Genomic DNA, 72089 nt, shown 5'->3' on the forward strand with positions numbered 1-72089 from the left:
GGCAAGCAGGTTTAATACCATAAATTGGTGTTCAATACCAGAACACCATGATGATGATGGACTCTGCTCATGTGTTCCCCTGTCTCCCCCTCCCTGATGGGGGGGTGCTGGTGGTGATGGGGGGATGACTGCTTGGTGGTGAACTGCTTGTATCGTTTTAAAGTATGTCTTGGTGATGTGGGTGAGTGGAGGTAGGGGGTGTGTGTTGGGGGCTGGTTGTCTGTGTGTGTGTGTGTGTGTGTGTGTGTCCGTGCATGTGTGTGTGTGTGTCCGTGTGTCTGTGTGTGTGTGCGTGTGTGTGTGTGTGTCCGTGAGTGTGTGTGTGTGCGTGTGTGTGTGTGTGTGTGTGTTTGTGTGTGTTTCCGTGTGTGCGTGTGTGTGTGTGTGTGTGTGTGTGTGTGTGTGTGTGTGTGTGTGTTCCGTGTGTGCGTGTGTGTGTGTGTCCGTGTCTCCACTAGAGTGGGAACGGGGCTCATATCTAGATCCCTAGTGCAACATGGTGACCAAACAAGAATAGAAAGCCAGGCAAGAGCAAAATAAAAAGGGATAAAAACAATCAGATGAATCAAAGCAGAAGAGAACAGTGGATCTGGTGATAAAAACAGGTTAAACCAGGGGGGTTAGAAGTGGGCTGCCCCCCAGCAATCGGGGGTGGTGAGTGGAGGGTCCTCAGTATGGATTGCAGTGTCTGCTGTCCAATGTATGGACAGCAGACACTCCTCCGCCTCAAACCCCAGGAAACTGTTTTCCTTGTTCTCTTCCCTCCTCAACCCTCCCTCCCCTCCTCCTCCTTCCTGCCTCACTGCTGATGACTTTGTTACCTACTTTACCCAGAAAGTAAAGGACATTAGCTCCTCTTTTATCACTGCCACCATCCTCCCTCCCCCCACCCCCACCTCTGTCTTTACCCAATTCATCCCTCTCACCTCAGACGAGGTCAACAGAATTATAACATCTAACCATGCCACCACCTGCCCCCTTGACACTATCCCTTCCTCCCTCCTCCAGGCTGTGTCAAACGACATCCTGCCATTTCTAACCGCACTTATTAACTCCTCCCTCACTTCTGGCATTGTTCCAACGTCTTTCAAGACTGCCAGAATAAAGCCTCTCCTCAAAAAACCAACGCTTGATACCACTGACATCCAGAATTACAGACCGGTATCTCTTCTTTCATTCCTCTCTAAAACATTGGAACGTGCCGTCGCTAACCAACTGTGCTCCTATCTCTCATCTAGCAACCTGCTTGACCCTCACCAGTCAGGCTTCAAAAAAGCACACTCCACTGAGACGGCTCTCCTCGCGGTGACTGAGTCCCTCCGGGCGGCCAGAGCTTCGTCCCTCTCATCGGTTCTCATTCTCCTTGACCTGTCTGCAGCATTTGACACTGTGAACCACCAGATCCTCCTCGCCACTCTCGCCGAGCTTGGCATAGCTGAATCTGCCCTTTCCTGGTTCACGTCCTACCTGATGAATCACACTTATCAGGTAACATGGAATGGCTCCTTGTCCAAACCTTGCACGCTTGATACAGGTGTCCCTCAAGGCTCGGTGCTGGGGCCTCTTCTGTTCTCCCTCTACACCAGATCTCTGGGCTGTGTAATTACATCCCACGGCTTTTCCTATCACTGCTATGCTGACGACACTCTATTTCTCTCCTTTCCCTCATCTGACAAAGCCCTGATTGCAACACGCATATCAGAATGTCTGGCAGAAGTCAACACCTGGACAACTGCCCATCACCTGAGGCTTAACCTCAACAAGACTGAGCTCCTCCTAATACCAGGGAAAGATTGCCCACACATGGACTTACTGGTCACTGTTGAGAACATCACTGTATCTCCTTCTCCAACTGCCAAAAACCTTGGTGTAGTGTTGGACAATCAGTTGTGCTGCACCGCAAACATCACTGCGGTGGCCCGGTCCTGCAGATTTGCACTTTACAACATCCGCAGGATCCGGCTCTTCCTCACAAGGGAAGCAGCTCAGCTTCTAGTCCAATCACTGGTCATCTCCCGCCTCGACTACTGCAACTCGCTCCTGGCTGGACTCCCTGCCTCTGCGATTAAACCCTTGCAGCGCATCCAGAATGCGGCAGCGCGCCTCGTGTTCAACCTACCAAAGATCTCACATGTAATAACCCCCCTCTTCCGAGACCTCCACTGGCTCCCTGTAATAGCTCGCATCAGATTCAAGATGATGGTACTGGCATACAAGGCAGTCGATGGAACTGCCCCTGCCTACCTCCAAGCATTAGTAAAGCCACACACCCCAGCTCGATCCCTCCGCTCAACTACCTCAGCTGGACGTCTGGTACCGCCATCGCTAAGAGCAAGCAAAGGTCGATCAGCAAAGTTACAACTTTTCTCTGTTTTGGGACCTCAGTGGTGGAACGAGCTCCCTACCAATGTCAGGACCGCAAAGTCGCTCACCAGCTTCCGCAAAAGACTCAAAACTCACCTGTTCAGAGTTCATCTCGACTCTGCATAGAAACCAATGCACAGCCACCATTGAATGTTGTACGTCCTGGCACTTGTACATTGCACTTATTCAAGGTGCTTAATTGTGTAGCATCTACAGTAGCTGCTATCGCTGCTTTACACGGGGAATGGGTTAGCCTAGCGATTGTAATACTTGCACTTGGTTCTATGAATGTCTTTACCGTACCGACAGCGATATATTGTTTCACTTCTTATGACAAATGTACTTATTGTAACAAATGCACTTATTGTAAGTCGCTTTGGATAAAAGCGTCTGCTAAATGCCCTAAATGTAAATGTAAATATATTTATAAATATTTATAAGTAGCCTAGTCTAGATAGTCCTTCTGGCAAGAAAATAAACAGTTTAAAAACATACCCTGTTTACCACCTCAAGTGAATTAACCTATCCTATCCGCAGTCAGATCTGTGTGTGTGTGTGTGTGTGTGTGTGTGTGTGTGTGTGTGTGTGTGTCTCTGAAATAACTGTAATGGAACTAGATGTTTGGGGATAAGCAGCACAGCAGTCAGGTAGCTATTTAAAGCTATCATATACCGCATATTTTGTTTATTTAGGTAAAGCAATACGAAACAAATTGCACAATGAAGCATACAAATAAATTTGGAGCGAGCTATGTGCACGCATTTTATTTTTCCTTCTGGGCTAAGCCCCAGATGTTTATGAAACCTAGAAATCCCCACCCAAATCTACCCCCTTGAATAGAGGCAATAAAAATACAGAACGATATGCGAGACAGAGAGACGGAGAGAAAAGGATTAGAGGGGAGAAGGAGAAGAGAGGAGGAGTAGTATTTAGTGACCAGAACTGTATGGAGTGTGTCTGTCTGTCTGTCTGTCTGTCTGTCTGTCTGTGCGTGCGTGCGTGCGTGCGTTTGTGTGTATCTATATAGTTTTTATCTATATTAAGTTCATCTTTTGTGTGTGGCTATTTAGTGTGTTTATCTTTATGGTGTGTATCTATATGGTGTGTATTCATGGTGTGTGTGTATCTGTATGGTGTCTACCTATTGTCTGTGTGTGTATATATATGGTTTGTATCTATCGTGTGTGTGTGCATATGGTTTGTATCTATATGTTGTGCGTATCGATATTGTGTGTGAATCTATATGTGTGTGTCTGTATGTTCTGTGTGTGTGTGTGTGTGTGTGTGTGTGTGTGTGTAGTGTACCACATGAAGTCGGACGGCTGGTTGAAGGTGTGTAAGGAGGACGTCTCAGAGCTGATCCACAGATACAGGAAGGACATGTTCTGACCTCTGACATCCCACCTGGAGCCCCATGTGACATGTGTGGTGGTTGGCAATGACTCCAGTTTAACCAGTGAATGAGTCTCTCTGGTCTCTTTGATGAAGGCTTCCTTCTCGCTCCTCAAAGGGCTGTTCAGGATGCTGCCAAGTTACGGTTGCTATGGAGACGGTATCTCGCAGAGCTTGCAGAGAGCAGATGTTCTCGTGTGGAAACATCGCCCTCTGCTGTCCACATCCGCTCACTACACACACAGGGACGCAAGATCACACATGACTTCCTTTTCACCAACTTGACATCAAACAGTAGTAACACACACACACACACAGACACACACACACACACACACACACACACACACTCACGCACACTCATGCACACAGTAAGGTGAATTGAATGAAGACTTTCTTTGTTTTGAAGTATGAATCTAAATCAGTCAAATCAGACTCATCCCTTTAATTAAAATGAGAGAGGTCGTTTAAGATCAAACACCGAGCTGAAATAGACTCTCACTGTTACCAAGGTGACCAGAGGGCGCCGAACCTGCGTTGAGTTTTACTAATTAGCTCACCTGCCGCAGCTCGCGCGGCAAGTGGTTTTCTTAATTCGTTAATTGGTTGCATCTGGTGCGTTTCACTTAAAAGGGAACCGGACAGTACGTTGGTGTCCTCCACTGTTTGGCAGTGTAGCGTCTCCCAAACGCGGTATGTTGTTGTTTTCCCAGAAACCAGAACGTGTGTGTAATGTTCTGTTGAGCTTTGTTGTGACTTATTTGTCATCTCTTCCTGTTTCACAGGTTAAACACTTTTTGAAGTAAAGAGGAGCATCTCATCTGGACCTGATGTGAGTAGAAATGTGTAGAAAAGCACAACTGTGTTGACTTGTATGTTGAATATAAATCACTGATGTGTGAAGGAAATCGGGGATTGTGGTGGTATAACTCTCATTTCAAATTTAAATAATGATTCTACCTGAAAGTAACATTTTAGAGACTATACATTCAAACTTGTTAAAGAGGAAAATCACTCTTGACTAATGACAGTCAAATAATTTGTATAACTTATATTAAAAAGCTGGATTAGTTAATTATCTTAATCATTATTTAAATGTTGGATTATCCCAAAAGCCCTGACTTTATACCGTCATTAATTTATCTGATTTAATGGAGATGGCAGATGTTGAACTGTGGGACAGTGGCCAAGTTTGGGGACAATAATGAGTAAACTGTTCGTTCCTTCAAAGGTCTATCATGGATATTTACCTGCAGTTCTGTGAGTATCCCAACTTAAACATGAAGATGGACTGCGAACTGTAAGTCATTAGTATCTTATTACTCTTGGGCACATTGATGTATTTTGGCTTCCTGGTGAGTTAACCCTTTAGCTGAAGGTTGATCTGAGGAGTAAGGATGTTTATTTGGATCATGGGTTACTTAGGCGTTTGGTTTATGTTGGTTGTAATGGTTTGTTAAAATGGTTACAGGTACTAAGTTATTGTTGTAAGCCGAGGTAATGGTTTTGGTTCTGATGTCTTCAGTCTTCTTTCCAGCTACTCTCCTGAGCTCTGCTTCTTCATCATGAGTGTTGGTTTACTGATGAGGGTGTGGTCTGAGTGAGCAGAGGTGCATAGTGGGATACAGAGCTGTCTGAAGTCTACAGGTCTGTAGACACGCCCCCTCAGGGGAAACCGAGTGTTTGAGAAACTGTCGTGGCGTCAGTTCCATGAACTAGAATGTTCTTTAAGATGGTGACAGGGATTCAGAAGGAGAAACACCAGGTGGAGATGAGGGGGCTCCTCATCTCAACGAATAAAACACAACTTCAGTCTGACACAGAGAACCATGGAACACATTCAACAGTCCCCTCCAGGCATCGTGACTCCTCAGGAACAGTTTAATTTCCAAGAAGGTCTTATTCGGGGCCATTCCAAGAAGGATCCTGCTCCTCAAGAGCCACCCCCCTCCACTGGGTGGTATTCTGAACAGATGACCTCCTTCCTGTCCTCAGGCTTACTGAAGCTGCACCGTTTGCATCTGTGAAGGCCCCTCATTCAGGAAACCACTGGACTACAAAGACATGACTTCAGAGACGTTGAATCAACCTGGGACACATTTTGGAGACACCAAGCATAATCCATCACCAATGTGGGACGCCACTGAAGAATGTTGTACATAATTTACGTCTCTGGAGACAATGATTGTTCTGTTCTGGGTGTACTGGCAGGAGAGCTGGGGTGGATGATGGAATGTTATTCGGCATGAGGTTTTTACCCTGCATGAGTGTTTGGCCTTTTATGGCTCAGTGTGTGGGTTTGACATGAGATGGATGATATTTGAGCATCACTAGGGTTTGTGTGTGTGTGTGTGTGTGTGTGTGTCCCACTCACACCTGGCATGCGGTTCTATGTGTGTGTCCTGGGTTCTACTCGTGTGTCTCCATGCGGTTCTATGTGTGTGTCCTGGGTTCTACTCGTGTGTCTCCATGCGGTTCTATGTGTGTGTCCTGGGTTCTACTCGTGTGTCTCCATGCGGTTCTATGTGTGTGTCCTGGGTTCTACTCGTGTGTCTCCATGCGGTTCTATGTGTGTCCTGGGTTCTACGTGTGTGCGTCCTGCTTGCTTTGACAGTGATAATGTTCATACGGGGGTCTATGTGGTTGGCTTGGGATATTGGAATGGTCAACTAAATCATACCTGATGGACGGCCACACGTTTGCTTGAGGCCTCCAGTAGACATGAAGAGCCCGGAGCGACGCTCCGGAGCGATATCCAACACACTGGGCAGGAAGGAGAGGATCCAAATCAAGTGTAAAAGGATGTGGGCGGCGTGTTCAGATCAGTGACTTCAAACTAGGACTACACCAATCAGGATCAATGGAGGATGGACACCTAAAGGCATTCCACAAGGAGTCTGAAGTTGGAAAGGGACCTCAATGGATATTCAAGATGACCTTCAGACCTGTAGTGAGGCGGCTCTTCCTACCTGGCTGGATTGATGGAGAGCCCTGTGGATCTTGTCTGGCTCTCAGTTGCACGTCTTCTCAGGCTGAACTGTTTGTTTCGTACAGGACTAGCTGAACGATTGGTTCCCTTAAATCAGAACCAATGTGGGAACTCCAAGTAGTGCACTCTTCAAGCTGAAGTTTTATTCTTCAGATGAGGAGGTAAAGAAACCTTCACCGGGGCTTCACGGTGTATGGAGGAGAACATTTCAAAGTGTTCCATGGTACTCTGATGACCGTTGTGTTCCACTGGCTGAGAGGAAGAACCCTCACATCTTTCTCTTGGCCTTTTTCCTCTGAGAATCCTGGTGCCATCTTGAAGGATATTCCAGCTCATGTAACTGATGTCACGACAGATTCTCAAACACTTGGTTTCTCCTGAGGGGCGTGTCTATAGAACTGAAGACTTCAGACAGCACTGTATCCCAGCATGCATCTCTGCTCACTCAGACCACACCCTCATGAGTAGGATGCAACACTGACAATGGAGATGTAGAGTTTTATAAGTAACGAGGGAGCAGACAAAGGTGATTAGAACACAATGGCATGTCAATCTGTAAATCTTTAATCCATGAAGATGGTTGGATAGTTCAGGAATTGGTCTTCATGTTATGGGCAGTCCTTTCGCTCAAATGCCCACTTCTCACTGGACCTGTACATGTGTTGGCTGGCTGGCATGATTTGCTGTTGGTGATGAGGCGGTCAGGGTGACGTTGCAGGGCTATGGTCGGCTCTCTGTGAGCTCAACATTTAGATTTGCTCTCTATAGCTTCTACCCCGAATAATCTAGATGATTGTTTATTCTAAAATGTAGACACGGTTTTGTATTGAATGATTCCATTGTTTTTAGGCAAGGATTTGAGGTTAAAAGTTGTTGTGGGAAGTACATGGTAGTTCTTCATACGGTTTTGAGTGATATAACTTGTACACACTGGGTGCATAATAATGTAAAGGTACACTGAATAGTAGTAATGACCAACAGCAACAAACAGATCACATCAAGGTAAGTCTGTTGGCTGTGTTTTAATGAAGACCATCGCTGGACTTCAGGATCTTCCTCTGTTCAGCTCAAGGTGAGGCGCTGGTTCTGTTTTTTTTCTTGGTTGGTTCTGGCCGGAATGTTCGGATTCCAGTCGGATGGCTTGTGCTTCCCGCCGTGGAAGGTTCTGAGTGCGGTCACTTGATTTAGCCTCAATGATTAGCATAGAACGTTGTAGTCTTGACAACCATAAGAACCCACGTGGCAGTTAGTTGGACGTGAATCTGGGTATCTGGCCGAACGTTCTGGATTTTATTTGCGTAACCTCGAGCCGTTGCCAATGGAAACTATATTTCAGTCGGTTTCCATTGGGAATTGTTGCCCCTTATCTTAAACAACTTAAATTTGATATTAAATACATACTGACACGTACATCGTACAATATGTTGATAATTTCCGATGGTTGCGCCGTACTTTTAACCACGTTGACGGGACTCGCTGCGTACAAAACAGCGTTCTGCTTGCATTTCTGACCATCAGTGAAGGCTGAAAATCATTTCAAGGTGGAAGACGATTTGGCATTTCTTCAACGGAACCCTGCACCTGAATATGGCTGAGTATATTTGACTTAATATCGATTCTACTTAGTGTTCTTTTACTTCAGCTTTTGTACGTTCTAAATATCTGTCATTAATTGCCACAGAAGTTAAACCCTACCCAATAGAATGACTTCAAACAATGACTTTGGTGCTGAGTTACCAACCAGATAATATCAAAGCTAAAATAATGGCCGTCTTTCCCACATGTTACAGTAGAAGACACTCTAGAACTGTACAAGGTCAAAAAGGTAACATGTACTTTGTCCCGACGTGTCTGCCTCCTCACCCAGAGCCAGACCTCCACCTCTTTACCCAGAGCCAGACCTCCACCTCCTCACCCAGAGCCAGACCTCCACCTCCTCACCCAGAGCCAGACCTCCACCTCCTCACCCAGAGCCAGACCTCCACCTCCTCACCCAGAGCCAGACCTCCACCTCCTCACCCAGAGCCAGACCTCCACCTCCTGTCAGAAGTCCTCCAGAACAGGTCAGTGCTCTGGGGTGTGAGTAGAGTCTTCTCAGGTCAGTTTCAATGCATGGGCTGAACCACTTCTTTAAACTTTTGGACTGCTCTGTCTTCATTCCCAAAATGGGATGCTCATGTCTGGTCTCTCCAGTCTTTTCTAGCCTTGAGTTATTAAATAGTTAAATTAATTGTATAACTCGGTTTCGGAAGAGTCAAATAAGTTTATTGTTGGGCAAATGCTGATATAAACCTGCTGCTGTAGCTGAGAGGCTGGGGACCGGAGGCTTGTGGTGCCAGGATGGACCGGAGACTGAGGCTGGAGACCAGGGGCCTGCAGCACCGGACCAGAGGGTAACCATCACCAAGCTCATCTTAAACACTAAAATCCTTGGTAGTTTAGGTCTGGTTTTGATCATCTTATGACTTTAAATCTGTGCCAAGCTGTGATTTGAGTTAATTCATACCGGGGTTATGTAGGAGTCATATGAGCCATTATTGTTAATAGTGCTGCTACGACCGTAGTGGATGAATTGCTGAACGCGTCAATCTGTAGACATTTTCTTATTTAAGAGATTAAGATGGAGGAGGTGGGGTGTGTTGCGTCCCCAGGTGATTTACTGCTGGGACCAACGGTGTTTGTAACCAGACCAGGAATCCATGGCTGAAGGAGCTGATGGAGGAGCCCTGCTGAAGGCCCTCCCTGGTGGAGGAGCTGGTGGAGTCCATGACGGAGGCTGGTGGAGGAGCTGATGGAGGCCCTGCCTGGTGGAGGAGCTGATGGAGGCTGGTGGAGGAGCTGATGGAGGCTGGTGGAGGAGCTGATGGAGGCCCTGCCTGGTGGAGGAGCTGATGGAGGCTGGTGGAGGAGCTGATGGAGGCCCTGCTAGGTGGAGGAGCTGATGGAGGAGCCGTGCTGAAGGCCCTCCCTGGTGGAGGAGCTGATGGAGGCCATGATGGAGGCTGGTGGAGGAGCTGATGTCTGTCGTGGGGTAGATGGAGCCTGACTCTGAAGTGATCATCACACTCACTGCCACTTCTCGTAGAATACTGCTACCACAAACTACCGGCGTTGGTTAATATGCCAGACAACTACATCTGTTTTACCACACATTGAAGCAAGACTTCTGCTGTTTGTTCCAGACCAGGACTCTGTCTGAGGAGAGCTGGTGGAGGAGCTGAGACGCTGGAGGACGACTAGGAATCGACCAACAAGGATCCTCATAAGTTTGCATAAAGTAAACAGAGGACTTGATGTAACGCAGGATTACTTTGTCCAGTACAAGTTAAGGCATACTACTGAGCTTGGTTACCACACAAACTACAGCTGCTAATTTATTACGCGGCTTTAGAGCCCAACTACTACTGTGTTTGTGACCTTACATTAGAGACCAATTATGTTTGTAACCAGACCAGGAATCTGGAGGACTGACGGAGAAGCCATACATCTGGAAGGCAAATCCTGAGGACGACCAGGGCTCTACCATCAAGGATTCCTCGTAAGTTTGCATTATCTGGACATGGTAGACTAGGTAGGGGGTTGGGGGTTCAATTCTCAAGGCGCCCTAAAGCCTGCCTCCTCCTTAATGATGTCTCTTTGGTTCAGATAATGTTGCATCTTTTGAATATTGAACCTAATCCATGTCCTTGTTTGGTCCGGGCAGACACACCTGAGCTGAACCTCACCTGATGCTGTTTGGTCGGGGGCAGACTCACCTGAGCTGAACCCCACATGATCCGGTTTGGTCGGGGGCAGACTCACCTGAGCTGAACCCCACCTGATCCTGACATCCTGCTGGTCCCGTCTCCTCAGTTCACCTGAGCCTCATCCTCCAGAAGACCTGCTGAGCTCAGCGGTCTGAGGCTGATGGATCAATGACCTCCAGTGGGAGTGATCTTCTTGACCCCACATGTACCCACATGTATGTGTGCTTCCACACGCCTTTCCCTCACGTCTGTCACTAACCTCACTACTTCACTACTCTCTACTCCTTCCCCTTCTTCTTCCTTCTCCGTGGTTCGAACCTTTACTCTGAAGGAGTGTCTTCTTGAACCTTTACACTGAAGGAGCGTCTTCCTGCCCTCAGAGGGTTCAGCGTTAGGGTTGAGAGTCAGGGTTTAGAGTCAGGGACAGAGCTGGTCAGGAAGGACTGCTTTTACACAAACCTCTTCAGTTGCTTTCTGAATGGTGGGGACATTTTGAAATGATTAATTTGGGAAAATGTTTTCCTCTGCTTTCCTTTACAAAAGTGTGTATTAAACTTCTGTCAAGTGTTTTTGATTATACTGTATATAAAAATCCTACATTGACTTCTGCATGTTTGGTGCGGTTCATTAATTGTCTTTTAACTTGGTTAATGTTAAGCTAAACTCCTGCAATACATTTAATATACATGATGAATGTTATTCAGCAATGTTCACAATCCATTTTGTAAAAATATAAAACATCCATATTTCTACTAAATTCAAGCCTATTAATGTATTTAACAATGTACATACTGCCCCCGCAGGCTATTCTCTGCTACAACATGTTCAAACCACCAACCCGGTCTCACATCAATGTACAGTGTTGGGGAGTAACGGAATACATGTACCGGAGTTACGTATTCAGAATACAAATTATAGCTAACTGTATTCCGTTAGTTACAATTTTAATAGTTGCTATTTAGAATACAGTTACATTGAAATCAATGGCTAACATGACGATACTTCCGTTTCAGCAGTTTTTTCGTGCTTTCACACCAACAGCATTTAGTGCGCACTAAACGAGTTTGGTCCCTTGGTTCGGTGCGTTGGTCTGAATGCAACCACCTCACTTTGATGTGAACCAAATCAGCCGACCGAGACCTCCCTGAACAGCTGGTCTCGGTTCGCCTCCAAACGAACCCTGGTACGGTTCGCTTGAGATGTGAAAGCGAACGCACCTCGGTCCGATCCAGTTCTACAAAGTACATGCATCTTTGGACGTAACAGGTAACTCCAAGACTAGCAGCAAATTGTCGGACCGTCTGGGAATTTGGACAGACACCCACATAAAACGTATGCTGGAAAAAACACATAAAAATGCGGATGCATTTAACACATTCAGCACCAGGATGAGGCAGAAGGAGTTCGACCGGTCCACTACCGCCCTAGACCTTTTTGTCCAATGATTGAACGATTCTCTCTCTCTCTCTCTCTCCTCTCTCTCCTCTCTCTCTCTCTCTATATTAAGGCGATTTTATAGGCAACACCTATGCACTTAGTTCAGTGAAAAAAATGTTAGATGTAATAGCAAATATCTTTCGCATGAACATACCCTTATAGTCTTTGTTCCACTACAGCAAATTATATAAAATAGTGCACTTTCAGGGACACATTCGGCCAGTTTGAACAGAAGAACACACCAGAATAGACCTGTTTATTCAGCAGGATTTGATGCCGCATTCCTACCATTATACAATGCAATTCAATGTGGAAGTAATCCAAGTATTCAAAATGCAAGACTCAGATTGAGTGATGATAAGGAACACGTTGCATATTACATTTTTCGGCATGTATTCTGTATTCTGTAACTGGATACATTTTAAAAGTATCCTTCTCAACACTGTCAATGTACTATAGCTACGTTGGTTCAAACGGAAAATGTAGTTTGGTGTGAGACTGTTGTCCAAACTGTCCAGCAGAGGGAGCTGTCATACACCTCAATTAATTGTACAGGAATGTGTGCGTGTATTTACATTTTAAAATGTTCATGTGCTCGTCTAGTTTCTGCAAATAACTCTGCCTCCAGCAACCGGATTGGTCAAACCGTATGAAGTGAAAGAAATAAAAGCCCAATTCACCAGATCTGAGGTCAGCTGCCGTCACATTTTGGATCATGAATGTATTGAGGGAACGCGTGAGTTAAATAATAACCACCTGGAACTTGGTGCGTTTCCTGGAGGTCAGAGGATGGCATGACGCGTGTTAACCTGGTCGATAAGGCCCTGAACCCAGAACCTAAACCCAGACATCCTAAACACAGACCCTGAACCCAGGGGCGTCACCATGCTGTTTTATTCGGGGCTAAAGCCCCGGATTTTATTTAATTATCCCTGAATATAATTTTTGGGTAAAATAAATTAAATAAAAGTAAAAATATTCACAAATATTTATAAGTAGCCTAGTCTAGATAGTCCTTCTGTCAAGAGAATAAGCAGTTTAAAAACATAACCTGTTTTTAAACAGGTTATGCCACCTCAAGTGAATTAACCTCTCCTATCCCCAGTCAGATCTGTGTGTGTGTATAGGTGTGTGTGTGTGTGTATGTGTGTGTGAGCTTGGCTGACAATCCCTTTCTCCTCCATGTCGCGGTTCATGGACTTCAGAGAGTCAAGGCCAAAGTTCCTTTCCCCGAATTCTTCTCAACCATGGCCGAGATATCCCCCACTACGAGTCTTAACTTGTTGTGGAAGTACCAGAGACGTCAGACGCAGTCTTTATGATTCATAATATCATCCGAGGTGCACATAGCTTTTGGCCTTGATATTAGATATAATATTATATAAATACCCATGTATAATATTATTATTATATTATATTATATAGATATAGAGCTCCAGGAGTCCGCAAACGTCAACAATCCCTTCTCCTCCATGCGGTGGTTCAGTCTGACAGCTCATTGGTCAATGGGCAGCAGCTCATTTGCATTAAAGCTACAGACACCAGAAACAGTGCATTCTGAAGGGACTGAAACAGAGAGGAATACTAATAGGAGAATTGTTTTTTCCTAAAAGCTATTTCAGGCAAAGAGCTTCAAAAACATGTTTTCTGGAAGTCAAATACTTTGTTTACTTGTGGGAAAACACCATAATATGTATTGTTTAACATCAAGAAAACAGAGATATAATCTTTCTGCATATCAAATAATAGAATGTATGAATCCTTATTCAGTTCCCCACCCAGCTAGCGTGTAGAACCAAGATGGCTGCTGGCCCAGGACTGATCTGACTGGTTTGGAGACAGTCAGCCTGGGTGACCTGATTGGCTGCCTGGGTCACATGGTGTGCTGAGTGTTGGCTGTGGAAAGCCCCAGTAGCTGCAGCCTGGGTTCCCGCCAGAGACCAGGAGCACCACAACACCAACTGTACAAACTGCCACAACACCGGCCTCCATCTTGTCTCCTGACGTCAAAAGAGTGTACTAAAGTGAGATCATCATCGTGTTGTGTACTAAAGTGAGATCATCATTGTGTTATGTAATAAAGTGAGATCATCATTGTGTTGTGTACTAAAGTGAGATCATCATTGTGTTGTGTACTAAAGTGAGATCACCGTTGTGTTGTATTGTGTACTAAAGTGAGGTCATCGTTGTATTGTGTACTAAAGTGAGATCATCTTTGTGTTGTATTGTGTACTAAAGTGAGATCATTGTTGTGTTGTATTGTGTACTAAAGTGAGGTTATCATTGTGTTGTGTTCCCTAGGTGGAGTAGGGTGAAGAGACAACACCGTCACCAGAGTCATGACACCTAAACTGCCAATACATAAAATGGCGTCCAGTGAAGTAAGACCTGTAATGGTGTCGGGAGATTCCAGAGGTACGAGAGCCTCAACGCCCACGGTGGCGTCCGTGTGTGTGTCTGTGTGTGTGTTCACTCTGAGTACTCTGTGTACTCTGAGTACTGTGTACGCTGAGTAATCTGTCCACTCTGAGTATTCTGTACTCAGAGTGGACAGAGCTCAGAGCTGTCCATGTTTCATTAAGCTGATTATTATTTATCACTGAGTGAGGTCATGGATCAGCCGACTATTCAAGGTTAGTCTGGGAGGAGTTTGAACTGGGAGGGGAACTGGTCTATCAGGAAGAAGACTAAGATACTGTAGTCCACTATTATCCATGATGGATCATAAATATGAATAACTTTGAATCAGTAGGTTGATCATTTTTAAGATTCCTGCTCTATAAGATGCAGCTATGGAGTCAGCTGTCAGGTTGAAGTTAAGAATTAATTTTTCTTCTTGTGCCTTCTTGCGGCCTTGGGTGACTTTAAAGGTACTTGGGACAGAATGAACGGTTGTTATATTTGCAGTCCGGTATTATGATTACATTATTCAGACAGGAATCTTGGTTAGTGAAGACATTTAAACGTCATCTTGTACTGGTTCTTGTTCTCTGTTTGCCCGCATCACAGATCTGGTTGTGATGTCATACCACACGAGGAAGTCCATATATGGTCCTGCCCTCCTTGAGAATGAGAGGATCTATGAATCTGCGTCGAGGAAAGACCACCCTGCCTCTTGTCCAAAGTTAACAGAGACAACAGCCCCCTGTGAGCGGAAAAACGCAGCTCATATAAAATCAGAGTCTGGGAGGAGTATGAACTTGGAGGGGAACTGGTCTAACTGGTTGGACATCATTTCCTTGATATGAGTCAGACGGTTTGTTGTGGCTCACTTCATCACAGCAGGAAGACGACTAAGGTACTGTAGTCCACTCTGATCCATGATAGATCATAAATATGAATAACTTTTAGTCTTATCAATAGGTTGATAGTTAGTTTCCTGTAAAACCACATGGTTAAAAATGTTAGTCAATGTATGGATGCATTGCTATTTGTCAAAATTGCTATTGAATAATTTTGAAGATTCCTGCTCTGTAGATTGCTGCGTGTTAGACTGTGGGCTTTGGCCATCGAACCTTTCAGCCTTGAGTCAAGCGTCAGGTTGAGGTTAATAATGACTGTTTCGTCAGATTCAGAATTGGTTCTAAGTCACAAGTCCTGTGGTTACTTTAAAGGTACTGAGGATAGAATGGACAGTTGTTATATTTGTAGTGCGGTATTATTATTACATTATTTCAACAGGAAGACGGCCATCTTGGTTAGTGAAAGTGTTTAAAGGTCATCTTGTACTGGGTGTTGTTCTCTGTGGGCCTGCATCATTCTGCAGTAGTGTATGCCTACTCTATATCTGAGAGCATCACTCGTATGAGAGGGACATGACCTTCAAGGTGAATTAACACTGCCGCGACCACCTCAACACAGAAGTCCCTGGTGACGACTGGTTCGTGTTCTTCAGCTCAGCCAATCACACTGACATCCTCTCACCAGCAGGTGGTGCTGCAGTGCACCTTTTCGAGGGTTTCAAAATGGACCTAGCAAATTGTTCCACTTTACTACCACTGTTGTTGAATGAATCACAGACTGCAGAAGAGTAGACCGTTTGTGACTGTTTTTCTTTTGTGTGTGTGTGTGTGTGAACTCTGAGTACTGTGTGCACTCTGAGTACTCTGTGCACTCTGAGTATTCTGTACTCAGAGTGGACAGAGCTCAGAGCTCTCTGTCCATTCTTCATATTTAAAACAGTGATTACTTTTCATCAATGAATGAGGTCATGGATCAGCCACCTATAAGAGGTTAGTCTGGGATGAGTATGAACTGGGAGGGGAACTGGTTCAACTGGTTGGTTCACCATTTCCTTGTTATGAGTCGGATGGTGTGGTGTGGCTCACTTTATTACTGTAGGAAGAAGACAAAGATAGTGTAGTCCACTCTTATCTGTGATAGATCATACATACGAATAACTTTGAATCTTATCAGTAGGTTTTAAGATTGCATTTTTAAGATTCCTGCTCTGTAGAATATCACGTGTTAGACTGTGGGCTTTGGGGATCGAACCCAGAACCTTCCAGTCTGGAGCCAAGCGTTTGGTTGAAGTTAATAATTACTTTTTCTTCTTGTGTGTCCTTGGGTGACTTTAAAGGTACTTAGGACAGAAAGTACAGCTGTTATATTTGTAGTGCGGTATTATGATAACATTATTTAGACAGTAAGAAGGCCATCTTGCTTTGTGAAGGTGTTTAAACGTCTTCTCTTACCGGGTCTTGTTCTCTGTGGGCCTGCCTCACAGATCTGGTTGTGATGTCACCACATGAGGAAGTCCATGTATGGTCCTGCCTTCAGAGCGGTTTAACCAGCACAGGGAGCAGTTGGTATGATATCCGCATGGTGAACTTGATCTTATCAGACACATTTTGTAGCCTTTTGAGACCTTCTGTGTTGAATGATGATACGTTATTAAAGAGTATATGAGAAACGTCTGGGATTGAGAAGGTCTATGAATCTGCGTCTATGAATCTGCGTCTGCGTCTTGTCCAAAGTTAACAGAGACAATGGCCCCCTGTGAGCGGAATACACAGCTCATATAAAAGCAGAGAGTAAACCAACGCTGAGTGCCAGTGGAAACAGTATGGAGTTGTGTTTGTGTCCAGGTCTCCAGTCTACTATGGATGAGGAGAGAGAGGAGGGGGGTCCTACCTCTAAGACCACTCTGTCTGGGGAACATGGCCGCCAGAGCAAAGCTAAGAGGTAAGAAGAAGATCTCTCTGTCTGTGACTGTTGTCCATCTCAGAGCTCAGCAGTGATACATCATGACTCCATCATTAGTCTGAGTAAAAGCTGTGTGTGTGTGTGTGTGTGTGTGTGTGTGTGTGTGTGTGTGTGTGCGTGATCCCCCACAGGCACCAGGAGAGGTCAAAGGTTACCAGTGCTCAGTCTCTACAGCAGCATCAAACAGAGCTGATCAAGGTGTGTAAATGTCCACCAAGACGTTTGACTTCAGCTCTCCATGGACATTAGAAAGCATCTCTTGTCCAGCGGGACGTGGATCCAGGACAGATGCTTCTGATGTCTCAGTTAGTTCAGAGTAAAGTTCTCCTTGATGTTTGTTCTTTTCCAGAGGGCTGAGGAGAACGCACACGCTTTTCTAGACAAGGAGCTGAAGAAGCTCTGGAGGGATCTCTTCTCAGATTACCCACAATGCTCAGAGGGTCAGAGAGTGGAGGAGGAGGAGGAGGACGGTAAGAAGGAGGAGCAGAGGAGGCGCGCCATAGAGGGAGTGGTGGACATCACAAAGCTCTGCCTGATGGAGATGAACCAGGAGGAACTGGCCGACACACTGGGGGGCGGTAAGAGACTCTTATCTTGAAAACAGATAAGAAATACACAGTTTGATGAGCAGTGAAAGTGTTTAAAGGTCATCTTGTACTGGGTGTTGTTCTCTGTGGGCCTGCATCATTCTGCAGTAGTGTAGGCCTACTCTATATCTGAGAGCATCACTCGTATGAGAGGGACATGACCTTCAAGGTGAATTAACACTGCCGCGACCACCTCAACACAGAAGTCCCTGGTGACGACTGGTTCGTGTTCTTCAGCTCAGCCAATCACACTGACATCCTCTCACCAGCAGGTGGTGCTGCAGTGCACCTTTTCGAGGGTTTCAAAACGGACCTAGCAAAATGTTCCACTTTACTACCACTGTTGTTGAATGAATCACAGACTGCAGAAGAGTAGACCGTTTGTGACTGTTTTTCTTTTGTGTGTGTGTGTGTGTGAACTCTGAGTACTGTGTGCACTCTGAGTACTCTGTGCACTCTGAGTATTCTGTACTCAGAGTGGACAGAGCTCAGAGCTCTCTGTCCATTCTTCATATTTAAAACAGTGATTACTTTTCATCAATGAATGAGGTCATGGATCAGCCACCTATAAGAGGTTAGTCTGGGATGAGTATGAACTGGGAGGGGAACTGGTTCAACTGGTTGGTTCACCATTTCCTTGTTATGAGTCGGATGGTGTGGTGTGGCTCACTTCATTACTGTAGGAAGAAGACAAAGATAGTGTAGTCCACTCTTATCTGTGATAGATCATACATACGAATAACTTTGAATCTTATCAGTAGGTTTTAAGATTGCATTTTTAAGATTCCTGCTCTGTAGAATATCACGTGTTAGACTGTGGGCTTTGGGGATCGAACCCAGAACCTTCCAGTCTGGAGCCAAGCGTTTGGTTGAAGTTAATAATTACTTTTTCTTCTTGTGTGTCCTTGGGTGACTTTAAAGGTACTTAGGACAGAAAGTACAGCTGTTATATTTGTAGTGCGGTATTATGATAACATTATTTAGACAGTAAGAAGGCCATCTTGCTTTGTGAAGGTGTTTAAACGTCTTCTCTTACCGGGTCTTGTTCTCTGTGGGCCTGCCTCACAGATCTGGTTGTGATGTCACCACATGAGGAAGTCCATGTATGGTCCTGCCTTCAGAGCGGTTTAACCAGCACAGGGAGCAGTTGGTATGATATCCGCATGGTGAACTTGATCTTATCAGACACATTTTGTAGCCTTTTGAGACCTTCTGTGTTGAATGATGATACGTTATTAAAGAGTATATGAGAAACGTCTGGGATTGAGAAGGTCTATGAATCTGCGTCTATGAATCTGCGTCTGCGTCTTGTCCAAAGTTAACAGAGACAACGGCCCCCTGTGAGCGGAATACACAGCTCATATAAAAGCAGAGAGTAAACCAACGCTGAGTGCCAGTGGAAACAGTATGGAGTTGTGTTTGTGTCCAGGTCTCCAGTCTACTATGGATGAGGAGAGAGAGGAGGGGGGTCCTACCTCTAAGACCACTCTGTCTGGGGAACATGGCCGCCAGAGCAAAGCTAAGAGGTAAGAAGAAGATCTCTCTGTCTGTGACTGTTGTCCATCTCAGAGCTCAGCAGTGATACATCATGACTCCATCATTAGTCTGAGTAAAAGCTGTGTGTGTGTGTGTGTGTGTGTGTGTGTGTGTGTGCGTGATCCCCCACAGGCACCAGGAGAGGTCAAAGGTTACCAGTGCTCAGTCTCTACAGCAGCATCAAACAGAGCTGATCAAGGTGTGTAAATGTCCACCAAGACGTTTGACTTCAGCTCTCCATGGACATTAGAAAGCATCTCTTGTCCAGCGGGACGTGGATCCAGGACAGATGCTTCTGATGTCTCAGTTAGTTCAGAGTAAAGTTCTCCTTGATGTTTGTTCTTTTCCAGAGGGCTGAGGAGAACGCACACGCTTTTCTAGACAAGGAGCTGAAGAAGCTCTGGAGGGATCTCTTCTCAGATTACCCACAATGCTCAGAGGGTCAGAGAGTGGAGGAGGAGGAGGAGGATGGTAAGAAGGAGGAGCAGAGGAGGCGCGCCATAGAGGGAGTGGTGGACATCACAAAGCTCTGCCTGATGGAGATGAACCAGGAGGAACTGGCCGACACACTGGGGGGCGGTAAGAGACTCTTATCTTGAAAACAGATAAGAAATACACAGTTTGATGAGCAGTAGGAGATTATTATTTGTTCTCTTCAGACTAAATTAGTGTGAGACTTATACATTTCATACTTCTATGTGGAGACAATCTTTCCTCTTTGAGTTTTTCCTCTTTCAATTTTTCCTTCTTTGTTAAATGGTTTGATCCAGTATGTGGGGTTGTTGTGGGGTATCAGGTTAAATGGTTTGATCCGGATATGTAGGGTAATGGTGGGGGTCTCAGGTTAAAGAATGTTAAACATCATCATTACCAGCACCAAATCCCCCGACCACATCACCCCCATTCTCGTCCAACTACACTGGCTCAGTGTCCAACACCGGATTGACCTTAAAACCCTTCTGCTCACCGACAAAGCCCTCCACAACGTGGCCCCCACTTATCTCCCGACCTCCTCCAGGAGGACAGGCCCTGCCGCTCCCTTCGTCATCCTCAGCTGGTCTTCACCGTCCGGACCTCCCGCCTCACCACCGTGGGTGATAGGGCTCTCAGCACCGTGGGTGCTAGGGCTCTCAGCACCGTGGGTACTAGGGCTCTCAGCACCGCGGGTGCTAGGGCTCTCAGCTGAACTGAAAGAGACGCCCTGACAACATTGAAATCCCTCCTCAAAACACATGTGTTCCCACTGGCCTGCTCGCTGTAATGACCCCCTACCGTGGGTTCCCCTCGTATCCCCGTTGTGCTGCTGTTCTTACCCCCTCCTACCTGGGTCTCCTCACTGTTCTTACCCCCTCCTACCTGGGTCTCCTCACTGTTCTTACCCCCTCCTACCTGGGTCTCCTCACTGTTCTTACCCCCTCCTACCTGGGTCTCCTCACTGTTCTTACCCCCTCCTACCTGGGTCTCCTCACTGTTCTTACCCCCTCCTACCTGGGTCTCCTCACTGTTCTTACCCCCTCCTACCTGGGTCTCCTCACTGCTGTTCTTACCCCCTCCTACCTGGGTCTCCTCACTGTTCTTACCCCCTCCGGTAACACTTTATAATAAGGTGCCATAATAAATAGCAAACTAGTCATTACCTAACCCTTTGTTAATATTTGTTAATTGTTACTAAAATATCTATTTGGCACAAGTTAATCGTTTTTCATCATTAATTAAATATTAGTTGTTTGCATAACCCTAACCCAACCCTAACACACGGCCCTAACCCTAACCACCGACACTCTGTGGTCAGTGAAAAAAAACTATTAACTTGTGCCAAATAGATATTTAAGTAACAATTAACAAATATTAACAAAGGGTTAGTTAATGACTAGTTTGCTATTATGTCACCTTATTATAAAGTGTTACCCCCCCTCCTACCTGGGTATCCTCACTGCTGTTCTTACCCCCTCCTACATGGGTCTCCTCACTGTTCTTACCCCCTCCTACATGGGTCTCCTCACTGTTCTTACCCCCTCCTACCTGGGTCTTATGTCTTGTTTTGATCATGCTGTTGGCGATGCAGCTCTTGCTGTTATTGACCCTAGATTGTCTAATGAATTGTAAGGCGACCATGGGAGTCATGAAAGGTGCCTTGAAATAAAATGTTATTCAATGTAATTATTATTATTATTAATAATATTAAACATAAACTGCAGATCAACAGCAGAATAACTGGAAGAGCTGCAACACTATCTTGTTATATCAGCATGTCATTTTACACCAACTCACTATCATTATTATTATCCTTAGACCAATCATATTGCTGTGGAAAAAAACAAAAAGTCCTGAACATTTTGAATCTGTAACACGCAGTCTTTGTCACGACCAGCTTCTAAGACCACAAGTTATGAAGCCACATTAACATTAATCATTATACTGCTGACCAACAGCAGAACAACTCAGTGGAAGTGATGAAACCCTGTCTTGTTGTATCAGCATAGCAAATCACTTTACACTGATTCACTATCATTATTACTATCATTAGACCAAATGTTATTGCTGTGGAAATAATAGTCCTTACCATTTTGAATCTGTTACATGCAGTCCTTCACAACCAGCTTTTCCGACCACAAGTAATGAAGCCGCTAAATATCATGAAGTTGGTAATTTAACAGGAAATATTGACCTGGTTCCACTGATCACCATCCACCAACTGATGTCATCTGTTGTTTTCTCATTTAGGATCTGCTGCTGTCGATTGCCAAAATAAAATCAAGTCTCATTTGAAGAAGAAGTTCAGGTGTGTGTTTGAGGGAATTGCTAAAGCAGGACAGCGAACAGATCTGGACGACTTCTACACAGAGATCGTCATCACAGAGAGAGGCAGTGGAGAGGTCAACAAGGAACATGAGGTCAGACTTATTGAAACAGCTTCCAGGAAACCAGCCAAGGAAGAAACACCAATCAGATGTGAAGACATCTTTAAACCCTTACCTGGAAACGATCAACCAATCAGGACAATAATGACAACTGGAGTGGCCGGCATTGGTAAAACCGTCTTAACACACAAGTTCATTCTGGACTGGGCTGAAGGGAAAACCAACCAGGACATACACTTCACATGTCTCCTCACTTTCAGAGAGCTGAATTTACTGAAAAGGAAAGAGTTTAGCTTGGTGGAACTTCCTCATCAGCTCTTTAGTGAGACCAAAGAAGCAGGAATCTGCAGATTCGACCGTTTCCAAGTTGTCTTCATCTTGGATGGTCTGGATGAGTGTCGACTTCCTCTGGACTTCCAGAACAACCCGATATGGAATGATGTCACAAAGTCCACCTCGGTCGACGTGCTGCTGACAAACCTCATCAGGGGCGACCTGCTTCCCTCTGCTCGCATTTGGATAACCACACGCCCTGCGGCAGCCAATCAGATCCCTGCTGAGTGTGTTGACATGGTGACAGAGGTGAGGGGGTTCTCCGACCAACAGAAGGAGGAGTACTTCAGGAAGAGATTCCGAGAGGAGACGCTGGCCACCACAATCATCTCCCACGTCAAGAAATCAAGAAGCCTCCACATCATGTGTCACATCCCAGTCTTCTGTTGGATCACTGCTACAGTTCTGGAGGACATCTTCAAAAAATCCCAGATCAAAGAGATGCCCAAGACCGTGACTCAGATGTACAGCCACTTCCTGAGGGTTCAGTCCATACAGGGGGACAGGAAGTACCATGGGAGGGCTGAAACAGATCCAGACTGGAGTTCAGAGAGCAAGGAGATCATTCTTTCTCTTGGAAAACTTGCTTTTAACCAGCTGGAGAAAGGCAACCTGATCTTCTACGAGGCAGATATGGCAGAGTGTGACATCGATATCAGAGCAGCCTCAGTGTACTCAGGAGTGTTCACCCAGATCTTTAAAGAGGAGTGTGGGCTGTACCAGGACAAGGTGTTCTGCTTTGTCCATCTGAGCATCCAGGAGTTTCTGGCTGCCCTTTATGTCTTTTTGTCCTTCATCGATACTGGTGTCAATCTGCTCTCAAACTCCAGGAAAGATCAACTCCTTCTCTACCAGAGTGCTGTGGACAAGGCCTTACAGAGTGAGAACGGACACCTGGACTTGTTCCTCCGCTTCCTCCTGGGCCTCTCTCTGGAGACCAATCAGATTATCCTACGAGGTCTGCTGGGACAAAAAATAATTAGCTCAAAGACCAACAAGGGAACAGTGTCTTACATTAAGAAAAAGTTAGGTGGTAATCTCTCTTCAGAGAGAAGCATCAATCTGTTCCACTGTCTGAATGAGCTGAACGACTGTTCTCTAGTGAAGGATATCCAACAGTACCTGACATCAGGAAGTCTCTCCACACAATCTCTCTCTCCTGCTCAGTGGTCAGCTCTGGTCTTCATCTTACTGACATCAGGAGAGGAGCTGGACGTGTTTGACCTGAAGAAACACAAAGCTTCAGAGGAGGGTCTTCTGAGGCTGCTGCCAGTGATCAAAGCCTCCAAAAGATCTCTGTAGGTTTACTCATAATAATGTATGACAATACACAACACAATATACCTGATAGTAGAATATATAAGTTATAACTAACAAAACATATTTGTAGGTTCACTAATAACATGTATTTCAATAAACCCACTAACCCACTTTTCTAATAAAGATGAAGACAATAACTTAATTATGTTAAAAGTAAAAGTTACACAAATTATTAAATTAACATTTAGGGATCTAATGTAGTTCAATTAATAAAATATTTTATTGTAGTAACCAATAACGGCCAATAACGTAATAACTGCCACTAACGTAATAATTAAATTTATGTAATAAAGTCAATAACGTAATTACTTGCCAATAGTGTGATAAAGTTGTTGAGCCAATAACATAATAACTTTTTGCCAATAATGTAATAACTTGTTATGTTATTGGCTGGTTATTACGTTATTGGCCTTGTATTAAATAAATCCTTTGAAAGCTTAATAACTGAGCCAATAATGTAATAAATGAGGTATCACTTTATTTTATTTTCAATTTCTAGAGAGAAACAGTCACACTTAGCCTTGTTATTGCATCTTGCATCACACGCTTAAATATCTGACCTTACAGTTACCCCTCCAACCGCATACCCCCCTCCAGAGGATGCCTTAAAGGAGCAAAGAGTGAATTTGGATTTATATGTAACTCTAATATTCCGCTATAGTAGAGCTTCGAAAAGCTCACGACTCCGTCGAATTGTCTACGTGCTCACAGAGTTGGATGCACAGAGTTCTATAACGGAACCCTAATAGTTGCATATAAATCCAAATTCAAACTGTCAAGTATGACAGTTTCTCTCCAGAAATTGGAAATAAAATAAAGTGAAACATCGTTTATTACGTTATTGGCTCAGTTATTACATTTTCAAAGTATCTTTTTAATAAGCAAGTTATTACATTATTGGCATTATTACATTTAAATTATTACGTTATTGGCTTTTTTACATTTAAACTATTAAGTTATTGGCTGCTACGACGTTATTGGTTGATACACACGTCCTTCATTAAGTTTAAAGTAAAAGATATAGGCCATTTTAATCACACTTCCTAACATATGGTGTTTATTGTGTGTGCAGGCTAAATATCTGCCATCTGTCGGAGAGATGCTGTGAAGCTCTGGCCTCAGTTCTCAGCTCCAACTGCTCTAATCTGAGAGAGCTGGACCTGAGTGCCAATGATCTGCAGGATTCAGGAGTGAAGCTGCTCTCTGCTGGACTGGGGAGTCCACACTGTACACTGGAAACTCTCTGGTCCGTTTTACCCAATGGTCAAACAGTTACAGCACAAGGTTCAATATCAGAAGACATTTAACAGATTGAACTGAATGCGTAACGTGTGTTAAGAGGCGTAGAAAATCCACATTTTTTGCATAGGGAACCATTGGTTTAGGGGTGTCGATGCGTTACATGCACTAAATAACGCGCCCAACGCACCTACGTGCGTAGGTGCGTTGGGCACCTACGCACGTAGGTGCGTAGGTGCTCTCCTACACGTGACGCTTAGCCACGATAACCAATCAGCGTTGAGCTTGACCCGACGTCACTGGCAGAGAGACGGAGGACAGGCGCTCTGCAGCTGATATGAAGCACCTATAGTTGGTTTCCTGACGGGAGATCCTGGCACCAACCCGGGCTAGCAGGTCATCGAACATGGCCCCGGTCAACCCAAAATACCGCTGGAACCGGCCGTCATCCAGGCGGAGTTCCTGGAGGAGGTGGTGAAACTCACCAAGCTGTGAGCGCCTACGGAGGATGTCATGCACCCAAACACGACGGCGTTTGGGTTTCCTACTCTCCTCGAACTCCCACAACAAATACAGGGCAGCGATGGTGGTGATCTCAGCCATGTTTGTTGAGCAAATGAAAAGTAGCGGGGGAAAATAAGTTTTGGGCGGGCTCATCTAGCATCGTAGGTGCGTAAGGCGCGTTAGGCGCGTTGAACCATTTTTGTTGACACACAATGGTGAAGCGGCAGGTTAGTCCTAATCCTACGCGCGTACCACGTTCAGTGTGGCCGTACCTTTAGTTCTCGTGCTCGCAAAGTGTCTTCCTGATCGCTATCTCCTCACAACACAATATACATAATATTGGAATAAAACTTCTAATTATATACAAAACATAGCTTTAGATTAACTGATAACATGTATTACAATACAATACATAATATACATAATACTGCAACAAAAAGTAATATTAATATACAAAACGACTTTTCAAACGCTGCAAAACAACTATCTTATTGTTATACATTTTACATCCAATTTGAATAACCACAATTTCTTCATTATGTAATAAGTTGAAGATGTATGTTATTTTAATCACAGTACCTAACCTGTTCTCTTTATTTTGGGTAAAGGCTGAAGGGCTGTGATCTGTCAGAGAGATGCTGTGAAGCTCTGGCCTCAGTTCTCAGCTCCAACTCCTCTAGTCTGAGAGAGCTGGACCTGAGTACCAATGATCTGAAGGATTCAGGAGTGAAGCTGCTCTCTGCTGGACTGGGGAGTCCACACTGTACACTGGAAACTCTCAGGTCAGTTTTACCCAATGGTCAAACAGTTACACCACAAGGTTCAATATCAGAAGACATTTAACAGATTTACATCCATTAAAGTGCGCACATAAGGTGAAGCAGCACGCAACTGACACCCCCAAGCGCACAAATGCTGGCTAAAGGTACGGCAACTCTGAACGCGTTACATGCGTTAGAGGCGTAGAAAATCTGCATTTTTGCATAGGGAACCATTGGTTAAGGCGCGTAGATGCGTTACACACGCTTAAGCAGTGCGTAAGGCACGTTAGACGCATTTTACACACCTAAATAACGCGCCCAACGCACCTACGCGCCCAACGCACCTCATGCGGAGTTCAAGAAATTAAACTTTTTACACTCCTACGCGTGACGCTTAGCCGCGATATCCAATCAGCGTTGAGCTTGACCCGACGTCACTGGCAGAGAGACGGAGGACAGGCGCTCCGCAGCTGATATGGAGCGCCTGTAGTTGGTGTCCTGACGGGAGATCCTGGCACCAACCCGGGCTAGCAGGTTATCGAACATGGCCCCAGTCATCCGAAAATTCCGCTGGAACCGGCCGTCATCCAGGCGGAGTTCCTGGAGGAGGTGGTGAAACTCAACCAGCTGTGAGCGCCTACGGAGGATGTCATGCACCCAAACACGACGGCCTTTGGGTTTCCTACTCTCCTCGAACTCCCACAACAAATACAGCGCAGCGATGGTGGTGAACTCAGCCATGTTTGTGGAGCAAAAGAAAAGGAGCAGGGGAAAATAAGTTTTGGGCGGGCTCATCTAGCATCGTAGGCGCGTTGAACAACTTTTGTGACACACAATGATGAAGCGGCAGGTTAGGCCTAATCCTACGCACGTAACGCGTTCAGTGTGGCCGTACCTTTAGTTCTCGTGCTCGCAAAGTGTTTTCCTGATGGCTATGATATTTATTCTCCTCGAAACACGATATACATAATAATGGAATAAAACTTCTAATTATACATAAAACATCGCTCTAGATTAATTGATAAGATGTATTACAATACAATACATAATATACATAATGCTGCAACAAAAAGTAATATTAACATGCAAAACAACTTTTCAAACGCTACAAAACAACTATCTTATTGTTATACATTTTACACCCAATTTGAATAACCACAATTTCTTCATCATGTAATAAGTTGAAGATGTATGTTATTTTAATCACAGTTTCCTAACCTGTTCTTTATTTTGTGTGAAGGCTGAAGGGCTGTCATCTGTCAGAGAGATGCTGTGAAGCTCTGGCCTCAGTTCTCAGCTCCAACTCCTCTATTCTGAGAGAGCTGGACCTGAGTACCAATGATCTGCAGGATTCAGGAGTGAAGCTGCTCTCTGCTGGACTGGGGAGTCCACACTGTACACTGGAAACTCTCAGGTCCGTTTTCAGCCTCTTCAAACTGGGTCTTGGTGTTGTTTAATATGCAAGTCTGGCCCGCTGATGTGAGGGTTAGGGGTTGACCTGTTAACTACTAGCATGTTATGTTTGCTATATGTTATGTAACTCTGGTCAGCTGATGTGAGCTGAGGAGTTGTCATTAGCGTAGACATGGGGATGAGGCTTTAGCCATGCTGTGATCTGAATATAATGTACACCTCACCATAGAACATCACTGGCCGTGGTAAAGTGAATCATATTGAACATTAAAGATGGACTTTATTAACTTCACATTAGTTTGGTGTAGTGCTGCTCATGTCCGATGCATTTCTGTTGCTCTTTTGCCTGCTGACAAAACTCTCCCTGGTTCTACACAATGTTAGAACCTGTGAAGAAACGGTCTCAGCGTACCAAACACAGCGGACTTCCCCTGACTCTAACCAAACAATATCTCATTGAGTTGTAGCTGTTGAGAAAGGAGCATTTGTTTAAGATCCTGCTTCACATCCAAGTGAAGGAAGTTCTGATGTCTGTGATGATGTCATCTCCCCACTTCCTCTTCCTGTTCTCCTTGTCCTCCAAATGGAATGAATACACTTCATAAATGTGGTCACTTTAGTATGAACTGCTCTCAACCAGAATAAATATAATAAAGTGTGTGTGTGTGTGTGTGTGTGTCTAGCTTGTCTGGCTGCCTGGTCACACAGGAAGGCTGTTCTTCTCTGGCCTCAGCTCTGAGCTCCAACCCCTCCCATCTGAGAGAGCTGGACCTGAGCTACAATCACCCAGGAGACTCTGGAGCTGCGCTGCTCTCTGCTGGACTGGAGGATCCACGCTGGAGACTGGACACTCTCAGGTATGGAGAGGACAGCTCACCACTCAGGGACAAAGTCTACGAGGATTCAAGCCGCTGCAAGATGAAGTGGTTTGAAGAGGCAGCTGTCACTCATGTTGTGTAGAACGTGATGAGACGGCAGATGATGAAGGTGAATGTTTCAACATGCTGCTCTCACTTTGTTTCCCCCCCAGTGTGGAGCACGGTGGAGTGTGGAGGCTGAAACCAGTTCCACAGAGATGTAAGTGTTGCTTTAGTTTATGTATATACATTTATATATACGTACATACATACATACATACATACATACATACATACATACATACATACATACATACATATATACATACTGCTGTGTTCTTTTTGGAAATAGTTTGCCGAGCAAGGATCACTTTAACTCACTGTATTTGGTAAAGGTTTGGACTAGTCTCTATGAAGCAAAAGGAGGGGAATTGTATAGGCACGCGTGGAGATGCACTTAGTTGGGCATCTGAAGGATGCGTTACCTGGAGCGTTCTGCCCCCTGGGCTATGTGTTGGGACTTTAATACTGGGCAGGCATGGACTCAGTTATGTGCTGATTGGCTAAGCATGGTGCTGAACTCCCGCCTCCTGGATACCCGTATGTGTTCTCTATGCTGACCTCTTGTGGCTATGTGCGGGAGTTACTCTTGTTTTTGTGGCCTTGAGCGTCTGGGTCTCTCCAACATCTTGACCGCTCATATCTCTAGAATTGACACATGATGAATGGCTTCCTGTATGAGCTGGACGCCTCCCTAGGCTCAGGATCCCTCCCTAAGATGAGAGAGAAGCCTCTTTAATTGGCAAGGGCATATGTGGCCTGTTAGAATGTGTGAATTATGTCACAATACATACATATTATACATACGTGCATAGTATGCATACAAGTTTTGACAGTTAATTTCCAGCCTGTCTGTGTGTGTATGATGATATAGATACGAATCCTAGCCAAGTGCCCCCAGTGATGTGTATATGTATGTGTAGGTGAGCAGGTGTATGTCTGAGTACATGTCTATAATAAATGAACCAGTTCTATGGTTCATCAGTCCATCTCCAGCCTGTATGTGAGCTCAGCTCCTTCAGTCTGTTCTTTACACACGTGTCTCTTTGGAGGTTGAGGGCCATGTATGTGTATTGGGAAACCCAAAAGTGGAATATCTTGGAAGATATTACAAATATTGTTTAGATATTTCATGGGTGTAATGTGCTCATCAACTGTGAAGCCGTTGATTCCATCAACTGTGAAGCAGTTGATGAGCATGATAGCCGAACATTTTGATGTATGATATGTTAATGTAAAGTAAATATTGAGGGAGTAAATGCACTTTATACATTTGTCATCGTTTCAATGTTTCGGTTCAGCAGCTCATCATGTCTGGTTCTCCCTCAGATGCCTGTGAACTCACACTAGACCCCAACACGGCCCACAGACACCTCTCTCTATCTGAGGACAACAGGAAGGTGACGCTGGTTGGAGAGGGCCAGTCGTATCCGGATCACCCAGAGAGATTTGACTCCCACTACCAGGTGTTGGGTAGAGAGGCTCTGACTGGCCGCTGTTACTGGGAGGTAGAGTGGGAAAGAGCTGTTAGTATAGGAGTGACATACAGAGGAATCACAAGGAGAGGAGGGGTTGGTGACAGCAGGCTTGGAGTGAACAACAAGTCCTGGTGTCTTTATTGTTATGATAATCGTTACTCTGCCCGGTACAACGGTACAGTAACAGCCCTCCCTCTCCCCCACGCTGGCTCCACCAGAGTAGGAGTGTATCTGGACCGGCCTGCTGGCTCTCTGTCCTTCTACAGAGTGTCCCCAGGTGGAGGAGGGTCCTCAGACACACTGACACACCTCCACACCTTCTGGTCCTCCTTCACCCAGGAGGACCTCCTCCCTGGGGTTAGGGTATTGGGGGGGGGGACCCCAGGGGGAGAGGGGAGGGGGAGCTCAGTGACTCTGTGTCGGTTGTAGAAAAAATTAAAAGCGGGCGCAGGGGAGGAGGACCGTCGGCTGCAGTGCTGCAGTACACACACACACACACACAAACACACACACACACACACACACACACACACACACACACTGAGAGGACTGATGACTCAGTGTCTCTGTGGCAGTTATAGTCTCTCTGTCTCTCTCTCTCTCTCTATTTCTCTCTCTCTCTCCTCTCTCTCTCTCTCTCTCTCTCTCTCTCTCTCTCTCTCTCTCTCTCTCTCTCTCTCTCCCTCTCTCTCTCTCTCTCCATTTTTCTTTCCCTCTCTCTCTCTCTCTCTCTCTCCTTCTTTCCCTCTGTCTCCCTCTTCTGGAAAGTATTGCATAATAAACCATGAAAAGACTTAAGATCTCCCTCAGTTAGATTTTTAGATAGTTAGACATTCATTATTCGAAATGTATATAAAATACAGATTGATGGTAAATCTTTGTATATTTTCAGATGTTGTCAGTTTTTGTCTTAAGGGCTGTTATATCATCATTTTTGTCATAATCCTGTTTACAACCTGATTTAAAGCAGATTTTATATTTTATTTGTAATAACCAAGAGGTCTTGATTTTTTGTGTTCTGATGGGAACCAAACGGCCACAGAACATGTTCAGTTATTAAAGATACGTGCACACTTGTTGATGATTTGTAAAGTCTGCTGCTTCTATTGTTTTTTGTGTAAATGTAAGGGACTATTTTTCTGTAAAGGGGCATTAGCACCCCCTATCGCCTATTGACAGTACTTCAGGTAGGACGTTCCCCCCTCAGCCTCCATTGACTCCCATTCATTTTTTCCGAAAGTCACATAATCCTGATGTACGACCTGATTTAAAGCAGATTTTATATTTTATTCATAATAACCAAGTACCCAATAAACAACTCGGTGGATCCAACTGAATGTTCTCATGTGTTGAGCCGATGATTTCTCGTTTTTTTAGTGAATAATGCTTCAATAAGTGCCTTAAGAAAAATAATATATTAATTAGGGCTGTCAAATTAACGCATTAATTCCGATTAATTAATCACAGAAAAAATAACGCGTTAAAAAAATTAACGCAGATTAATCGCGCTTCTATAGTGCCCTTTGACCCGGTGCGTCATATGGGTTGAAACAAAATGGAGGCAGACGAGAAGACGCTGCTCGGCCCCGTGCACGGAAAGTTCAAGTTTAAACTCCCAGACAGAACTGTAGATAGGAACACCGTTATCTGCAATCTCTGTAGTAAGGAATTTTCCTATCACCGGAGTTCATCAACCCTTAAATATCACCTCAACGCAAAACGTTTGGTAGCAAGCTGGCAGGTACGAGCTGCCACCGCCCCTGAAGCTGGCGCTAGCAGCCAGCCTCGTCAAGCCACACTCGACTGAGATGCATTGAATCCTGAGTGAGATGGAAATGTTATTCATTTGATCTTAACATGCACCGTATGTTAATGAAAGAAATGTTAATTGAATTAAATTATTTTTGAAATACCTTCTCGGAAAAATGTAAGTATGAGATTCATTTAGATTAATGAATCACAGAGCCTGTAATTAATTCAATTATGTTTTTTAATCGCTTGACAGACCTAATATTAATCAGAAATTATAAATAAAACCACAATTGTTTTTCCTCCCTGGGTTTTGGTTGGGGGGGTTCTCAGAGTCTCTGTGTCGGTTGTGGAAAGAAACCACAGACAGACGGACGGACACACTCTGTCTCTCTTTCTCTCTCCCCGTCTCCCTCTCCCCCCGTCTCCCTCTGGTTGTGGGTGTGTGTGTGTGTCTATGTAAGTTCATGTGTGTGTGTGTGTCTATGTGAGTTCATGTGTGTGTGTGTGTGTCTATGTAAGTTCATGTGTGTGGGTGTGTGTGTGTGTGTCTATGGAAGGTAATGTGTGTGTGTGTGTGTGTGTCTATGTAAGTTCATGTGTGTGTGTGTGTGTGTGTGTGTGTGTGTGTCTATGTAAGTTCATGTGTGTGTGTGTCTATGTAAGTTCATGTGTGTGTGTGTGTGTGTGTGTGTGTGTCTATGTAAGTTCGTGTGTGTGTGTGTGGGTGTGTGTGTGTGTCTATGTAAGTTCATGTGTGTGTGTGTGTGTGTGTGTGTCTATGTAAGTTCATGTGTGTGTGTGTGTGTGTGTATGTAAGTTCATATGGGTGTGTGTGTGTGTGTCTATGTAAGTTCATGTGTGTGTCTGTGTGGGTGTGTGTGTGTGTCTATGTGAGTTCATGTGTGTGTGTGTGTGTCTGTGAGTTCATGTGTGTGTGTGTGTGTCTATGTAAGTTCATGTGTGTGTGTGTGTGTGTGTGTCTATGTAGTTCATGTGTGTGTGTGTGTGTGTCTATGTAAGTTCATGTGTGTGTGTGTGTGTGTCTATGTAAGTTCATGTGTGTGTGTGTGTGTGTCTATGTAAGTTCATGTGTGTGTGTGTGTCTATGTGAGTTCATGTGTGTGTGTGTATGGGTGTGTGCGTGTGTCTATGTAAGTTCGTGTGTGTGTGTGTGTCTATGTAAGTTCATGTGTGTGGGTGTGTGTGTGTGTGTCTATGTAAGGTAATGTGTGTGTGTGTGTGTGTGTCTATGTAAGTTCATGTGTGTGTGTGTGTGTGTGTGTGTGTCTATGTAAGTTCATGTGTGTGTGTGTCTATGTAAGTTCATGTGTGTGTGTGTGTGTGTGTGTGTGTGTGTCTATGTAAGTTTGTGTGTGTGTGTGTGGGTGTGTGTGTGTGTGTCTATGTAAGTTCATGTGTGTGTGTGTGTGTCTATGTAAGTTCATGTGTGTGTTTGTGTGTGTGTATGTAAGTTCATGTGTGTGTGTGGGTGTGTGTGTGTGTGTCTATGTAAGTTCATGTGTGTGTCTGTGTGGGTGTGTGTGTGTGTCTATGTGAGTTCATGTGTGTGTGTGTGTGTCTGTGAGTTCATGTGTGTGTGTGTGTGTCTATGTAAGTTCATGTGTGTGTGTGTGTGTGTGTGTCTATGTAGTTCATGTGTGTGTGTGTGTGTGTCTATGTAAGTTCATGTGTGTGTGTGTGTGTGTGTGTGTGTGTGTGTCTGTAAGTTCATGTGTGTGTGTGTGTGTGTCTATGTAAGTTCATGTGTGTGTGTGTGTGTCTATGTAAGTTCATGTGTGTGTGTGTGTGTCTATGTGAGTTCATGTGTGTGTGTGTGTGTCTGTGTAAGTTCATGTGTGTGTGTGTGTGTGTGTCTATGTAAGTTCATGTGTGTGTGTGTCTATGTAAGTTCATGTGAGTGTGTGTGTGTGTCTATGTAAGTTCATGTGAGTGTGTGTGTGTGTCTATGTGAGTTCATGTGTGTGTGTGTGTGTGTCTATGTAAGTCCATGTGTGTGTGTGTGTCTATGTGAGTTCATGTGTGTGTGTGTGTGTGTCTATGTGAGTTCATGTGTGTGTGTGTGTCTATGTGAGTTCATGTGTGTGTGTGTCTGTGTAAGTTCATGTGTGTGTGGGTGTGTGTGTCTATGTAAGTTCATGTGTGTGTGTGTGTGTGTGTGTGTGTGTGTCTATGTGAGTTCATGTGTGTGTGTGTCTATGTGAGTTCATGTGTGTGTGTGTGTCTGTGTAAGTTCATGTGTGTGTGTGTGTGTCTATGTGAGTTCATGTGTGTGTGTGTGTCTATGTGAGTTCATGTTTGTGTGTGTGTCTGTGTAAGTTCATGTGTGTGTGTGTGTGTGTGTCTATGTAAGTTCATGTGTGTGTGTGTGTGTGTCTTTGTGAGTTCATGTGTGTGTGTGTGTCTATGTGAGTTTATGTGTGTGTGTGTGTCTGTGTAAGTTCATGTGTGTGTGTGTGTGTGTGTGTCTATATAAGTTCATGTGTGTGTGTGTGTCTATGTAAGTTCATGTGTGTGTGTGTGTGTGTGTGTGTCTATGTAAGTTCATGTGTGTGTGAGTGTGTGTCTATGTGAGTTCATGTGTGTGTGTGTGTGTCTATGTAAGTTCATGTGTGTGTGTGTGTCTATGTAAGTTCATGTGTGTGTGTGTGTGTGTGTGTCTATGTGAGTTCATGTGTGTGTGTGTGTGTGTCTATGTAGTTCATGTGTGTGTGTGTGTGGGTGTGTGTGTGTCTATGTGAGTTCATGTGTGTGTGTGTGTGTGTGTCTATGTAAGTTCATGTGTGTGTGTGTGTCTATGTAAGTTCATGTGTGTGTGTGTGTCTATGTAAGTTCATGTGTGTGGGTGTGTGTGTGTGTGTCTATGTAAGTTCATGTGTGTGTGTGTGTCTATGTAAGTTCATGTGTGTGGGTGTGTGTGTGTGTGTGTCTATATAAAGTTCATGTGTGTGTCTATCTAAGTTCATGTGTGTGTGTGTGTGTGTCTATGTAAGTTCATGTGCGTGGGTGTGTCTATGTAAGTTCATGTGTGTGTGTGTGTCTATGTAGTTCATGTGTGTGTGTGGGTGTGTGTGTGTGTGTGTGTGTCTATGTAAGTTCATGTGTGTGTGTGTGTCTATGTAAGTTCATGTGTGTGTGTGTGTGTGTGTCTATGTAAGTTCATGTGTGTGTGTGTGTGTGTGTGTCTATGTAAGTTCATGTGTGTGTGTGTGGGTGTGTGTGTCTATGTGAGTTCGTGTGTGTGTGTGTGTGTGTGTCTATGTAGTTCATGTGTGTGTGTGTGTCTAGCCCTGTAGACGGGTGGGGGGGTCTCTCTCTTCTCAGCGGGGTCCGTTGGAGGGCGGAGTCAGCAGCACTTCCAGCGCCGTGGTCGCCCTTGGCAACGCCCCTCCCCCACCCAGCAGGTGTAGGTCCCGCCCTCGGACCGCTAACCGGGGCCCCACCAGGGCGCCGTTGCCTAGCAACTCGTACTTCCCCGGGACGGGGGTCAGGACCCGGTGGGTGGTGAAGACCCAGGAGCCCCCCCCCCCCCCCCACGCAGGCTGGTGTTTTCTTCACAGTGCGCGCTGCGTCAGGTTGTCACGGACACCGAGTACTACGATGTACCACAATGTATTTATTACCAATAACTACTATTCATGAATTACCAATGTCTAGATGTTGGTTTAGTTATCACGTAGCCTGTAGCCAACCTGAATACCACTAGATCATTTGGATACCTGAACGTAGCATTCATGCTCAATGTAGGAGCCTAAATGCCTGTTTACTTTATTTAAGTTCATATTTTATGAACTTCCTTTTCAGTGGAGTTCTAATGTACCAGAGCGATGCTGCATAGGGGTTCCATGAATCCATAATCCATAAAATCCATATTTTATGGCTTTTTCAAAAGTGAAATAATATAATAGTCAATTGTGTTACTTTTGAATACATAGAATTTTATTTTGAAATTCACTTGCAATATTTTTGGTGTATGCGCACATTTAGTTACTTTATTTTGAAGTGTGAGAGGAACTTATTGGTGTTACCTACCGGTGACAGACAGTCAGGATAACAATGTGGAGCCACACAGTTTTTTGACCTCTCTTTCTATCTCTCACCACTAATCATAACCTCATCTTGTGGAAAAGGATTTTTGTAGTTTGCGTTTGACAAGTTAACCTTTTAAACTTAATTTTTGTGGATAGTAGGTGAGGTTTGCGTCGACGGGAAAACGGAGCATCAATCTGGAGCCTCACTAATCTACCTATTGATCCTACACTAACAATAACACAAGCTTGACTATAATGTGTGATTCAAACACATTAATATTGTGTGTATAAACTTTTCGGATGCACATTTTACAGTCTTAACTGAATCTTCTCTTCACTTTATCCAAGACTTTGTGTTTTATCTGACGCCACCACTGGAAGTCTGTCTTAGAGGGCTTGGAAGGTCAGGAAAAACAAAGGAAAAGTCACTAATCACTCATCACCTTTTCAGGGGAGTTCCAATGTACCAGAGCGACGCTGTTTAGGGGTTTTAACTGAAGCTTGTAGATGAAAACGTCTTGGAACTAAAGGCGTTGGGTATGTTTGGTGTAATGAGCTCACAGGAGTCCCAGCGTTCTGCTCTCAGCGCTTTATTAAAACATACCTGGACACGACGCTCGGTGCTCATGAGTGATGTGATGATGAGAGTTGATCAGGAGCCCGTCCTCTGGCCGGGTCACATGGGGCTCCAGGTGGGAGGTCAGAGGTCAGAGCCCGTCCTCTGGCCGGGTCACATGGGGCTCCAGGTGGGAGGTCAGAGGTCAGAGCCGGTCCTCTGGCCGGGTCACAAGGGGCTCCAGGGGGGAGGTCAGAGGTCAGAGCCCGTCCTCTGGCCGGGTCACAGGGGCTCCAGGTGGGAGGTCAGAGGTCAGAGCCCGTCCTCTGGCCGGGTCACATGGGGCTCCAGGTGGGAGTTCAGAGGTCAGAGCCCGTCCTCTGGCCGGGTCACATGGGGCTCCAGGTGGGAGGTCAGAGGTCAGAGCCCGTCCTCTGGCCGGGTCACATGGGGCTCCAGGTGGGAGGTCAGAGGTCAGAGCCCGTCCTCTGGCCGGGTCACATGGGGCTCCAGGTGGGAGGTCAGAGGTCAGAACATGTCCTTCCTGTATCTGTGGATCAGCTTTGAGACGTCCTCCTTACACACCTTCACCCAGCCGTCCGCCTTCATGTGGTACACTACACACACACACACACACACACACACACACACACACACACACACACACACACACACACACACACACACACACACACACGGGCGGGATCTGAAGACCGCACACAAATGCATATCAATAAATAAATATATATATATATATACACATATAAACATATGTATAGAGAGAGAGACACACAAACACATTTATCCACTCATCCAGACCCATCCATACACATCCTCATAAATAGTAAATCTTGCACATGAATACAAAATATAGGAATAAAAAGGATCACACTGCAATCTGAGGAATTCATGGGTGAAAAATACAGGAACCCCTTCAATGTAGCAATTTACAAATATACATATCTATAAAAACATGGTAAAAGCATGCAAGAAGTATTAAAAACACACAGGGAAAAATAAGTGCTCATTCACACACTCAAAAACCATTCACACATTCATACCATCCTTTCACATAAAAGAAGCCTCCATTGTAATAAATGGGGGAGTAAAAGAGGTGGAAGGCCTCAGTTAAATAATGATGCAAAGGAAGCACACAGTAAAGATAAAAACATGCAACATATTAAAACACACAGTGGACCCGACGCCATGCAGGGAACCCCCAAGGAGGAGTCCCAGGACCCCCCAGCGCCCCCAGCAGCGTCCCAGCGCGGCCCCTACTCCCTGATGTTCAGGCCCAAGGGGGGAAGGGTCCTAAGCTTGGCTATCCACCTATGCTCCGCCGCCTTCCTCTGTCTGTCCCACCAGCACGCCTTCATCTCCAGCCCGGTGATGAATAGTGAGGTGATGGGGTGTGTTTGGAAGTGTTGGACCGTTTGAGTGTTGAGTGTGCCTATGTGTATAGTATATAAGTGCTGTTTAAGTCTGGTGAGTATCCTGGGCTTTGTTTCGCCGACATGAATGATGTGGCATTCGGAGCATGTGATGGCGTAGTGATGTTTTTGTCCAGCATGGTGAGTTTTTGCGGAACAGGGCTGGAGGTGGAGGCGTGCTGGTTCCTGAAGACCGCCAGCTGCTGAAAGTGGCTTTGGTGTGGAGAGGGGGGCTTCTAATATCTGTGGAGAAGCGGCCCGCACCAGGACATCCTGGAGGTCCCAGGACTTTCCTGTAAGCTGATATTATTTTATGATTCTGGAGTGTGGGGTTGTTGTGTTGTGCGCGTGTGAATGCGTTTTTCAGTGTGGAGTGTGTGTAATGTTTGGTGTCAATGTGCTGATGAGGGGTATGATGTGTGTGTGTGGCTGACCCCCCTGATCGTCTCCGCTCCTGATGTCAGGGGTCCCCTCAGGGAACCTGTTGGGGAAGACCACCTGACTCAGGGATCCAGGCCCTCCTAGTGGGGCCCCCCTCAGCAGGCCTGTGGACGGGGGCGGACCCTACGTCGGCCCCTCCAGTGTGGGAGGGGAGCCGGTTAAGGTGAGGCGTAGAGGAGGGAAGCTGGTTAGGGTTAGGGAGGTGGTGGGGGTCCCCAGTGGAGGCCACAGGCGGGTTAAGGTGAGACGGAGTGGGTGACGAGGGGTTAAGGTGAGACGGAGTGGGTGACGAGGGGTTAAGGTGAGACGGAGTGGGTGACGAGGGGTTAAGGTGAGACGGAGTGGGTGACGAGGGGTTAAGGTGAGACGGAGTGGGTGACGAGGGGTTCTCAGCGTTCCTCTGGAAGGTGGAGGTTGTTGTTCATCCAGCTGATGGTGTTATCCTTGATCTGAGACAGTACAGTGTCATTAGGAGCCGCTGGCTTTATGAAAGCTGTTCAGTAGGCGACCTTCTTTGCCATCCCTAGTGGAGGGGCCCCTTTGAAGAGGGCTTCCTCCAACATCTCTCTATGGTGGATGGCACCATACAGGAGACAAGGAGGCAAAAAGAACAAAACACAACAGAAGAGAGATGTAAAGTAGACTCTAATGAGGTTAAACTGTAAAACAGATACTGTAAATAATTAATAAACATAAATGGGGTCATAGGCTGTATAGGTTAAATCCTAAAATAAGATAAAATAAACAAAAATACACTACAACAGAGCCTATAGATAATAAATAAATACAGATACATGATCAAATGGAGACTCCTTGAGTGTGTGGTGGAGAGGTGGGACGCTGCTGGTCCGACCGGTAGGTTGGTGGAGGGTCTCTTAGAATGTCTTTAGCTGGTGTGTAGAGAGAGGGGGGCTGGAGCTGGACCGGGGGGGGGAGTCGGCCGTAGCAAGGGTCAGGTCTCTCAGGTCACTCTTTCCTTTGCTGTGACCCTTAGGTGTTGGAGTGTTCCCCGCTCTGGGAGGGTTGAAGCTGGGGCCGCCAGGGAAGGCCGGAGCAGCTTGCTGCCGCTCTAGGAGCCTCGATGGAGAGGGGTCATTTAGCTGGAGGGTGTCTCTCTCTCTCTTTGTGTGTTTGTAGTCTTCAGTGTGTACACACTTAAATGCTGAACACGCAGATGTTGGGGTACTCACCAACCGGTCGAAGCAACCGGGAGAAGCTGGATCAGGGTAGAGGGCTAGACAAACCCTTATTACACCAAAAACCAGGTTGAATAAAGGTAAGCTAACTGATATTTCAAGAGCAGTTAGAAAAAGCATTTAATAGGGTAAAAACAATAGGCAAAAAGGCCCAAGCCATGCAGGCGAAAATAAAAATAAGCTAAAAACAAATTGGATAGCAGCTCCGTCTGTTTGATTAACCAATGGGTAAACTTCAAATCGCTCTCCAGGGTATGAGCCAATCGGGAGAGGAGGATGGGCAGGAGGAATGGAAAGTTACCAGGAGTGGGAGTGGCTCAACAGGTAACCAATCAAAACCAGAAATCATGGGGACGGGCGGAGGGGATGCATTTATGATGAAGCATAAAGTCATAGGTAATAGCTAGGCCCTGGCAAGGTTAGGTTAGAGGAGGTGCTCAAACCTATATACCAACTAGTGGCACAAGGAGAGAGAGAATGGCACGGGCACAAGCAGGTATAATACAAAAGTAACTTTAGCTAAAATAAACACAAAAAAACAAAATAAATGTATAAGAGCGGTGGGGGGCCGAGGTGGTTAACAGGGAGTGTAGAGTGGTGATGGAGGATGAAGTCAGTCGCCTGCCATAGCCTGGTGGGCCCGCCTGAAGGCTCTGTCATAAGCATCATTGTTGAAAGGCCCTAAACCAGTGCTGAGATCCAGCAGTATCCCAGCATAGTGTTCTTCCTCACAAAATATGTAACCAGCCCAGAACCGTGAATGTCGAATCATGGATCAAATGTCCGAAAAGGACCGAACGGGATCTTTTCCAGCGGGGAACAGAAGCTGCTTGTGGAGGTCTATGAGAAGTACAAGCATATAATAGCTCAAAAAGGGACCACCGTGACCATTCATAAATACAGGGAGGATATCTTGCAAAAAATCGCCGATCGGTTGACTGCATATTTTAATTGAATATTGACCATGGATGCATAAATAGGGAGCTAGTCTCGAGGTACCGGGTTGGACTTGCACCCGGTCGTCTGGGGTTCAATCCCCACGCAATTAGTAGTTTAGGAAGGATTACTGGAGAAATCAAAGAACTTTTCATGCCATTTTTTTTCCATTTCTTTGAGTATTCTAAATTGACTGACCCAGTGCTTGATTTGTAAAATGGGAGGTCCCGGACTGCAGAGGGGGGATGGATCCGGTGACTTAGTACGTGGGTTAGATGTAATGGAGCAAAAACAAATACACTGCCTATGGACGATTGTGTTGTGCCGATGGATGATGTCATCTTCCGTCGTGATGGCTGACTGGCATCAGGATGGAGGGCCACCATCATGATGGCACGACCTCTGTCAGACACAAACTAAACCTAGTCTCTTATATAGTTAACCTAAATACTTTGTAGGGAATGCTCAGTAAATTTAATTGAGAATATAACATGCATATGCATGCTATTTTATATACGGCAGCCTTTGCCAGAGACGTGACGTAGTCTTCCGTGATCTGAACGCATTTCTCGAGGCGGATTACACAGTGCCATGTCGCCCAACTATGACTTTGCGGCTGGAGAAAATGTACAGCGAAGCAGCAGCCTCCCTCCGTGAGATCCTGTCCTTAGCGGAGAAAGTCGCCATCACCACGGATGCTTGGAAAGCGTTGATTACGGAGTTGTGCGTGACCGTGACTTTTTTACTAACTTGGTTGTGCAGAGTGTGATCCTGCTTCCTGCAGACCCGCTCAATAAAGAGACGCACACCTCGGGAAACATGAATTTTCGTTTCTAAATAAAAACAAAAATATCTGTTTTAGTGTGTGTATGTTCAATTAAATGGTTTTATATCTTAAACAAATTCCGTTGCAAAGAGGAGGCGCGCAGGATTAATATCATAATTAAAAAGAGTTAGTCAGCCAACGCTGACATTGTAAATTGACATGAGCTATTGTAAACGTTCACAATCCTGCTCTGGGATATATAATTTATCATAATTTCTATTAACTTGTGCGTGGCGCACACACATGTGGTCGTGCATGGTAACCGTTTTTTCCTCTCTGCTTGCTCATCAGGTGCAGCGAATTTGTGAAAGTGTCGGGCGTGGTTTGTTGGCCCGCAGCTTTTCAGTCCGTCAACAGATCTCTGACACTTTCAAATGACGTTAAATCTTAATAAACAACATGAAATTCTTGGGATTTGTTCTGTAAATGATTTTTTTTCTTTATTTATGAGAGGTACCGGATCTGCCCAAATAAGTACTGGAACACAGGGAGGGCAAACTTAAGAGGTGCCGATCTTGTACTGGCAGGATCCGGCTCAAATTAACCACTGGACTGACCATAGTATTTATCTCAACAGAGGTGGTCTTGGCAGCCTGCCGAGAAACTCACATGAATAGAATTTATGTGGCTGACAATTTCCCATGCAGCAGTGTCTTTGTCATTGTGACAAAGTCTTCACAATCAGTAACATTAATATTAACATTACTATGGGTTTTTGCAAGTTATATTTTGGTCCTAGGGATATTGTAAGACATATTTATTATTTAAAAAGTCAATTGCTAGGCCTTATTCATCTGATATAAAAGGAAATTACAAAAGTAAGTCAACACCAAGAATTCAACGACATACTCAGGACTTGAACTCGAAACACCCGCTCTACAGGGCAAATGCTAGACCACTCACTGTTAAGTACCCCCCCCTCTACGGACGCCTCTCGGCGGACGCCCAACACCAGACGGATGGTCTCGATGGAAGTCCCGGACGAGCGAGGCATCCAGGATACTACTCCGGGGAACCCAGGAGCGCTCCTCAGGACCGTAACCTTCCCAGTCAACGAGGTACTGGTGACCCCGGCCGCGGCGTCGTACCTCAAGGAGGCGACGGACTGTCCACGCCGGGTGGTTGTCGATGACCCTGGGTGGAGGTGGGGGCGGAGCGGGGGGAGACAACGGGCTGGTGGAGACGGGCTTGACCTGGGAGACGTGGAAGGTTGGATGGAGACGTGGAGGGATGGGGGAAGTCGGAGACGAAGGGCACAGGGGTTAATAACCGTCTCAATCTCAAAAGGTCCAATGAAACGGGGGGAGATCTTGGGCGAAGTACCCTTCAAGGGAAGGTCCTTAGCCCGAAGCCACACCCTCTGTCAGGGAGCATACTGGGGGGCGGGTAGCCGGCGCCTATTGGCCTGCAGTTGGGAGCGGGAGGATGCACGGAGCAACGCAGCGCGTGTGCGCTTCCAAGTGCGCCGGCACCTGCGCATGTGGGCCTGAACTGACGGGACTGAGATCTCCTCCTCCAACTCGGGGAACAGGGGTGGTTGGTAGCCCAGTGAGGCCATGAACGGAGATAAGCCGGAGGAGGCGTTGACCAGCGTGTTGTGGGCATACTCGACCCAGGGAAGCTGAGAGCTCCAGGAGGAGGGACTGGCGTGGGAGATACACGCTGCCTCTACAAGTGCTGCCTCCATCTCCTGATTGACCCGCTCCGATTGTCCATTGGACTGGGGGTGGAACCCGGAGGAGAGGCTGGGTGTGGCCCCTAGGACCGTGCAGAATGCGCGCCACACCTGCGAGGTGAACTGAGGGCCCCTGTCAGAGACGATGTCTGCAGGGATGCCATGAAGGCGGAACACGTGCCTGACCATGAGGTCCGCGGTCTCCCCTGAGGACGGGAGCTTGGGAAGCGCGATGAAGTGTGCAGCCTTGGAGAAACGGTCGATCACGGTGAGGATGGTGGTGTTACCCTCGGACGTGGGCAGACCGTCGACGAAGTCCAGGGCGATGTGAGAGCAAGGTTGGCTAGGAATGGGGAGGGGTGGAAGCAGACCGGAACCGGGGTCTGGCTGCTGCTTCTGTGCCAGGCGTATCACGGCCTCAATCTCCCAGGTAAGTGTGGCGATCAGACAAGTGGGAGGCAGGATGTTATCGGGCTCAGTACAAGGGTCCTCAGGGGAGTGCAGACGGGACAGGGCATCCGGCTTACCGTTCTGGGAACCGGGTCGGTAGGTGAGGGAGAAATTAAATCTACCAAAGAATAAGGCCCACCTGGCCTGTCGAGAATTCAATCTCTTAGCTGACTGAATGTAAGCCAGGTTACGGTGGTCGGTCCAGACTATGAAAGGATGGTCCGCGCCCTCCAGCCATTGTCGCCACTCCTCCAAGGCGAGCTTGACGGCCAAGAGATCGCGGTTGCCGACGTCGTAGTTCCTCTCCGGTGGGGACAGCCGGCGGGAGAAGAAGGCACAGGGGTGGAGCTTGTGGTCGGAGGGAGAACGCTGAGAGCGGACCGCGCCCACTCCGGTGTCAGAAGCGTAAAAATTGGCGAATCCCAAGAACTGCTGCAATCTCTTGCGGGTTGAGGGGGAGGGCCACTCGGCCACCGCAGAGACCTTGGAGGGATCCATCCTTATATTACATTACAGATTTAACATTACATTTTGTCTTTAAGAAGGTCGTCTCATATCTAGCTGGGGTGAGTGTTGAAAGTAAGAATTATAGTGTTTGGCATTTCAATTGGTTGTACTAACTTTAACCCTAGTACCTGCAGTGTTGGTTTTTGCTGTGTTGTTGTTGATAGTAAGGTCGTTGAGTGTAGTTTCGGTCACAAGGTGTGAACAATAGGCTTGATTGACTGGGCAGAGCTAATTGCATTTCAATTGGTTGTACTAACTTTAACCCTAGTACCTGCAGTGTTGGTTTTTGCTGTGTTGTTGTTGATAGTAAGGTCGTTGAGTGTAGTTTCGGTCACAAGGTGTGAACAATAGGCTTGATTGACTGGGCGGAGCTAAGGCTGCCTGAGCTACCATGTGCATTTAAAGGCTAAGTGTTAGCAGCGTCAGCTTTAGGGTCAGGACCCAGCAAACGAAGACCCGGGAAACAAAGACCAAGGGAGTCTCTCTGTGGGAGTCAAGACCCGGGAAACAAAGACCAAGGGAGTCTCTCTGTGGGAGTCAAGACCCGGGAAACAAAGACCAAGGGAGTCTCTCTGTGGGAGTCAAGACCCGGGAAACAAAGACCAAGGGAGTCTCTCTGTGGGAGTCAAGACCCGGGAAACAAAGACCAAGGGAGTCTCTCTGTGGGAGTCCCTCAAGGAAGACCTTAGAGGCCACGGTATAGTAGCTATGTGTCGTAATTCAATTATCGTTAGAATCTCTACTCATAGACGACGCCGCAATAGATCCTCTGCTCGGCGTCGCAACCCATCCAATCTATGCCATTTACCCACCCTCGCCATCACTGACCTTGAAGTGATGGGAGGACTCTGGAATTGCCAGTCAGCGGTCAAAAAGGCAGACTCTATTTCGGCCTACGCGTCCCTCAATACCCTCCATTTCCTGGCCCTGACAGAGACTTGGATCACTCCAGAGAACTCTGTCACTCCTGCTGCCCTTTCCACTGTTTACTCTTTCTCACACACCCCTAGACCTTCGGGGCGAGGAGGAGGGACTGGACTCCTCATCTCTCCGTTGTGGACCTATCAGGTCCTTCCACTAGAACACTTGGCCAGATCTGCATTTGAACTCCACGCTGTCACTGTCACCCTTCCTATTAATCTCTTCTTTTTGGTAATCTACCGTCCCCCTGGTCCCCTTCGTGACTTCTATGACAAAATGGATGCCCTTCTCAGCTGCTTTCTTGAAAATGGCACACCACTCGTTATACTTGGCGACTTTAACATCCTGCCAGAGAAGTTGTACTCACCTGAATTAACCAACTTTTTTGCCACCTTTGACTTAACACTATCCCCTTCTCCTCCCACACACAGGGCAGGGAACCAGCTTGACCTGATATTCACAAGGTCCTGTGGCACCTCTGCTCTCTCTGTTACCCCACTCCCCGTGTCTGACCATCATTTTGTTGCTTTTTCACTCCCCTTAAAGTCAACTCCCCCCCTCCTTTCTAGTCCCCACATTGTCACCACCCGCCGCAACCTCAAAACTCTCTCTCCCTCTACGTTTGCCTCAACTGTTCTGTCTTCACTACCTTCTATTGAACAATTCTCTCAACTATCCAGAGGATTCCTCTGACACCCTGCTATCCTCCCTCTCCTCCTCTTTGGACTCCCTCTGTCCCTTCCACTCCAGACCGGCACGATCTTCACCCCCCCCCTCCTTGGCTGTCTGAATCTCTGCGGACCCATAGAGCAGAGTTGCGGGCAGCTGAGAGGAAATGCAAGAAATCAGACTGTCCTAATGATCTATCTCACTATCTCCTTCTTCTCTCAGGTTTCACCTCCACTGTGTCAACAGCCAAATCTGCCTTCTACCGGACCAAAATTACCTCCTCCGCCTCAAACCCCAGGAAACTGTTTTCCTTGTTCTCTTCCCTCCTCAACCCTCCCTCCCCTCCTCCTCCTTCCTGCCTCACTGCTGATGACTTTGTTACCTACTTTACCCAGAAAGTAAAGGACATTAGCTCCTCTTTTATCACTGCTACCATCCTCCCTCCCCCGACCCCCACCTCTGTCTTTACCCAATTCATCCCTCTCACCTCAGACGAGGTCAACAGAATTATAACATCTAACCATGCCACCACCTGCCCCCTTGACACTATCCCTTCCTCCCTCCTCCAGGCTGTGTCAAACGACATCCTGCCATTTTTAACCGCACTTATTAACTCCTTCCTCACCTCTGGCATTGTTCCGACGTCTTTCAAGACTGCCAGAAAAAAGACTCTCCTTAAAAAACCAACGCTTGATACCACTGACATCCAGAATTACAGACCGGTATCTCTTCTTTCATTCCTCTCTAAAACATTGGAACGTGCCGTCGCTAACCAACTGTCCTCCTATCTCTCATCTAGCAACCTGCTTGACCCTCACCAGTCAGGCTTCAAAAAAGCACACTCCACTGAGACGGCTCTCCTCGCGGTGACTGAGTCCCTCCGGGCGGCCAGAGCCTCGTCCCTCTCATCGGTTCTCATTCTCATTGACTTGTCTGCAGCATTTGACACTGTGAACCACCAGATCCTCCTCGCCACTCTCGCCGAGCTTGGCAGAGCTGAATCTGCCCTTTCCTGGTTCACGTCCTACCTGATGAGTCGCACTTATCAGGTAACATGGAATGGCTCCTTGTCCAAAGCTTACACGCTTGATACAGGTGTCCCTCAAGGCTCGGTGCTGGGGCCTCTTCTGTTCTCCCTCTACACCAGATTGCTGGGCTCTGTAATTACATCCCACAGCTTTTCCTATCACTGCTATGCTGACGACACGCTATTTCTCTCCTTTCCCTCATCTGACAAAGCCCTGATTGCAACACGCATATCTGAATGTCTGGCAGAAGTCAGCACCTGGACAACTGCCCATCACCTGAGGCTTAACCTCAAAAAGACTGAGCTCTTCCTAATACCAGGGAAAGATTGCCCACACATGGACTTACTGGTCACTGTTGAGAACATCACTGTATCTCCTTCTCCAACTGCCAAAAACCTTGGTGTAGTGTTGGACAATCAGTTGTGCTGCACCGCAAACATCACTGCGGTGGCCCGGTCCTGCAGATTTGCTCTTTACAACATCCGCAGGATCCGGCCCTTCCTCACAAGGGAAGCAGCTCAGCTTCTAGTCCAATCACTGGTCATCTCCCGTCTCGACTACTGCAACTCGCTCCTGGCTGGACTCCCTGCCTCTGCGATTAAACCCTTGCAGCGCATCCAGAATGCAGCAGCGCGCCTCGTGTTCAACCTACCAAAGTTCTCACATGTAACCCCCCTCTTCTGAGACCTCCACTGGCTCCCTGTAATAGCTCGCATCAGATTCAAGATGATGGTACTGGCATACAAGGCAGTCGATGGAACTGCCCCTGCCTACCTCCAAGCATTAGTAAAGCCACACACCCCAGCTCGATCCCTCCGCTCAACTACCTCAGCCGGACGTCTGGTACCGCCATCGCTAAGAGCAAGCAAAGGTCGATCAGCAATGTCACAACTTTTCTCTGTTTTGGGACCTCAGTGGTGGAACGAGCTCCCTACCGTTGTCAGGACTGCAGAGTCGCTCACAAGCTTCCGCAAAAGACTCAAATCTCACCTGTTCAGAGATCATCTCGACTCTGCATAGAAACCAATGCACAGCCACCATTGAATCTTGTACGTCCTGGCACTTGTACATTGCACTTATTCAAGGTGCTTAATTGTGTAGCATCTACAGTAGCTGCTATCGCTGCTTTACACGGGGAATGGGTTAGCCTAGCGATTGTAATACTTGCACTTGTTTCTATGAACGTCTTTACTGTACCGACAGCGATATGTTGTTTCACTTCTTATGACAAATGTACTTATTGTAACAAATGCACTTATTGTAAGTCGCTTTGGATAAAAGCGTCTGCTAAATGCCCTAAATGTAAATGTAAATATAAATCTGGCCCTGACCGATTATGTAGCCCAGGAAGGAGACGGATGGCACGTAGAACTCGCACTTCTCCGCCTTAACATAAAGTCGGTTCTCCAGTAATCGCTGAAGAACCTGCCGAACATGAACCCCGTGCTCCTCCACGGATCTCGAGAAGATCAGGATGTCGTCAATGTATACGAACACGGAGCGATTCAACATGTCCCGGAGGACATCATTGACCAGGGACTGGAAGACAGCGGGGGCGTTGGTGAGACCGAAGGGCATGACCAGGTACTCAAAGTGGCCCAAAGGGGTGTTGAATGCCTGTCTTCCACTCGTCTCCCTCCCGGATACAGACCAAGTGGTATGCGTTACGCAGGTCAAGCTTGGTGAAGACCGTGGCTCCGTGGAGGTGGACGAAGGCGGAACTAATGAGGGGCAAGGGGTACTTGTTCTTCACCTTGATGTTGTTCAAACCACGGTAGTCGATGCAGGGACGGAACGAGCCATCCTTCTTCCCCACAAAGAAGAACCCCGCTCCTACCGGTGAAGAGGATGGCCGGATGATCCCAGGTCGTTACACAGCCTGTACCCCAATCGATCTGGGGGTTGTGTGTTTTAAGCCAGGGGTAACCCAGAACGACCGGGGAGAAGGGGCTGGAAATTACCAGAAGCGAGATGTACTCGTGGTGATTACCTGAGACGAGTAGGTTGACCGGAACGGTACGGTGCTCCACCCGCGTGAGTGTCCTCCCGTCTAGCGCCAGGGTCTCGATTGGGGGGTCAAGTGGAACAGTGTTGATGTTCAAACGAAGAACCAACTCCTGATCAATAAAACTCTCATCAGCTCCGGTTTCCAGGAGGATAGAGATCGGGAGGGTTTGATCCTGCCACAGGAGGACAGCTTCCAGGAGGGGATGGGAGACCGAGGGGTTACGGGAGCGGCTCTCCAGGATCCCTCGGGTTACTGGCAAGCCCGTTCTTTTCCCGAAAGCGAGGGAAAGGTTGCCCGGAGATGGCCCGGAAGACCGCAGTAGAGGCAGGAACCGGAGCGCATACGGCGTTCCCTCTCCTCGGGGGAGAGATGCATGCGACCAATTTGCATGGGTTCGGGGGAGAGTCCCTGCTCGTGAAGGGGTGGAGCGATTGTCCAAGCGAATGGAGATAGCGATCAACTGATCTAGGTTTGTGGATTCCTCCCGAGAAGTCAGCTGGTCCTTGACGTCATCGGCGAGGGCATTTAGGAAAACCCCCTGCAGAGCTTCCTTGTTCCAGCCGCTCTCGGCCTCAAGGGTGCGGAACTCAATCGCGAAGGAGGCGACGCCGCGGGATCCCTGGCGAAGACGCAGAAGACACTGAGAGGCCTCTTTGCCCCGGACTGGGTGATTGAACACCTTGCACATCTCCTCGGTGAAGGCGAAATAGTCTGAGCACACCGCGGAACCACGTTCCCACACGGCTGTCGCCCAGGCGAGGGCCTCACCTCGCAAGGAGCTGATCAGATAGGCGATCCGTGACTTCTCGTGGGGTAGGTCTGGGGCTGTAGCTCGAAAACCAGAGAGCACTGAAGAAGGAAGGACCGACAGGAACCCAGGTCCCCTTCGTAGCGTTCGGGGGCTGGGATAAACGGCTCCCGGGAGGAAGCCGATGGACCAGTGGCATGGAATGGGGGTTCCGGAAAGAAGGGGCGCTGGGAGTATACCGAGACGGTCAACTCACGGAGGTTGGAGGTGATCTCCTGCAGGATCTGCTCATGCTGCCCCAGGAGTGTCCCCTGATGGGAGAGCACCTGGCGGAATGCCTCTGTGTCCGCTGGGTCCATGATGGCCAGTTCGTACTGTTAAGGGGAACAGTACGTGGGGACCCAAATGCTGGACACAGGGAGGCAGAGACGGGGTAAGTGGAACGGGATTTATTGACAGGCAGGCAAGTAATCAAGCAGGCAGGGGTCCGGTAACGGGCAGACAGTCAGGCAGAAGAGGGTTTGACGACAGGCGGGTAGTCAGGCAGGCAGGGGTCCGGTAACGGGCAGGCAGTCAGGCAGAGAGGGGTTCGACGACAGGCAGGTAGTCAGGCAGGCAGGGGTCCGATAGCGGGTAGGCAGTCAGGCAGGCGAGGACGAGACGGTAAGCGGGTAGTCAGGCAGGCAGGGGTCCGGTGTCAGGTGGGAAGCTACGAGAGAGGAGAGGTGGTTACCACAGGGGCAGGCTACGAAGCAGGGATTCAATAATGCTGGTAGGACCGATACTGACTGTGTAGACGTAACGACGAACTGGCGCCGGCTGAGGGGAAATCCCTGGCTGAAGTAGGGAATGGTGATTACAGATTGCAGCCTGGTGTGCCGGGAGAAGGGCCACTAGCGTCAAGTAATCGCTAGGTGGCGGTGTTGGACCGCGTAGCAGGACGCGGCGTGACACTCACACTACTGCTGGTTGATAATTTCGATAGAATACATAGAATTCTATAAAAATGTGTTGAGAAAATATCCACGATAACAATAGATAGCAATTCATTAAATTATTTTATTTGCATCATTTAATCTTAGACCCTTAGTGAAAATATACGCTGTTTGCACTTCATACATGTACATTTATGACAAAATCGTGAGGACAAGGCTTGGCGGAACCTTCTGATGATGCACTTGTTTCCGACAGATGGACTTCTCTGAAACGCCGCTCAAGAAAGTCTGACAGTTGGCCTGGTACCGAGCAGGTTAGTTTGGTTTGATAAATTGCCATGGTTGCTTAGCGGAGATTCCCTTAAATCAGGTTCATGGAACGCAACTCTAGCTGGAAGTAGCAAGGCTAAGCGAAATAAGACCGGCTTTGCCTTTAGCTTGGTTGATGAAAAACCCCTCTGGATCGGTCCAGGACATGTGGCGCACTTCCAGCCTAAAGAACCCTGAGTGTCAACATCCGAACGGTTTATATCGTGTTCTGGGGACATCTGGTGGTCACTGGGGGTCACTGCAGTGGAAACTAATTACAGTAGTACTCAACGTTTAACTGGATCGGATGTGAATGGAAGTCACAATGTCGCATTTCAACTTGCTTGTGGCTCAAAATGGCTGGGATATATCTATATTCAATCACAATCTATAACTGACTCACCAGAAATGCAGAATATACTAGTTCACTGACCCTGCTGCTGTCTGTGTTCTCCCTATCCCCCTCCTTCTCTACTTCTGCTGTTCTCTCTCTCTCTCTCTCTCTCTCTCTCTCTCTCTCTCTCTCTCTCTCTCTCTCTCTCTCTCTCTCTTGCTTCCTCAAGTACTTCCCCTTTCAACAGTTTGGTGTATGTGTATGTGTGTGTGTGTGTGTGTGTGTGTGTGTGTCTCTTTATTTAGAGGTGGTTAGGTAGTTGAAGGTCTTCTTCTGAGGCTCTCTGTTGGTTGCGTCCTAAGATGGCGTCCTCAGCTGTCTGGTGAAGACGAGGTGTTGCTTGCGTGCAGGCGCTCACACGGCCGTGGTAGGTATCACATCCTCACACAGGATGTGGTGTGGGTGGAACAGGAAACCACACACAAAAGTAGTATGTACAGTATTGTAACATCCACCTCACATGGTGCAGCGTCGAATAAACAGTCGATGTCCGGCTTGCAATCCTGCTCTTTATTTGGTAAATCCACAGTTTATCTCCGATCACTGTTGGCCGTGACCACTCGTACATCCAAACGTAACACAGGTCTCACTACCACCACCCGCCGCTTCCGGACCCTCCCTCACGTTGTCCCCCCCCCCCTTCTCGCGAGACAATCCCTTATTAACCCCCACTAATAACATTAGTGCATAACCCAACACATGAGAACATTTGTATTGCTGCTGAACGCATAATAACCGAACCAAATTAACCCAGCTCGCTACAATGCTCCCCCCCAACAAAGTCCCTCATCCCGAGGGACTACACAAAGTCTCTGAAACGGGCCGGCCGACGTCCCTGTCTCCGTGGCCGCGTGGGGGCCTCAGTCAGTGCCTTCTGGAGGGAGTTGAAGGCTTGTTGGCACTGTGGCATCCAGGTGAAGTCCCTGTCCTTCTGCAGCAGGTGGTGCAGGGGGGCAGCTATGCAGGAGAAACCTCGCACAAACTTTCTGTAATATGAGGCCAGGCCGAGGAAGCTCTTCAGCTGTCGTTGGTCAGCTGGTGTCGGCCAGTCTCTCACTGCATGCACTTTCTCCTCCAGTGTGCTGATGCCTTCTCCCCCCAGTCTGTGACCCAAAAACTCCACCTCCTTCCTCATGAAGCGGCACTTATTCGGGTGTAATTTTAGGCCTGCCGCCGCCACTCTCTGCAGCACCAGCCTCAGCGATTCCAGGGCCGTTTGGAAGGAGCTCCCATGGGCCAGGATGTCGTCCAAATACACCAGACATCTCTGACGGGGGATGCCAGCCAGCACCCTGTCCATGAGTCTCTCGAAGGTGGCTGGGGCGTTGCACAGGCCAAAACTGAGGACCCGGAACTGCCACAACCCCCTGTCCGTACAGAAGTCAGTCTTTGGTCTTGCTTCAGGGCTGAGGGGCACCTGCCAGTATCCACTTCGCAGGTCTAGTGAAGAGAACCAGGAAGAGCCAGACACCAAGTCCAATGACTCATTGATCCTGGGTAATGGATGCTCCTCTTTTTCGACACCATCACCACTCCCGAGGCCCAGGGGCTGTCCGACGGTTCAATAATGCCATCTCTTTGCATCTCTTCAACCGCTCTGTCTGCAGCCTCACGGTGACCCATGGGGAGACGCCGGGGACGCGTCTTGATCGGCCATGCATCCCCAGTGTCTATTTCGTGCTGAACCAGGTGTGTCAGGCCCACTTCATTGTCTTTTAGTGCAAAAATGTCCATAAAGTCAGATAACACCTTCCACAGCTCCTCCTGCTGCCATTGCTCCAATTGGCCACAGTTCTGTCTCCATATCCCTCTCACCGCCGACAACCTGTCCGTTTCCCCCACCGTAGTTGACTGGGCTGGGGAAGATGATTCGGCATGTGCAGAGGGGGGCTGACCGTTGCTGGGGGCATGGGGCACTAGTGGCAGGAAGCTGCTAACAGGGGGGGTATTTCTCTCTACTGGGGTTTTTGTGTCATGGCAGTGTGTCTCCATGGCTGTCCTGACCAGGGGGTGTGGCTTTGGGGACTGGGTGGGCGGTATCAGCTTAACACTGGGGCCCCCGGGAAATGTCAATGTGTTCTTCCCCAGGTCCAGCAGACAGCGCGCAGCCCTCAAAAAGTCCAGCCCCAGTATGCAGGGGTCCTGCACCTGCGCCACCCATACAGTGAAATCCACTGACAGACCTCCCACATTTAACGTCACCCTCCCCTTACCAAGCATAGGGGCCAACTTACCAGTTGCTGTCCTCAGCTGCACTATAGTCTGCTCCAACTGTGTCCCCGCCGGAACTACATCTGGCCTCATCAGTGTTGCTGTGGAGCCCACGTCCACAAGGGCTGTATGTGGGGCCCCGTGTATGGTGACGGGAACATGGCAGAAATTCCCAGAATGAGTCCAACCCACCACCATCGTGGATTCTGTGTTATCGTCTGCTTCAGGGGGGAGTGGAGCCCCTCTCCCCCATCTGTGCTGTTGGGCCCCTCAATCCTTTGCGGCAACAGCACAGGACACGGTGCCCGGGGTCCATACTGTCCCATCTATACGGGCCCCGGGCCGTTTCCCTGGTCTTTGGAATGCTTGGAGCACTGTCTGAGGAGATGGCCAGGTTGTCCGCATCCCCAGCAGACCAGGGGGCAATGGCGAGGTTGTGTGGCACTTTGCGGCGAATGCATGGAGACAGCCCGAATTAATTTGGTAATTTCATCCACCCATGCAGGCTTTACTTCGGCTGCATCAGTGCATGCAGCGGTTCTCACTGTAGGACCACTCTCCTCAGGGCTGCCTCCCATGGTCCCGCCCCCCACAATCTCCCTCTCCAGAGCCAGTTCCAGAGCCTCTTGTATGGAGCGGGGATGGGTGAGCTGGGTCTGAATGTGCAGCTCCCTGGGGGTTATGGCTTGGACAAACTGGTCCGTGGCAAGCTCCGTCTGTATTTCCGGGGGCATGTGGGCATAAGCCCTCCTGGCTAGAGTTTCAATGTCATTAGCTAGCACACGGAGGGGCTCCCCAGGCCGCCGGCGCCTGATGGAACAGTATACTCGTTACAGTATGTATGCTTAATGAATAACAATGAACACTAATGGTGTCTATTGTGAATTTCATGGCTGCACCATTTCACAGATTCATACATTAAATGATCATTACAAAGCAACCGCAAAGGCAATGCACGGCAGAGGAGTAACGGCATGAAACTGAAACACTGAACTGAAACAAGTGAACTGAAACGATTGAACTGAAATTAATTTAACAGAACTGGATTAATCAACATAAAATTAAACAGAAAGAATTAAACAGGATCAAATTCAACCAAAATAATTACACAAAGTGAATTAAACTGAACAGAATTAATATGAATGGATTAAACGTGACAGAAATCAACTGGACAGAATTCAGATGATAGAATGAGCCTGAACGTGATTCCACTCAAAGAATGAAACCGAGCAGAACCAGCAGAGAGCAGAACCAGCTGAGAGCAGAACCAGCGGAGAGCAGAACCAGCAGAGAGCAGAACCAGCACAGAGCAGAACCAGCACAGAGCAGAACCAGCAGAGAGCAGAACCAGCAGAGAGCAGAACCAGCTGAGAGCAGAACCAGCAGAGAGCAGAACCAGCAGAGAGCAGAACCAGCAGAGAGGAGAACCAGCAGAGAGCAGAACCAGCACAGAGCAGAACCAGCTGAGAGCAGAACCAGCAGAGAGCAGAACCAGCACAGAGCAGAACCAGCAGAGAGCAGAACCAGTGTGGAGGGTCAACCTACCGCTGGTTGAAGAGCTGAGAAGGAGCAGGGGGAGGAGCCATGTGCTGGACCTCATGGTGGCTCCTGAGACAGACCCCCCAGACCAGACCCCCCAGACCAGACCCCCCAGACCAGACCCTCTCCTCAGACCAGACCCCCCGGACCAGACCCCCCAGACCAGAACCCCCAGACCCTCTCCTCTCCTCAGACCAGACCCCCCAGACCAGACCCTCTCCTCAGACCAGACCCTCTCCTCAGACCAGACCCCCCAGACCAGACCCCCTCCTCAGACCAGACCCCCCAGACCAGACCCCCTCCTCAGACCAGACCCCCCAGACCAGACCCTCTCCTCAGACCAGACCCTCTCCTCAGACCAGACCCCCCAGACCAGACCCCCTCCTCAGACCAGACCCCCCAGACCAGACCCCCCAGACCAGACCCCCCAGACCAGACCCTCTCCTCAGACCAGACCCTCTCCTCAGACCAGACCCCCCAGACCAGACCCCCTCCTCAGACCAGACCCCCCAGACCAGACCCCCTCCTCAGACCAGACCCCCCAGACCAGACCCCCTCCTCAGACCAGACCCTCACAGCTTGTTCCTCACAGAGAGAAAACTAACTTGAGATCTCTTCTGCTTCCTCCTACTCACTCACTGTCTCACTCTCTTGCTGTCTCACTCTCTTGCTGTCTCACTCTCTCGCTGTTTCACTGTCTCTCTGTCTCTGTCTCTTTCTGCGTCTTTGTGTCTCTCAATTTGTATAGCTCTTAATGTCTCTCTCTCTCTCTCTCTCTCTTTCTCTCTCTCTCTCTCTCTCTAAACCCGTGACCCGCGCTGAGAGGGGAGGCTCCTCTGGGTTTTTTCCACTGCGTGTCAAACCGTTCAGATCACTTCCTCAGAACAGCCTGCTGCAGCGAGGAGCCTTTCTTTCACTCTCTTTCACCTGATTAACTTGTTTTATGAGCACTTTAACCTCCGTTTCTTCCCATACATTTATACTTTCACAACTTTATACCGTATGGACGCAATATAATCCCGGAGTAGATACGATAAGGTAAGGTAGGCTGACAGTTTACAAGCGTTTATATTGTCTTTAGGTTACTGGTATATAATAATCAACCATTTTACTAGCGTTTATATTGTCTTTAGGTTACTGGTGTATAATAATCAACCAGTTTACTAGCATTTATATTGTCTTTAGGTTACTGATATATAATAATCAACCAGTTTACTAGCGTTTATATTGTCTTTAGGTTACTGGTATATAATAATCAACCAGTTTACTAGCGTTTATATTGTCTTTAGGTTATGTATATGATAATGAACAACCAGCTTACTACCGTTAATATTGTCTTTACGTTACTGGTATATAATATTGATCTCATATTTGTATATGTCCATTGGCGTCAGTTTGGTTTGAAATGTGGTGGGGACAGAGACGCAATCTGGAGTGCTTTTTCAGAAGTGCTGGGTACATTGAGGATGCACCTTATTTTTCTTTAGCTCAGGTCATGAAAGGTTCTGAAAGACGGGATACCCATGTAGCTTACTAATATAAAATTTATACAAAAAAATGATGTCTGACACGTTTTATGAAGAAAGTGTTTTCAAAAAGCATTGGACATGATGACCCACTATGTTCTGCTCCATGATGCACTCAATGTTGACGTGACATGGCATGAGCTATACCAACATAAACAAAGAGGAGCTTATTACCTACGTGTTTAAATTCAGAAGGGGCAAACGTAGCTACACATAGCACTACAAATAGATTGAAAAAGCTAAAAATAATAATAGCTGAACGCAGGCCCGCCGACAGGGGGGGACAAACGGGTACGTTGTCCCGGGCCCTGGACTGGCCCTGGAATGGGGGGTGCCCATAACTGGACCCCCATGAAGTTGGGATTAATTATTGTATGTATACTTCAAAATGTGTTGATTTAGAGAAGAAAAGTGCTTTATTTGCATTCAATTAATGACTCCTAGATTGTTTGCCTTCATTGCCCTTGAAAAAACGGCCAATAACCCCCTATCACCCCATGCCAAAATGGTTTGGTCTTTGGAGAAGAAAAAAGACGACATCATTCCATTAGTGGTCAGTGCGCGAGTTGATTCAACATGCACAAGTCAGGAGCCCTGAAAAAAAAAGAAAGGCGAAAAAGAGGGGAAGAAGCCGAAAGCCTGAGGGGATCTCTTTATACATATTTCAGAAAAGACTCAGGTGATGCTGCAGGTACCAGTAAAGGCAGCTGTGCAGCACAGCCAGGTAAGACACGGCCAACTTTTTCCAGCCCCGTCGTCAAGTAACACAGGCACAGGCGGCGCGTCAAACATATCAGCGCAGCACCACATGAGCAAGTCACACGGAGATCAATATCAGACAGACAGGGGGCATTGAATAATTTGATAACCACAAAGGCTTTATTACACTGTGTTTCATACACCTATATCTAATTGAATCTTAGAATATGCACATTACCCCGCAAATAGGCCCATGTCCAAATCAAATGTTTCAGGCAGGCACGCGCTGCACACTCCAATCAGGCTGAATTGATTTGAGAATCATTCCCAGTCAGCTGAATTACAGCCAGTGTAACGCGGCTCATGGTTTAAAATAAGCCAGTGGCATGGCAACATGTGAAATTGCCAAAGTCAAATACAAAAAATTATATGAAAGATTCCCAGAACATGAAAGAAATGTGGCACACAAACATTGCTATTGGAAATGGAAAAACCTGCAACATTCTGTCTTACATACAGCTGGAATTGATAGTGAACAACAGAAATTGCTGGACACAGAAATTGAAAAAAACAAAGCACTACTGAAGCGACTGCTGGATGTGACCCTGTACTTGGCCTTCAGAAATATGCCATTCAGGGGCAGCTCAAACAAAATTGATGAACCAGATAATGGTAATTTCATGGGCTTAATTGAGCTATTATCGAGGTATGACGCTGTCCTAAAGGATCATGTGGAAAACATCAGACAGCAGCGGCTACAGGGCAAAAGGCTGCAAGCACATTACCTCTCACCTGACAGCCAAAACGAGTTCATTGAACTTTGTGCACAACGTGTCCTGAAGGCTATTTTGAAGGAAAGGCAAGAGACCTCATTTTATTCAATTATGTGTGATGCAACCCCAGACATCTCTAATGTGGAGCAAAATGTATTGTTACTGAGGTATGTCAGTCAAACCTCCACTGAAAATGTATGGGAAATTAAGGAGCGTTTCCTTCAGTTAAAAGATTTTTCCAAAAAAACAGGAGAGGAAATAGCCAACATGATGGAGGAAGCACTTGACCAGCATGGAATAGACCTAGCTGATTGTAGGGGTCAGTGCTATGACAATGGTGCAAACATGGCTGGAAAGGTGAAAGGGGTGCAAGCGCGCATACTAGATAAGAACCCCTTGGCCAGATTCTCCCCATGTGCATCTCACACCTTAAACTTGGTTGGTGTCCATGCTGCCAGAGCTTGCCCAGAAGTTGATCTTTTCTTTGGCTTTGTAAATCAGCTGTACAAACTGTTCAGTGGAAGTCCTCAACGGTGGGGAATCCTCAAAAAAGTTTTGGGATGTTGTCTTCACCTCTTATCAGACACGCGATGGAGTGCTCGGATTGAAGCTGTGCGCCCAGTGGCAAAACATTTGCCAAGCGTGATACAGGCACTTGACACACTCATTTCAACAGGAAACCTGAGCAATGACACAAAAGCTGAGGCACATGGGCTGAAAACCTACTTTCAATCCTTTAATGCTGTCTTGCTCCTCACATTTAGGACGAAGGTGCTACAATGCATCGAGGACAGGAACATTATAAGTCAGTCCTCAACAATCTCATTGGATGTCCAAGCAGCTAATATTAAAGAGTTGGAGGGGGAGATTGCATTATTGCGTTCCTCTTGGAACAATTTTTTGAAAGAGGCAACTGCTGTTGCCACTGACATGGGCATCAGTGCCAAGATTGAAGTGAAGACTCGAAAGAGGAAACACTTTTTTGATGAGCAACAGACAGAGACAGAGGTGCAAAGCCCAGAGGACCTCTTTCGGGACAAAGTGTTTAATGCTGGAATGGACAGTATAATGTCCCACTTAGAAACAAGATTTCAGTCCATGCAGCAGATCTGCAGTGAGTTCTGTGTCCTCTGGAAGTTCAGGGAGATGCCGGAGGACAGCATCAAGGAAGCCTGCAAAAATCTCACTGAAAAGTACAAGAGTGACCTGACGGAGTCCATTCAAGACCAAATCCTGCACATTAAAAAAATATACAGTGCAACATTCAAAGAAAATCTTGGATCCCTGGATCTTTTGAATGCCATATACGAAATGGGGCTTCAGAGCATTTATGGGGAACTCTGCATTTTGCTCAGGATCTTCCTGTCCATGCCAGTGACTGTGGCTGGAGGTGAGCGAGCCTTCAGCAAATTGAAGCTAATAAAAAACTACTTGCGCTCAAAGATGTCACAGGAGAGGCTCAACGGGCTGGCAATGCTTTCCATAGAGCACAAGCTTGCAAAGAAGCTGGACTTCAATGACCTCATTGATGACTTTGCCACCACAAAAGTCCGGCGCATGGCATTTCGCACCTAAATAGTTGCACACAAAGTTAATGTTAAAATGTTCAAATAAATTGTTTGTTGAGTAAAGAGTATTTTTTGAATTTCCGTCATTTAAGGGTAGGGTAGGGACTGAGAAAGTAGAGATGTGTGTGTTTTTTTTTTTTTGAGAGAATTTTGTCCCGGGCCCAGCCAAACCTGTCAGCGGCCCTGGCTGAACGCTATATATCACATCATGAGCTGGCTGTTCTCAATTCACAACACACATCCATCCAATCTACAGGGCATTCTGACCGAAACCCATGCACTCCCCCCCCCCCCCCCCCAACCACACAGACACAATTATTCCAGAATTCAAGCAAAGCGAATGACCAAAAGTCACTTTGAGTCAACAAGAGACTGACTCCACCGACTCCACTATCGTAATATCCACTAGTCTATACCCAACATCGTAAGAACGCAAACACTGGATAATTTAAGTTAAGCTACTTGGAGGCTATGGCTAGTAGTACTATTTCAAGTTAAAACAGCTGACCACATGAGGGCAAAAAATGATCTTGCCAAAGTACCAGCAAATCTTAAGCAATAAATATCGCATCTTACCTTTTTTAATGTGCCAGTGGTCTGCAGATGTATCCCGCGGGGTTGCCTGCATGCCTGCTGCCTAACCACATCCATTTAGTTCAACAGGTTTTCGCTCTGATACTGTCCATCCGTGGTACTAACGGTCTGGTGTTTTTTTCCTATGTATTCAGGCTAAAATTAATTGACGGTCTGATGCCTCATCATTGCATACCAGCCATAGAGTATTGGTATTAATATCTCATTCATTGTCCAAGCCAGGCTGGCGCCTCATACAAAAATAATCCACAACTACGGTGCTGCAGAGGGGGCATCTAGTCACGACTGAAAAAAGACGAGATAGCGATAAAACCAGAGCCCGACATTCTCTCATCCTACATAGTTAACTATACAGCATAATGTCAAAAAGGAGTGGACAGGACATCAGAGCTTTTTTTAAAGCTAAGCAGTTGAAGCTGACGTGCACAGTAAGTGTGCTAGTGTCTTATGAGCTCAGCTAAATTAATATTATTCTAGAAATATGTCATTCTTGAGTTTTTTTTAGCTAGCTAGCCTCTACCAGCGCGACACACTGTTGGCTAGCATGCCTAGTGCTACCGGATTGTTTTGCCCTATGTGCTTTAACGTTTAGCTTTCCTATTTAAATTAATTTTGAATTTATAACAGTACGGATGATTTATTTTATTTTCACTTCGATGACGTTTTGTTAGCAGTTTGCAGACTCCCCACTAGATGGTCGTAAATCATCCATATTATTTGTACCAAGTAACAACCATGGTACCAGGCAACCGCACACTTCAAACCAATATTTTGTCAAAAACCAATTACAATATTGATAACATATATACCACAACCAACATACCGTCATAGTGGTCATATCATTACAATAAAGGTTACAAGACTTTTGTTTGCACACCACATAAATCACATAAAATAGAGGGCATAATCAATTGAGTTAACAATCTTTTTTTTTATTTATAAGGAACAGGAACAAAGTGCATCAGAGCTTAATGAAAGGCAGGAACTGGTAGATCATGGCAATGAAGAGGTGAGTTGGCAGAAACAAGTTCCTAAAAGGAGGAAACACTGCATTTTAAAATAAATAAATAAGACAGAGCTAAATCAATTAAGTTATCAACAATCTTCTGTCTTTGGTAACATTTTATCAGGGAGAGGATCTAAGTCAATCAGTACTTAGTGAATGCCAGGAAATTGTGGATGATGACAATGGAGAGGTGAGGTCAACATGTAACTGAAGAAAAAAACAATATTTTTTAGAGCAGTGCTTGTAATGACATTTTGAGCATGTTAACAGGCCAAGAGCATGGCTTAAAATATAAATTAGCATTGTGACTTGCCTGGATGGACTCGTCACAAGGACATTTTCCCGTTATTGGCTGCTCACAGTACTCAGTCACCCTAGAAAAACAAACCTGTGTGTTAATTGACAGATTTCCATTAAAACAACACTACATGAACGACAATATTTCACCCTGTGACATTAAAGTATGATTCAATACATTGAAACAAGTTACATTAAATTTTTACATGGTCTGTGTCAGGAACAGGACCCCGGCCCATCTGAGACAAACCAATAATTGCAGGAACAGGCAGATGAGCATGACGAGGTGAGGCCCTCAAATGTCTTGAAAAAGACCTGATCGTATTCAAATAAACATACAGACAGGCAGCAACAATGATCTTAAAACAATTCAATACTGAAATATGCATTCTGTTTGCCAAATATGCAGTCCTCAATCCTACTGGACTACTCCACAAAAATACAACTATTAACAACTATTTACACACTGAACGATTTACACTTACTCACATCCAATAAACTAATTACATTTCAGGAGCAGCCAGCTACTCAAACTGAGGGGATCTGCCTTGAACACCCATTGGATGGCCCGTACCAGCCCAGTGCAAGAGAAATTGAGCCACAAACTCTGCTGAATAGGACTCCTACATTCCAAGATATTTGGTATAAATCATTCCCTTGGCTGCACTACAGCCAGCAAGTTAAGGGTGTTTTGTGTTTCCCCTGTATGACTGCTTTTGCAAACCAGAAGTCGACATTGGCCAAAATCGCAGAAAAAACATTCATCTCTGCAGGGTTCCGAAACTGGAAAAAAAGTAGGGAATCATTCAGCACACACCAAAACAGCAAGGCACATTTAATTGCCCTCAACACACAGGCGCACACAAAGGATTCCATAAGAATTAAACAGTGCCGCCCTTCAGCAAGGGCTCAAGAGGCAGCCAGGTTAGCTCTTTTACAAGTTGTAGGTGCGGTAAGGTACCTCTCCAAACAGGGCTTGGCTCTTAGAGGCCATGCCAATATGGATGGAAACTTCCAAAATTATCTCCGAGATAAGGCAGAGGATGACCCCAACCTTGCAAGCTGGCTGAAGAGAGAGCATCCCTACACAAGCCCTGAAATACAAAATGAGTTACTGAGCATTATAGGTCATTTTATAATTAGGGAGATAGCCGCAGAGATTTTTTCCTTACCTGTGCTGCAGTATTCCCTCATAATGGACGGCACACAGGACGTCAGTGGAACAGAGCAGATCTCCATCTGCCTCCACTATGTGGACCAAGATCTGGAACCAAGGGAGGAGTTTGTAGGGTTGTACGAGGCCTCTTCCACAACTGGCGAGCATCTTTGGAAAATTGCCTCCGATGTGCTGCTCCGTCTCAATCTTCCACTCTCGGGTCTTCGTGGCCAAACCTATGATGGAGCAGCAAACATGTCAGGGCACCTATCTGGGATGCAAGCTTTGGTCCGCAGAGAACAGCCGCTTGCCACTTTTGTCCACTGTGGTCCTCACTGTGTGAATCTGGTCACACAAGCAGCCTGCTCATCCACACCAGTTGTGCGAGATGACCTCCAGTGGATCCATGACCTGGGATGTTTGTTTGGCCAGTCTGGGAAATTCAAAACAATCTTTAAACAGATAGCCATATCTGAAAATGGTTCATTCACCACAATTAAGCCATTGTGTGCTACCAGATGGACTGTGCGAACGCCAGCGATCAAGTCGGTCCTCACCCAATACGAGGTGATCTTGGCTGCATTGGAGGAGTTGGCTTCCTCGAAAGGGGTCACAGCTCCTCGAGCAAGTGGCCTTCTTGACCATCTGCATAAAGGCAACACGGTACTTGGCCTTATCCTTGGGCAGGATATTCTCCTGCAGCTTGAAGGTCTTAATAAGAGCTTGCAAGGGAGGGCAGTAACAATTGGCGGGATGTTAGAGGCTGTTGATTGCACAAGAAAAGCGTTTGTGGCACAGAGAACAAGCGAGAAATTTATGAGGCTTTACTCAAGAGCTGTAGAACTCACCACATCTCTTGATCTGCAGCCAATAAATCTTCCACAAGTACGGAAACCACCTAACCGATATGGTGGGCCTGCAAACAGCCACACCCCATCTTCGGCAGAGGACTCTTTCAGGGTGCAATTTTTCTCTGCCATCGATACAGCAAGCATGCAGCTGGATGAGAGGTTCAACCAAGAGGGCCTTGGTCGTTTGGCCATGTTGGAGCAACACCTAGTGTCGGGGAAAATTAGCGAGGTAGTAGAGCTTTACCCAGAATTGGATGCACAGCTGCTGCAAGTGCAACTAACTATGCTGAAGGCAAATGACAAGTTCAATTCTAGTCAAGAAGTCACTAATGTCTTGAAGACCATGGTACCAGAAGTTAGGCGGCTGTTTACCCAAGTGGAGGCTCTTCTTGCGAAGCGGAGCGAAGCTTCAGTGCCCTGCGTCGTTTGAAGAATTGGCTCCGCTCCACGATGTTGCAGTCACAACTCAACAGTGTGTCTGTCTGCCATGTCCACAAGGAGAAGCTAGAGAAAATAACAAGACAGAAAATAGCCACTGCCTTCATTGCCACATCGGAGAGGCGTGCACATTTGTTTGGGGCATTTTAAAACACAGAATATGCAATAGGCTTACGTTTGTTTGTATTTAGTAGTTGTCCAGCGTGGCATAATTTGCACACACACCCCAGTTTTGTGTTCTTCAAGAATTTGCACAAAGAAAAACAGTTTTTCAGGGTTCTTCTTGCATAAATTGTATTTAGTAGTTGCCCAGCAGTTTTTCTGGGTTATTATTGTATATATTGTGTAACACACACACACACACACACACACACACACACACACACACACACACACACCCTTTATGTTCTGCTAGAATTTCTGTGCAATCAAAAAGCTTTTCTGTTTATTTTGCCAATCAATTAAAAAAAAAAATGCTGAACCCACATCCATGTCTGGTCACAGTTCTTACTTCGGTATTTTCACAACGTAATGCATATGCAACCACCTTTTTTCAGTCCTTGCAAAGGCACTTGCAGCAGGTCTGGTCTGGAGAAGGATAATAAAATGGATTGCATCAGTGTCAGAAACATAACCACTAGGCCTACATACTTGGAATTGTGTTACACTAGCTCATCAATAACAAGCTTAGATAAGCTTAACTTTGGTAAAATAAAATGTTACCATATGGGAAGACTGGCTGAGGGTAGTGTAGCATTAATGTTACCTTATCTAAACTCTAACTGCATCTAAGATGATACAATTATCTAATGCTATCGCTAACAGCCGGCAGATCCAACTTGACTGTGGCAGCTAGGCCTACTTGGCTTCTAGAAGCTAGTAGTCAAACTACGTCAAAGGAGTTGTACAGATTGTCATCATGAATAAATCTAAATACGTTACGTTACCTCCTCCGGACCTCCTCTCCTCAAATGCAGGCTGCAACCGCAGCAGATTGTCCATGGAAGTGCGAAGCAAGCAGTCAGGTTCAGATTGCAGAGAGAAGGAGCCGCCCACCGTACCACCCACCCCTCCCCCATTCTAGAACTACTCATCCAAATGTTAGTTGTTGCAAATTGTTGACGGCTGTGTGCCGTATCCGGATACTTTTTGTGGATTGGTTGGCATCTGTCTCGCCACGCTATTAACTTAATTTTTAATTTTTAGTTTTTTTTTATTTTTTATTTATTTATTTATTTATTTTCTGGGGGGGACAAAATGAATCTTGCATAAAACTGGTGGGGACGCGTCTCCGGCGTCCCCGGAGTAATCGACGCCTATGTATATGTCTCCGTGTGTCGCTTATCAATTAAAGACAGAGTTTACTGTAGAGAATACAACGTTAGTTCATGTTTCACTGCTTTTCTGAGCCGTGTGGTTTGTCTTGATGCTACTCCGAATTAAAAGAAGGACCTGACAGAAGTCCTTTCAATGTGCTGGTGTTTAAAAAAGTTCAATATTTGTGCGGATTGACTATCGATGTGTTGAGCTTCACCAGTTGATTTATATGGGATCTGTGGTTCAGTAAAGTGACAGAATTCAGACTTTGTTCCAGTGGAGAAATTATTCTAACGTTCTTTACTTTTAATTGTACCGCAATGCATCCTTTTAAGTCTATTGCATATCTTTTTTGTGTTGTAAGTTAAGCACAGTTACAGTCTCCAAGGTGTTTAATTCTTCACCTGTCATCTGCTGTACACATCTGTACTGTAGTGAGGGCAGTGTGGTTATGTTGTGGGGTTCATATTGATGGTCTATGACGTCCATAACGCTTTAGTGTGACGCAGTCACAATGATCTTCTCTCTCAATAAACAGCTAAAGTTCAGGAGGCAAATGAAGTGATGGATGAGTTGTGTTTGTGTCCAGGTCTCCAGTCTACTATGGATGAGGAGAGAGAGGAGGGGGGTTCTACCTCTAAAACCACTCTGTCTGGGGAACATGGCCGCCGGAGCAAAGCTAAGAGGTAAGAAGAGGATCTCTCTGTCTGCGACTGTTGTCCATCTCAGAGATCAGCAGTGATGCATCATGACTCCATCATTAGTCTGAGTAAAAGCTGTGTGTGTGTGTGTGTGTGTGTGTGTGTGTGTGTGTGTGTGTGTGTGTGTGTGTGTGTGTGTGTGTGTGTTGAAGCCCAGAGCAGCAGCAGAGAGCAGACTCCCCTGGATCCAGCTCCAGCTGTGACTCCTTTGAGAGTGCCCCCGCTATGGAACATCCTGATAACTCTAAAGATCGAAACCGAACGAAGTCTATTGAGAGGAGGTAAGGATTTATCAGAGATCATAAAGACACAACTTCTACCAAAAGTCCATAAATCCTGTTTTTTGTTTTTCTAAAAGAGCCAAGAAGGAGAGAGCAGACTCCCCTGGACCCAGCTGTGTCTCCATGAAGAGTGACCACTCTATGCGTTTACCATTGAACTTTACAGATGGACGCCCCTCCAGAAAGAAGAGGTAGGACTTTCAAACAGACGAGGAAAACGGACCAGTTGGTTGTTATCAGACTCTACTGATACTGATGTCTACAAGTCTGGGGAAATATAATTGTGTGTGTGTGTGTGTGTGTGTGTGTGTGTGTGTGTGTGTGTGTGTGTGTGTGTTTGTGTGTGTGTGTGTGTGTGTTTGTGTGTGTGTATGTGTGTGTGTGTGTGTGTGTGTGTGTGTGCGTGTTCCCCACAGACACCAGAAGAGGTCAAAGGTTACCAGCTCTCAGTCTCTACAGCAGCATCAAACAGAGCTGATCAAGGTGTGTAAATGTCCACCAAGACGTTTGACTTCAGCTCTCCATGGACATTAGAAAGCATCTCTTGTCCAGCGGGACGTGGATCCAGGACAGATGCTTCTGATGTCTCAGTTAGTTCAGAGTAAAGTTCTCCTTGATGTTTGTTCTGTTCCAGAGGGCTGAGGAGAACGCACACGCTTTTCTAGACAAGGAGCTGAAGAAGCTCTGGAGGGATCTCTTCTCAGATTACCCACAATGCTCAGAGGGTCAGAGGGAGGAGGAGGAGGTGGATGGTAAGAAGGAGGAGCAGAGGAGGCGCGCCATAGAGGGAGTGGTGGACATCACAAAGCTCTGCCTGATGGAGATGAACCAGGAGGAACTGGCCGACACACTGGGGGGCGGTAAGAGGCTCTTATCTTGAAAACAGAGAAGAAATACACATTTTGATGAGCAGTAGGAGATTATTATTTGTTCTCTTCAGACTAAATTACATAGTGTGAGACTTATACATTTCACACTTCCATGTGGAGACAATATTTCCTCTTTGGGGTTAAATGGTTTGATCCAGTATGTGGGGTTGTTGTGGGGTATCAGGTTAAATGGTTTGATCCGGATATGTAGGGTAATGGTGGGGGTCTCAGGTTAAAGAATGTTAAACATCATCATTACCAGCACCAAATCACCCAACCACACCACCCCCATTCTCGTCCAACTACACTGGCTCAGTGTCCAACACCGGATTGACCTTAAAACCCTTCTGCTCACCGACAAAGCCCTCCACAACGTGGCCCCCACTTATCTCCCCGACCTCCTCCAGGAGGACAGGCCCTGCCGCTCCCTTCGTCATCCTCAGCTGGTCTTCACCGTCCCGACCTCCTGCCTCAGCACCGTGGGTGCTAGGGCTCTCAGCACCATGGGTGCTAGGGCTCTCAGCACCATGGGTGCTAGGGCTCTCAGCACCGTGGGTGCTAGGAGCACGAGTTCTCCTGCTGTTTTTGACCCTAGATTGTTTTCATGAATTGCAAGGGGACCTTGGGTGTCATGAAAGGTGCCTTGACACCCAAAGGTGTCTGGTCATTTTGAATATCGTCTTGTTCGGTCGAGGCTTCGGGTCGGTGGTTACACTCGGCCGTCGGCGCTCGGGAGTGATGGTGAGGGGACTTAACGTGGCCGAATTAAGGGCGTGGTGGAGTCTAAGCTGCACAGTGCGCTGTGAGGGTGTGCTCGTGGACTGGACGGACAGCGGAGGAGACTTGGTGTTGTTAGAGGTGGCTTCAGATTGGGATTGCTTTGTGGGACATTTCCCTTTGCTTTGACCCATCATCATGGTGTTCTGTTCAGCCACCTCGTTGAGTCTCTCCGCTGTACCTGTACCAGTCCGGGTCTGTGGTGGGGGCCGCTGCTTGGTGGAATCTACAGGAGGGGGAGGAACAGAGTGAGTGGGGGGTGGACTGAGATCTAATTCTATTGAGGGGGAGACCAGGGTAACTATGTGGCTGAGCCGATGTGTGTTAATGTGTGTGTGTGGAGGTGTATATATTAATTAATATATTGTGGCTGAGCCGATGTGTGTTAATGTGTTTGTGTGGAGGTGTATATATTAATTAATATATTGTGGCTGAGCCGATGTGTGTTAATGTGTGTGTGTAGGTGTATATATTAATTAATATTATGTGGCTGAGCAGATGTGTGTTAATGTGTGTGTGGAGGTGTATACATTAATTAATATATTATGGCTGAGCCGATGTGTGTTAATGTGTGTGTGTGGAGGTGTATACATTAATTAATATATTATGGCTGAGCCGATGTGTGTTAATGAGTGTGTGTGGAGGTGTATATATTAATTAATATATTGCGGCTGAGCCGATGTGTGTTAATGAGTGTGTTTGGAGGTGTATATATTAATTAATATATTGCGGCTGAGCCGATGTGTGTTAATGTGTGTGTTGAGGTGTATATATTAATTAATATATTGCGGCTGAGCCGATGTGTGTTAATGAGTGTGTGTGGAGGTGTATATATTAATTAATATATTGCGGCTGAGCCGATGTGTGTTAATGAGTGTGTGTGGAGGTGTATATACAGTGGGGCAAAAAAGTATTTAGTCAGCCACCAATTGTGCAAGTTCTCCCACTTAAAAAGACGAGAGAGGCCTGTAATTTTCATCATAGGTAAACCTCAGCTATGAGAGACAAAATGAAAAAAAAAATCCAGAAAATCACATTGTCTGATTTTTTAAGAATTTATTTGCAAATTATGGTGGAAAATAAGTATTTTGTCACCTACAAACCAGCAACATTTCTGGCTGTCACAGACCTGTAACTTCTTCTTTAAGAGTCTCCTCTGTCCTCCACTCGTTACCTGTATTAATGGCACCTGTTTGAACTCCTTATCAGTATAAAACACACCTGTCCACAACCTCAAACAGTCACTCTCCAAACTCCACTATGGCCAAGACCAAAGAGCTGTTAAAGGACACCAGAAACACAATTGTAGACCTGCACCAGGCTGGGAAGTCTGAATCTGCAATAGGTAAGCAGCTTGGTGTGAAGAAATCAACTGTGGGAGCAATTATTAGGAAATGGAATACATACAAGACCATTGATAATCTCCCTCGATCTGGGGCTCCACGCAAGATCTCACCCTGTGGGGTCAAAATGATCACAAGAACGGTGAACAAAAATCCCAGAACCACACGGGGGTACCTAGTGAATGACCTCCAGAGAGCTGGGACCAAAGTAACAAAGGCTACCATCACTAACACACTACGCCGCCAGGGACTCAAATCCTGCAGTGCCAGACGTGTCCCCCTGCTAAAGCCAGTGCATGTCCAGGCCCGTTTGAAGTTTGCTAGAGAGCATTTGGATGATCCAGAACAGGATTGCGAGAATGTCGTATGGTCAGATGAAACCAAAATAGAACTTTTTGGTAAAAACTCAACTCGTCGTGTTTGGAGGAGAAAGAATGCTGAGTTGCATCCAAAGAACACCATACCTACAGTGAAGCATGGGGGTGGAAACATCATGCTTTGGGGCTGTTTTTCTGCCAAGGGACCAGGACGTGTGACGGAAAGAATGAATGGGGCCATGTATCGTGAGATTTTGAGTGAAAACCTCCTTCCATCAGCAAGGGCACTGAAGATGAAACGTGGCTGGGTCTTTCAGCATGACAATGACCCCAAACACACCGCCCGGGCAACGAAGGAGTGGCTTCGTAAGAAGCATTTCAAGGTCCTGGAGTGGCCTAGCCAGCCTCCAGATCTCAACCCCATAGAAAATCTTTGGAGGGAGTTGAAAGTCCGTGTTGCCCAGCGAAGGCCCAAAAACATCACTGCTCTAGAGGAGATCTGCATGGAGGAATGGGCCAAAATACCAGCAGCAGTGTGTGAAAACCATGTAAAGACTTACAGAAAACGTTTGACCTCTGTCATTGCCAACAAAGGGCATGTAACAAAGTGTTGAGATGACCTTTTGTTATTGACCAAATACTTATTTTCCACCATAATTTGCAAATAAATTCTTTAAAAATCAGACAGTGATTTTCTAGATTTTTTTTTTTCATTTAGTCTCTCATAGCTGAGGTATACCTATGATGAAAATTACAGGCCTCTCTCATCTGTTTAAGTGGGAGAACTTGCACAATTGGTGGCTGACTAAATACTTTTTTGCCCCACTGTATATATATAGAGGAGAGGACAGGGGGGCAGTAGTGAGCAGTGTGTGTGTCTGAGGGAGGGGGGTGGGCCGGAACCGGGGTCTGTACCGGGGCGGGCCCACCTCTCAGCCACGCCAAAAGCCCCCCCCTCCAAGGGGAGGCCTGTTGAAGGAGGGGTTAAAGTGAGGTGGAGGGCTGTTGTAGAATAAGCAGGTTCTGCTCCACCTGTGGAAGGTATGGGGGGGGGCAGGTTTAATGGACTCTGCTCATGTGTTCCCCTGTCTCCCCCTCTGATGGGGGGGTGCTGGTGGTGATGGGGGGATGACTGCTTGGAGGTGAACTGCTCGTATCGTTTTAAAGTATGTCTTGGTGATGTGGGTGAGTGGAGGTAGGGGGTGTGTGTTGGGGGCTGGTTGTCTGTGTGTGTGTGTGTGTGTGTGTGTGTGTGTGTGTGTGTGTGTCTGTGTCTCCACTAGAGTGGGAACGGGGCGCATATCTAGGGAATCACCTGGTAACTAATGACGCAACTGCCTTTCTGAATTCCCATTGGTCGAGCGGGTCCGCCTCCTCCCTCCCCTCGAGTCCCGCCGGTCCAGACCTTCAGGAGACCAGACGACCATCCTCCACACTCAGCATGGGGGCGTTGGGACTGCTGCTGCTGGGGCTCCTCTCCGGGGGGTCTGCAGGAAGGACCCTTCAGAGCGTCTCGGTCCCAACTATATATAGAACCGGAACTAGAACTGCAGCGGTCCGGAAGCAGTGCTAGTTCCGCTGTCTTTCCTTTTGATGTGAAACTGCGTTTGTGTACAATCTCAAACTCGAACAATTAATCCACAGGATGATTAATCATTCACTGGTTCTGATACTTAAACCGATTTAAACTCGGTTTAAATCTCTCTCTCTCTCTCTCTCTCTCTGTGCTTAAAAAAAAAGAAAGTACATATAAACAAAATGATGAAATAACTAAAGCAACCGCTTTTAAGTGTTGGACTATAAAGACAGGAGATAGCGATGGATAGAGGATATCTGTCAGATAGCAGTTGTAATGCTACCATTCCGTCTACACATTATTCTGGCTCCTATTGCACTCCTACCATCCCTGGAGAGGGATCCCTCTTTAGGGTTCCTTCTCCAGGGTCCCTGAAATTAGGGGGGCTTTCCCTGCCCTTTGGGGGGCTAGGGTCAGTGGGCGTCCTTTAAGAAGCGGCCTGCGAAGCCCTTCAGATCTCTGGTCCAGGGCGTTCTAAACTGTTTGACCTGATGGGGATGTGGTGTTTCAAGGCTGCTCGGACGGCCGGGGAGTTTCCCCCACAGAGCCATCCCGCCAAATACAGACATGTTGCCCCGGCTGAGAATATAAATACACTCAATAATCATTATGATGACATGGAAAAAAACACACAGACACACACACACACACACACACACACACACACACACACACACACACAGACCACAGATAACAAGACTCAGGGTGTAGCGTCCTGTATCTCTACGTATCTGGAGACGCAGCGGTGCAAGGGAGGAAATGAAGATCGGTGTGATCTATTCCAGTTTCCCCCAACAGAGCCATACAGCCAACACAAACATGTTGCCCTGGCTTGTAAATATTTTACTTTAGATAAAATTTGTATGGATTGAATTGAGAATAGTGTTAGTCTGCAAGTGTCCATCACAGCTTGCAGAACAGCAAAGGTGTGTGTGTGTGTGTGTGTGTGTGTGTGTGTGTGTGTGTGTGTGTGTGTGTGTGTGTGTGTGTGTGTGTCAACATAAACTTTTTTCATGAGGCATTGTTCCTGGGATAGGTACATTTACGTTTCACTCGTCCAGGCACTAAAGTCACTTTTCCGAGTAAAAAGTCGTCATTTTACAATAGTAATAATTGTTCATGTTGTTTGCGGACGGAGAATGCAGAATTCAGACGAACAAACAGTTGCAATAATTCACACCATGTTAACCACATCAATAAAACAGCCATATCCCTTCTCTCAATCACACCACCTCTGAGCAATAACTGTTTAAATCCACTCACTCACTCACTCACTCACACGCTCACTCACACACACAGTCTCTCTCTCTCTCTCTCTCTCTCTCTCTCTCTCATCTC

At 46.6% G+C, this 72089-nt stretch overlaps 2 protein-coding genes across 3 annotated transcripts in view; both read left to right on the forward strand.

Annotated features, from left to right (window-relative positions):
* Positions 1–14666: 14666 nt before the first annotated feature.
* LOC307077164 (uncharacterized protein) lies at positions 14667–31419 on the forward strand. 2 transcript variants are annotated; one of them, XM_079738478.1, is made up of 15 exons: positions 14667–14798; positions 14938–15226; positions 17016–17112; positions 17265–17331; positions 17483–17711; positions 19150–19246; positions 19389–19455; positions 19607–19835; positions 21981–23748; positions 24843–25016; positions 26122–26295; positions 27515–27688; positions 28371–28544; positions 28718–28764; positions 29934–31419. In XM_079738478.1, exons 3-15 carry the CDS (start codon positions 17030–17032, stop codon positions 30509–30511), a joined length of 3861 nt encoding a protein of 1286 aa, XP_079594604.1. In that variant the 5' UTR covers positions 14667–14798; positions 14938–15226; positions 17016–17029; the 3' UTR covers positions 30512–31419. The 2 variants fall into 2 exon arrangements, with proteins under 2 accessions (XP_079594604.1, XP_079594603.1); XM_079738477.1 differs by having other exon boundaries at positions 14938–17112.
* Positions 31420–56903: 25484 nt separating this feature from the next.
* Positions 56904–72089, forward strand: part of LOC307076977 (uncharacterized protein) — a gene marked incomplete at its 3' end in the record, with an annotated part of 33074 nt that continues 17888 nt past the window's right edge. Inside the window, exons 1-6 of the mRNA XM_079738209.1 lie at positions 56904–56912; positions 65477–65573; positions 65741–65869; positions 65947–66060; positions 66286–66352; positions 66504–66729. Coding sequence (XP_079594335.1) covers positions 65491–65573; positions 65741–65869; positions 65947–66060; positions 66286–66352; positions 66504–66729 — 619 coding nt within the window. The 5' untranslated portion in view covers positions 56904–56912; positions 65477–65490. The remainder of the gene's footprint in view (positions 56913–65476; positions 65574–65740; positions 65870–65946; positions 66061–66285; positions 66353–66503; positions 66730–72089) is intronic.

Source organism: Pollachius pollachius (genome assembly GCF_949987615.1).
Source record: "Pollachius pollachius genome assembly, chromosome: 6".
Classification (NCBI taxonomy): Eukaryota; Metazoa; Chordata; class Actinopteri; order Gadiformes; family Gadidae; genus Pollachius; species Pollachius pollachius.

Bases quoted from the DNA above. Each gene is read 5' to 3' on its own strand.
- LOC307077164 (XM_079738477.1), top strand. From the start codon at position 16,994: ATGGAGTTGTGTTTGTGTCCAGGTCTCCAGTCTACTATGGATGAGGAG. The intron at 17,113-17,264 runs GTAAGAAGAAGA...GATCCCCCACAG, and splicing joins CGCCAGAGCAAAGCTAAGAG to GCACCAGGAGAGGTCAAAGG. The intron at 28,545-28,717 runs GTATGGAGAGGA...TTTCCCCCCCAG, and splicing joins TGGAGACTGGACACTCTCAG to TGTGGAGCACGGTGGAGTGT.